Source organism: Lolium perenne, chromosome 6 (genome assembly GCF_019359855.2).
Source record: "Lolium perenne isolate Kyuss_39 chromosome 6, Kyuss_2.0, whole genome shotgun sequence".
Classification (NCBI taxonomy): Eukaryota; Viridiplantae; Streptophyta; class Magnoliopsida; order Poales; family Poaceae; genus Lolium; species Lolium perenne.
In genome coordinates, this window is record NC_067249.2 from 193,341,032 (window position 1) to 193,412,720 (window position 71,689).

Consider the following 71,689-nt stretch of genomic DNA (forward strand, 5'->3'; position numbering starts at 1 on the left):
CAACCTCTGCAGAGTGTAAACCTATTCGAATAGCCGCGTCCACGGTTACAGACGGTTGGAAAGGCCATACAGTTTCCGATGTCATATCTTTGAAAATGATGTTGAAAGATGATGGTGAAATGACTTGTGGTGAATTGAATTGAAATCACCACTTGAATGGTGGGAATGACACTAATGTTCCCCCTTGAGTTATTTAGCACTTGAATAAGCTTTTTCTCAAACTTTGTGAACTAAAACTAGCTTTATGCAAATAAACTAGAGCTTAGCAAACCATACTAGAATGTCCAGCACTTACATTAGTATTAGTTTGCGAGTACTTAAAGTACTCACGGCTTTGTTCCTGGCTATTCAAATGGCCAGAGTATGAAGATGAACGAGGAGATGACCAGCAGGACGCCTACGACAACTAAGCGCCTTCCGACATCAAGCGTTGGCCTGTGGACTAGAGAGTCCTTGGATCTTACGCTTCCGCTATGAACTATGAACTTGTGTTTGTTCGTTGATCAATAGATCAACTATTCGTGTAATATGGATCATGTGATTCCAAATTTGTAAGACTTATGGTTTGTAATGAATGATGACTGTGATACTTAACTATTATGCCTCGCAACAACAATATTCCTGGGATTGCGATGTATGACATAATAGGCATTCGGACTTAAAAATCCGGGTGTTGACAAAAGGTAAGGGTGGCGGCGTCCGACGAGCCAGGGCTGCAGCGGCTGGTCCAGGGAAGAAAGCTAGGGGCGCGACATCCAACGAGCTGGGGTGGTGGCGAGCGAGAGGAGCGATGGGGGTACCACAAAAGAACTCATTTGCCATTCTTTCTTTCTTCATGGTCGGTGGGGATAGGACGTTTGGGGCAAGGGAGAAGGTTGTCCACCGGATTGAACACATCCAAGGGCCACCAACCCGGAGGTTGCTAACAGGCGAGCCTCCGAAAAATAATAACATGTTTCCTTATTTTAATCTCTATATTTTTACCTACTAAAAACCACTAAGGTTTACTTAAAAAAAGGTTTCTTGCTATTACGAAAGAGTTCACCTCTATTTTTTTTTGAAAATCAATAATATATATTTATAAGAAAAAGTATATGGTAGAGATACGCAAGTGAAAGTTCAATGTCGGTAACCTAAAAAAATGAAATTGTGTCTAGGAGGAACTAGAACACTATTGATATAGTAGAAGCGGGACTTGGCGTGACAATTCTAGTAATTCGTCCCTGACAGGGATCAAACTCTGATCGTTAGAGTGCGCTGATACGTCTCCGACGTATCGATAATTTCTTATGTTCCATGCCACATTATTGATGATATCTACATGTTTTATGCACACTTTATGTCATATTCGTGCATTTTCTGGAACTAACCTATTAACAAGATGCCGAAGTGCCAGTTGCTGTTTTCTGCTATTTTTGGTTTCAGAAATCCTAGTAAGGAAATATTCTCGGAATTGGACGAAATCAACGCACAGGGTCCTATTTTGCCACGAAGCTTCCAGAAGACCGAAGAGGGGACGAAGTGGGGCCATGAGGTGGCCAAACCACAGGGCGGCGCGACCCAAGCCCTAGCCACGCCGACCTATGGTGTGGGCCCCTCGTGACGCCCCTTGACCTGCCCTTCCGCCTACAAATAGCCTTCGTCGCGAAACCCCCAGTACCGAGAGCCACGATACGGAAAACCTTCCAGAGACGCCGCCGCCGCCAATCCCATCTCGGGGGATTCAGGAGATCGCCTCCGGCACCCTGCCGGAGAGGGGAATCATCTCCCGGAGGACTCTACGCCGCCATGGTCGCCTCCGGAGTGATGTGTGAGTAGTCTACCCCTGGACTATGGGTCCATAGCAGTAGCTAGATGGTTGTCTTCTCCCCATTGTGCTTAATTGTCGGGTCTTGTGAGCTGCCGAACATGATCAAGATCATCTATCTGTAATTCTATATGTTGTGTTTATTGGGATCCGATGAATAGAGAATACCATGTTATGTTGATTATCAATTTATATCTATGTGTTGTTTATGATCTTGCATGCTCTCCGTTACTAGTAGATGCTCTGGCCAAGTAGATGCTTGTAACTCCAAGAGGGAGTATTTATGCTCGATAGTGGGTTCATGTCTCCGTGAATCTGGGGAAGTGACAGAAATCTCTAAGATTATGGATGTGCTGTTGCCACTAGGGATAAAACATTGGTGCTATGTTCGAGGATGTAGTTACTGATTACATTACGCGCAATACTTAATGCAATTATCTGTTGTTAGCAACTTAATACTGGAGGGGGTTCGGATGATAACCTGAAGGTGGACTTTTTAGGCATAGATGCATGCTGGATAGCGGTCTATGTACTTTGTCGTAATGCCCAATTAAATCTCACAATACTCATCATAATATGTATGTGCATGGCCATGCCCTCTTTATTTGTCAATTGCCCAACTGTAATTTGTTCACCCAACATGCTGTTTATCTTATGGGAGAGACACCTCTAGTTAACTGTGGACCCCGGTCCAATTCTCTTTACTGAAATACAATCTACTGCAATACTGTTCTACTGTTTTCTGCAAACAATCATCATCCACACTATACATCTAATCCTTTGTTACAGCAAGCCGGTGAGATTGACAACCTCGCTGTTTCGTTGGGGCAAAGTACTTGGTTTGTGTTGTGCAGGTTCCACGTTGGCGCCGGAATCCCTGGTGTTGCGCCGCACTACATCTCGCCGCCATCAACCTTCAGCGTGCTTCTTGGCTCCTACTGGTTCGATAAACCTTGGTTTCATACTGAGGGAAAACTTGCCGCTGTACGCATCACACCTTCCTCTTGGGGTTCCCAATGGACGCGTGCTGTACGCGTATCATGCGCCACTGCGACCCTAACCACTGGGCTAAGCCCACGTCATCTAGAGGGGGTGAATAGATTCTACAAAATTTTCCTTGACTTCTTTGCAATTTTAGGCTATGCGGATAAATAATGTGGCCTAATGCAAACTAAGTGGAGCACCCTATATGACAAAATACATATATCAAGAACTTCAAACTCGATGGCTATCACAAAATAAATAAGTGGAAAGAAATAACCGGAGCACGCGGAGACGATGATGTATCCCGATGTTCACTTCCTTGAGGGGAAGCTAGTCACCGTTGGAGAGGTCTGGTACCACGAAGGACACCGAACGCCACCAAAGCACACCTTTTGTGGTGACCCTGCATACCACTGCATGTTGTAGTATGCTAGTCATGGATATAACAGCTGCGAAGTACCATTTCGCAAATATTACATCCCTCAGAGTGGTACAACAGAAACATAGTTGGTCCTTTATTACTCACTTACTATTACAAGCCATAAATATAATCACAACGGAGCTCCTCCTGGGTCTATAGAGGATAACTCGGTAGTTCTAGTTGAACTCTACTAAACATATAAACTAGTGGTAGAAGTAAACAAAGTACCATGACTACTCAGGCAGCTTTATTCTATAAGGTTCGGTGTTGCCTGACTACTACTAAGGTGATGACGCTACTCTTTATGCCTCCTCGTTGGCTTTCACAGTTCCGTACTCGATCAGGTAGTCCACCCCTTCGATGCCTCCCGATAGGTCTGGCTCTTCGTAGTAGACGTCCTCCGTGTTGTTCTGGTAAACTAGGCATGGGATTCAAAGAGGGATGAGTACGAGCGTACTCAGCAAGTTCATTATAGGAAAGAGGTGTTTAATGCACTAACTACAACCATGGACCAGAAAGTCCAAGGCAATAATGCATATTTTTGTAAACATTTCTTCAAAAGGTTGCTTTTTATTCTAAAGAAATATGTCCGTCAGCCTTCACCGGGTGTCTAGAACTTCATGGAGTTCCTTTCCAGCGGCGATCGCAGTTCCAAACCCGGAACAGTGAGTGACAAGCCACAATTTGATACACTCTGCAGAGGTGTGTTACTTTACCCATAAGAGATCTTATCCTTGTTACCAGCAGGGCACGAGATTCCGTCCATACTTCCTTGGTGTGAGGCTAGGTATAAGGTCCTAGCCAATCACTGGGCTTTCCCGCGACCTCGCATACCCACCCAAATGTTGTAGCCATGCCGAGTTAAGGTTCCGATTTTACCTTGGTTGCTTATCCCTCGGCGCATGACCCTCACACACACCCTACAACCCCTCGTAGATACAGCAAACCATAGGAGCAATATGGGGCTCCCTCCCTATCAGTCTCAGTCAGCCCACCGGTAGGTGTACCTGTTGATATGCGAGAGGGAAAAGAACAGCTGACTACTCCATCCCACTCCAGATCTTATGGTAAACACAGGTATTACGGCGCAAGAATCACTGGACAACATTTGTTGTTAAGTCCTAGATGAATAACCCAATGCAATGGAACCTCCACCAAACTCATACCATGGTTCCATAGTCATCTCTATTACTTATAAAGGCACAAAGTTGTGTGGGAAAATTAGATGTCGACTGTGCTTGGTCCAGTGTGCTGCCTAGCTTTTTATGGCCATCTTCGCAACTAGGGTATAACAATTTGTTGTGATCTTCTATCATCTTGTCGAAGGCCAACATTTCCTTTTCAGTTTCACATTCTCTCCTTGCATCAGCAATGGCCCGACCAAGATCATCATCAGCAGGCTCATCTGGTGCCTCTTGATCTTCTACTTCATTGTCTTCATTGCCTTGTGCAATATCATCATATTCAGGGAAATTGGGATAACCGTCATCATCCTCTTCCTCTTCTTCATTGTCTTCCATCATAACCCCTCTTTCTCCGTGCTTGGTCCAACAATAGTAACTGGGCATGAAACCGGATCGCAGAAGGTGGCCGTGAATGGTACTCGAGTGAGCGTAATTTACGGTATTCTTGCAGTCAACACATGGACAATACATGAAGCCACCATGTTTGTTTGCCTCCGCCACGGCCATAAAATTACTCAGGCCCGAAGTGAACTCGTCAAAGCGTCGGTCAATGTACATCCATTGCCGATTCATCTGCATGATATAATTAAGCTGATCAAAACCATTACAGAACATCACGATGTATATATACACATGCATTTTATCAATTACAGATGAAAAGGATAAAGTTGTTAACCTCTATGGAGAAGAAAAAAGCAAGTTAAGTGTGGCTTGATTTGTGTAAACTCAAGTGGCAAATCCTCTTAAGCATTTCATCGAACACCTCTTGTGCATGTGAAGAAGAGAGCAAAGCAATACACCCTTCTTGTGAAGAAAGTGAAAAAATGGCTAAGTGTGGCTCACACTTGGGCAGGGGCAAGGTTATATAGCCAGATTGGGGACTTTGTCCCGGTTTGTAATACAAACCGGGTCCAAAGGGTGGGCATTTGGACCCGGTTTGTATTACAAACCGGGACTAAAAGTTTCCCACGTCTGACACGGGCTGCCGCGCCCTGCCGCCGACCCTTTAGTCCCGGTTTTTAGTACAAACCGGGACCAAAGGCCACTAACGGACAGGCTCCAGCGAGTGGGGTCGCCCTGGGCCAAACGAATCGGGACCAATGCCCCCCATTGGTCCCAGTTTGGTTGAGAACTGGGACATTTGCTTGGGACCAAAGGCCTCTTCTCCACTAGTGAGAATTGCCGGCACTTTTCAAATGTGCCTGTATTTGTATTATTTGCCGGCATTTTTTGGGTCTGTGCCAGTAATTCCCAGCGATTTATCGGCATTTTTCGAAATGTGTCGGTAATACCTATTTTACCGGCACTTTATCGAGTGCCTCTAGTTGTTTTCGTGGCAAATCTTCAAAAGTGCCGGCAATGCTCAGTATTACCGGCACTTTATCGATATGCCTCCGGTTGTTTTCGTGGCAAATCTTCAAAAGTGTCGGCAATGCTCAGTATTACCGGCACTTTATCGATATGCCTCCAGTTATTTTCGTGGCATATCTTCAAAAGTGTCAGCAATACTCAGTATTACCGGCACTTTATCGATATGCCTCCAGTTTTTTTAGTGGCATTTCTCCATTAGTGTCGTGTTTCCACAAGGTAGGAGTTTATTTCAGGTGCTAGTAAATAAGAAATCCTGATTATTCGTGTGGTGTGTTCCTCTAGTGCCGTGTCCAAGAAATAATCTGAATACATAATACTACACGCAAAAGGAGGCGACATTTCACATGTTGCTGTACAGATTTGTACCATATACACAATTCACAACAAAAGAGCTAATCATACATTTCAGAGGCCGGGGTTTTCTCCCTTTTTCGAAAAAGAACTAATCATACACTTCAATGAAAATTCAATCAGGAAGTGCCCATATTTACAACATCCATAACATCACACAATTCACAGTTAAATGGCTTATTGGCACTACCAGTAGTTCCCGCAGCTGCAGGCACCACGCCTGAACCGGTGGAAACGGTTCCGGTCTCTGACTACGACGTCCCTCCCGAAGATATCCGATATCAGCGAGCTATACGCGTGACACTCTTTGCTCATCCGGAGGTTCGTGACGACCCTCACCGGAGTCCCTTCCGGCGTGCTGAGCAGGCCGAACGCCATTGCCAGCTTCTGGCTGTGCGCGGCGACGGCCCGCCGCTTCTCCTCGTCGTCGACGTCCAGCGCCACATCCGTCGTGTCGGGCTTGTACCCCTCGAACCGGAGCTGCCACTCCATCTGGTGGAGCATCTCGTAGATGTCGGCCGTCCGAGGGTGCGACCGGTCCTGAGACACGAACCGGTGCATCCTGCCGTGCACCTCCACGGCGCTGAAGCCCTGAGCCTGCGCCAGGCCCCTGTCCACCGCCTCCACCCGGAGCGCCGCCGCCGCGTCCCAGTTCTTGGCGCTGGCGTGCATGTCCGCGACGATTATGTAGTCGCCGGCGTTAGCTGCGCCGCCGAGGCGCGCCAGCTCCCTCAGCGCGCGTTCGGCGTGCTCAATGTCACCGTGGATCCGGCAGGCGTTGAGCAGGCTCCGCCATGCCGAGTCTGTCGGACCCGTGGGCATGCTCCCGATGAGTGCGCGCGCCTCTTCCAGCCTCCCGGCGCGGGCCATGAGGTCCACCATGCAGCCGTAGTGCTGCGCGTTGGGAGCCACAATGTGCTCCAGCCGCATCCGGTCGAAGCACCGGAGCCCTTCGTCGAGCAGCCCGGAGCGGCTGCACGCATTCAGCACGCCGACGTACACGGCCTCATCGGGCCTGTGTCCCTCACTGGCCATCGCGTCGAACACCTGCAGCGCCTTCCGCCCGTCCCCGTGCAGCGCCAGACCGGACACCATGGCGCTGTACGTCCAGACATTCCTCTCGCCGTCCATCCCGTCGAACACCGCGGTCGCCTTCTCGATGCAGCCGCACTTGGCGTACATGTCCACCATGGACGTCTCCATGAACGTGTTGAGCCTCGCCGTGTTCCTCAGCAGCGCGCAGTGGACGCTCCGGCCGACGTCGTAGGCGCCCAGGTGCGCGCACGCCGAGAGCGCGCTCACCATGGAGCTTTCGTCGGGCCTCCACCCGTCGCGCGCCATCGCGCCGAACGCCTCGAGGCACTCAGCCCACAGCCCGGCCCTCGTGTACGCCGCGAGCAGCGCGCTCCAGGACGCCGCCGTCCTCGCCCCGGCCTCCATCTGCTCGAACGCCCGGCGCGCCAGCTCCGCCTCGCCGCACTTGCCGTAGAGGCTGATGAGGCTGTTCTGCACGTGCTCGTCGTGCCGGGAGAAGCCGAGCTTCGTGGCGTGTCCCTGCAGCTGCCTCCCTTGTCGCGAGGCGGCGAGCTGCGCGCACGCCTTGAGGACGAACGGGAAGGTGTAGGTGTCGGGATCGACGCCGTTGTGCAGCATGTCGACGTACAGCCGCAGCGCGGCCGCGGGGTCGCGGCCACCGGCGACGTGGCCGCGCATCAGGGTGTTGTAGTCGAACGCCTCCGGGTCGTCGAGCGTGGCGAAGATGGCCGCCGCGTACTCCATGCTGCCCGGCCAGTCCCCGAGCGCGCACGCCGCGAGGAGCGGCCGCGCGTGCCGCGGGGAGCGGTCGAGGCCGAGCTTGACGTGCCGCGCGTGAGCCTTCCGGACCTCGTCCAGGCCACCACGCGCCGAGACCGTGGTGCAGCATGGCGCCTGCTCCAGCGCCCGCGTCGACGGCGCCGGCGCGGCGGCGGTTCTTGGCGTGGCGACCTGGTGCTGCGAGTGGGGAAGCACTAGACCTCCCACCATGGGCGTACAGGGCTATGAGAATGAGACCACCATTCTCGCGACTGCAACGAGTGGCTACATGGAGATCGGGCGTCCACAGCCACAGGAATTAGTAACCGCAAGGAGTGAAGATCCAATGTCCCTATCCCCGGACTGAGTAAATTGTAATCCAGCAGCTCACGGCTCACTCAGCTTCGTCGTTCTTCACTCGGCGTGGACATGGAACTGCTCGGGGGTGGGAGTGGGACTAGCTTGGAAGGATTTCGTGGCTAGGAAGCGGTGCTGGGATTTTCATGGGTTGTGGAGTGTCATCACTCATCCAGGGGTTGGAGCGGACAAATGGCTGCTGGCTAGAGTCGATGGTATGACGGAATTGGTCTTTTTGGGTGAGGATAAGGTTCATGAGCAACCAGCGACAGGAGGATGCCAGGATTATACTCTGAAGGTCTAATCACTGTTGTTTGTGTATCCTCCGTTTCATATTAGTTGTCGTAAATTCTTTTTCTGAATCTAGGACAACTAACAATGATCAGAGGGAATATTTAGGATTATTTTAGGGTTAAGTATAATTAGTGTAGGAACAGACTTGTCGTGTGAGCGGGCTTCCCACCACGAGGGTGAATAGGTGATCAAAAACAATTACAACTTTAGCTGTAACAAATTTGAAAATATATGCGTTTAATTGATGAAACACAAACCTAAATATAATAGGCTCAACTAAGCCCACCAATAACTTATGTTAAAGACAAGATTAAACACTTATGTGATAGCAAGTTATAACAAGATAAATACAAACCTTCAACTCAATGGTTATCCCAAGATAAATACATAGCTGAAAAGCTCGGGTGAGATAACCTGGAGCAATACGAGAGAAAGAACAAAGAAGGACATTAACAAAGTACACCAAGATCAATATCTAAAGAATTCTTTTCACGATTCACATAGAAGAGACATTGATTGGTGTAGTAGTAGATCGAGATCTCTTTTCTCTTTCCTCTAAAGAGATGCAAAAAGAAAAGAAGAATCGGCTAGACTAGGAGATGGCAAGCTTTAGAAGTTAAACATTGGAGAGGGGGGGGGGGGGGGGGGAACTTGCTCAAAGTATTGGGAACCATTGGGAAGAAAACCCCATAAATATGTTCCCCGGAATCCAACTGCTATGCATAAAATATGTGACCCGAAGCTTTCGAGTGCCACAGAACTTTTCCGGGGCACCTAGGTGCCCAATGAAGATCTCCCTAGACACCCTAGAGGTTTTCCCCGGATTTTTCTTCGAAACTCCCCCTCCGTCGGAACTTCCGAGTAGACCAACATGGAAATAACAATATCTTCTGCATGCAAAATCCATTTTTTATGCGCTCAGGGTTGTTGGACAAATAACAACAAGCTCTATATCTTCATGCAGAGAAATATGAAATAACAACAAAAGGAGGATACAAATGCAAGATTGAAGGTTTGAACTCTATAAAATAAGAACCGACAAAATCTCCAACATAAAGAACAATTTTTCATATATATGAAATCAGTGTTTAATGAAGTTTAGAGCTTGTCTTGAAAAAAACAACGACCTGTAAATCCTAACATGCATAATAAAAGCCAAATAATAACAAAGAAGAATGATGTCAAGACTCTAAGGGTTCGAACTCTCTACGAACGATATGATCGATCAATCTACACACCTGCGAGCCCACGATAGTATGACTATCAATCTTATAACCCGGTATCTTACGACCACATTCAGACCAGTAAAATAGAAAATTCTCAAGGTCGGCGCATATCTCATTTGGGATAGATGATGACGATCATGCCCACCTACTGTAGGAACACCCTTCTTGATTGCGCTCGCTTGGTGAAGACTCCCAAATTGCTCCCCCATAATCCACTATGTCAGAGTCTCTCTTAGGAACATCACACATGTTTGTTATCACCAAATAGACGGTATTATTCTAGCATATGATCGAAATTCGAGATACTCATCTTGAATTTACACTTATCAACCTTGATGGTGATCACCACTCTAGTCCATCCTCTAGTGGGCTATATATATGAAATCTACCTTTTGATACAAACCCATGAAAAGACCATACATAACCCCACATACAAACACCAAACACCTAGACCCTGTTTGCCACCACAAGATTATGCACAACCACACTTTCCTGCTGCCCGATCTGCGACGAGACCCGGACTACGTGGTGGACTCACCACTTTTGACGTGGTGGTTTGAGGCCAAGAACGACGCTTAGCGCCAGAGCATCAAGGCTCACCTCGAGGGCCTCGACGACGGTGATGTTGACTACGAGGAGCATGAGGCGTACTAGGTGTCGCCAACACAGCCCCAGGTGCCACGTGCCGCCACCGATGTGCGACCGTGAAAGAGGAGTAGGATGCTCCATCGGAGGAGGAGTACTGGCCAGGGTACATATTCCCCAAGCCGCACCCCGGTCGCCCCGATTGGTTGCAGTACCAAGGGGCTGACACCCAATATGTGGAGTGATAGCTGGGTTTCTGTGCTCAACAACAAAGTTGTTGCAGTACTTGTAGCGGCAACTATTTATTAGAAAGTTTGTCTCAAAGGAGCTTTGCAAATGGCAATAACACAACCCCGCAACTGCGTTGTCAGGTGCAGCCACGTTCGCACCCAAATCGTGGTTTGAAAATAGCCTATACTATAAGGTGCTAAGATGGTAATGATTTGAGGGTGGTTTGGAGTAACTATTAATAAAGAACTAAACAACAACAAAGTAAACTAAAAAGGTATTGTAGCTATAAGATTGAATGGAATGAGAGGTAGTTTCTAGGCTTCGGTCTCAGTTGTACTAGATTGGCGAATATATGTGTGATCCGTTATTTACAACAGATTCCGTAGACAAATAAATAATCCTCGTTTGATTTCCTCATTTATTACCAGATTGTGCCACAGCTTGTACTATGCATAATTTGTTACATGTCACTTGTAAGGCAGAGGTATATTTCTAGGTCAAAGGGTTGCGTGAACTCGTCTTTGTAACTCATGTACATAAATACTAGATCACCATACATTCTAGCTTAGCGCACTAGATCATACCTCGACCTAGAACTGGATCAATCACTCACTCATGGATGAATAATAATAAAAGTAAACTAAACCAAGAGAGCGTGTTTGCGATATGGTTGAGGGGTTCTCAAGGAGTGTAGGTTTCACCACTAGTATTGCTATTACTTATGATTAGAATGAACTATATCTTTGCCTAGCTATGTGTGGGAAGAGCTCCATAATAAGATGCGCCCAGAAAGTCATCGGTCATCACATCTCTAAATAACCACAACAACTAGTCTTCTGCAAGCCACATATTAACTATTTCTATTAAAGGTTTCACTATGATTATCGATATGAGCTTAGTGAATCCCTCCTTATCCCCATCATCCATGTGTTAGAGCGCCGATACGGGCATGTCACTTCCCGCTGTTCAGTCTACCACACTTCTAAGGGTAGTTCTCTCTCATAAGGCATATATTATGTGGTGCACTTTACATAACATCAAGAGAGAAAACTAACACATATTCATAGATCAAAGGTATAAAACATATTTATTTCACATCATAATATTACTAGGGTTTCTCCATATCTCCTCAAGAACAAAGGAACTACTCAAACATGAGGGGATAAACATCATAGCAATATGAATATGAAGGTACAATTTCATATAAGTGTAAATCCTAATAGGGTTCAGATTACAACCAAGTAGACAAAGGGGATCGAAGATGTAGACGTTGATGATGATGATGATGATGATGATGATGATGATGATGGAGATCGATGCGTTGCCCTTCAAGATCCTAGCCTCCTCCTCCTCTTCTGTGTTGGTGTAGATGGTGATGGAGGCAACGGCTTGTGGAGATGGCGGCTACGGCGGCAGAGCACCAGGGCTCCGTCCCTAGGGCGTGGATGATGAAGTGGTGCCTCTACTTGCCTCCTCCCCTCTTTATATAGACGCTGGAGGTCGGTTTCGCGAACCGACAGAGCATGTGGCCGAATATTTCCATCGGGCCTTCACAAATGTTGTTCCGTTTGACGAAACGGACCCGATGACACCGGTATGGACGTACGGTACGGGCGGGTCTGCCCGTATCGGTGGTCGACAAAGTTACTAGATCCTTTCGTATTCTGGACGCCATTTCTTCATACGAACTTCGATTTGGGTGTTCTTTGGCTCGTTGAACTCTTATGGACGAGGGCTACAACACCATGGCCTTAGATCTTAAATATAAGATGTTGAAAAAAAATATCACTTTTCCCACACCTCATATGGCTAAGTCTGGTGCCTCTAACTCTTCCACATTGTGTCCTCTTGGTCCCTTTTGCTCCATTTTTCCATGATTACCAATAACACCTAAACACATATCAAAGACAAGAGAAACATAATAAAATCCTACTAATACTACTAAATATGCAAAGCTCATATGAAGATGAACAAGAATCGTAAGTATGCAAAATAAGCATAGGTGTATCTAGCTGGAGCATGAAATGGGTGACAATATGAGTAATAGTATACTTAAAAATCTCATTAGAATAGTGCTAAATTTCGAGCTATCATGGAGTCTCTCCCATGAGTGTTGGCCGGTGTTCCCTCCAGAGGCCTACATCCAAGGCGACGTCAAGGACCCGCTAGAAGATGGCGACATGGAATACAAGCCAATGGAGGAGCCGGAGCTGACAGATGAGGAGGCCGTCCCGCACCATGTCCATCTCGAGGAGCCCATCCACCTCTCACAGCAGGTTGTGGCAGCGCCAGCACCGCTACCACCTCTCGTAGCAGGTCGTGGCGGCACCGGCATCTCCAGCAGCTGCCACCGCCTCCTCCAGCGGCCAATGTGTGGCCGCCTCCGCGGGTCTTCATCAACCTCGATGAGAAAGACTAGAAGCTGGTAGGGCTGGCAAGGAGGGCCTGAACCTGTCAGCATGCGCGCCATTATCCATTTCTCTTTTTCTACAATACGTGTACTTTCGTGCCCTATAATACGTAAATTATGTTTGTGTTTTTTCATGTCGATTTTTTTGTAGTTTGAGGCTGTTGGGGCAGCTGGAAAACTGCAAATGGACACGGGCTTCCTCCGTGTCCGCGGACCACCAAAAAGGGACCAAAATAGACAGTTTTGCTGCCCAAAATGCAACGGTGGGCTGCATTTCAAACAACCAATCTCTCTGCTTGGATCCGTACACGGTGGTCGGCGGATATGGAAGATACCCAGGTTCGTTTGCGCGTGACAGTTGCCCTAGCGGCGGCCCTCATTTGGTCCGCATTCTTGCAATTTGGGGCCATTTTCTAAACTGATTTGCAACATAGGCCACTGATTTACACACATAGGCCACGGATGTTGTGAATAAAATCAATATTACCACAAATAGTACCAATGTTTTGAATAACACAAATAGTAGCATATAGTTTATACAACACGTACAAAGTCACAAGTCATAATTTATGACAAACATTAGAATTTAAATAGAGGGCTACTGGTTTTCAATATGATTCCACAGATGCTAGACCAAATCATTCGAGAGTCGGTTATAAGTTGCCCTGTCTCGCATTGCATGATGCACATGGAGGAAATCGACCAAGTCAGACATCGATCCAGGCTCGGACGACCAAATCATTTCATTTTTTTAGGTTATTTTCAGTGTCTTTTTTTGGATTGTGAGGCGGCGGCTACACCCTGAAGTTATAAGGCTAGTGCCAACGCAGACGCGAGCGGAGGCGGTACCGCCCGGCGCGGGGCGGGAGAGAGGCGAGAGAGGGGCGACTGGGCAGCGCGGGGCGGTGGCGCTGGCGCCGAGCGCTATCGCCCGCTCCCGCCCGGCCACCGCCGCGCCTGGGCGAGAGGGAGGCGATAGGCGGGCGAGAGGCGGGCGGCGCGCCGGCAAAGACGGGGCGAGAGGGAGGGCCGGAATCGCCGCGAGCGGCGGAGACCGGCGGCGCAGACGTCGCCCGATTGGCGCAGAAGAGGGCACCCCGGCGGCCGGCGCTTGGTGGAGGAGGACCAGGACGTCGCGGCGGAGCCAATGGCGGCGGAGCCAGGGGGCTGCGAGGGCCATCCTGGCCGCCAGTGCCATCGACGGCCACGGCATCGACAAGCAGCAGCTTGGCTGCGTGCATGGAGAAGAAGATAAAGGGGGTTTTGCAGAAAACCCCTTGGACTTTAGGATTTGCTTAGGAAAAATAAAAATATGGTAGGATTTGGCATTTTAGGGTGTTTTGAGCCAAATTTGAGGGGCTTTTTGCACAAAAATTTAAATAGAGCTGGCACTATTTTATGATCTAATCGGTAACAATTTTAGTTCAATAAAATAATTTCCTTGCATTATTTATATTGTTGTAATCTGAAAATGAAATGCTGATGTCGAGGAGAGAGAAAAGCTGACGTGGAGGAAAGAGAAGTAAAGCTGGCACTATAGCCTGTGCACTGGCACCGTGGGGTGAGAGTGGGGTGAGAGTGGGGTGAGAGTGAGGAAAAAAGCTGACGTGGCGGGTGAGAGTGAGGCTATGCATTGGCACCAGCCTAATAAGGTCCTCCCTGCTCTATCCTTGCTCCGGTGGTGTGCCTAGTGCTGTCGGAGGGTACGTGGGGTGGGTGGATCTCCTAGGATCCGATCAATTTTCATTGAGAGTGAAAATTATTATTGATGACTATTAATAAATTGGTGTAGGTTTTCCCCATTTTGAATTTTTTTTAATAAATTGGTGTAGGTATTTTTTTAAAAAAATCTGAAGCGAACTCGAGGGAGAGCGTCTTCTGTCTCAAGAAAACCGAGAAGCACCTTCAGGAAGGAGGAAAAAAAAGGGTGTCGATCTTCTTGGGCCACAAGCCGAAGCTGGGAGGCGCCGTGGAGAAGACACAAATACACCGCATCTCCCGATCGAGACTGCAGCCCAGCCTTAAACCCTACAGCCGCCGCAAAGCCCCCCAACAAACACCATGGCCGCCGCCGCCGCCGCGAAGGCCGCCGCCGCCGCCCTCTCCGCCGGGGCGGCCTTCGCCGCGTCCTCCGGGAGGGTGCACGCCGGCCTCATCCCCGGCTGGTCCTCCCCTTCCCCCGCCCCTGCCCCCGGTACCGTCCCCGGGGCGCCGCCGGCCCCCGAGCCGGCTGCCGAGGAGAAGCCCAGGGTCCGGAACGACAACCCGCGCACCAGCGCCTCCGGGTTCAACCCCGAGCCGCTGGAGGAGGGGGTCAAGCTGCTGGACGAGATGGCTAAAAAACATAGTTCCACTGAAGTCAAGAAGGTAGGATTTCCGAGGCTTGGGGGAAGCTATTGTCTGTGTCTTGGCTGGCTCTGGTGTTGACTGACTCATGGCTCTGCAGACCTTCGAGCATCTTAAGAAGGTGGAGGATACGAAGCAAGCGGAGCTCGCTGCAAAGAAGGCCGAGTACATGAGGGAGGCTGCGATCCTCGAGCTCGTGAGATACTTATTTCTCTTCTTTCCGTTTATTTTTGTTGGCCACAATGCTCTGGACGAATTGCCATTAGTCTTCATTCAGACTGTCGGGAATGTTGGCAGTAATATATATACCATTGCTGAAGAAATTTCGTTTTCAGGCATCCAGTTTCACGAGGGAGCAGTTTTGGTGTATGTTACTGCTAGTAGCGTCTTCCCCTTTTACTTTTGCTTAGATAAGACCAAGCAAATAAACCACTCATGCGATTTAGTACTCTTTAATTAGTTGGGGGATGTCACACTCACACACAAGAATTGCTGAATTTTCAGCCGCACACACAGACACACAAAGAAGCCGCTAGTAATTTGTACTGTTCTTAAGGAGTTTTTGGTACTTAATTTCGATCTATATGTTTGATACTTATTATATAACAATGCAAAGACCAAGTGCTTGACTGGAAATCAAGTTCTAGAGCACTGTATTTATTACGCACGGTATATGCTTCAGATCACGCACACGTATATTTATTTGACTAAATGTATATCTGCACTGCTAAATTTATTTTAGTCTTGCTTGCTTGTTTGTTTATTTTACATGTTGCATCTTGACACATTTGCAGGAGAGGACACGCACCGAGTATGAAGAGAAGAAAAAACTTGCGCAGACCCAAGCTGAAATAAAGTCACAGGTAGCTCGATATAACGATGAGCTAGCGAGGAAAAGGTTGCAGAACGAACATGAGGCACAGAGGACGAGAAACCATGAGCTCGTCAAGATGCAAGAAGAATCTGCACTTAAGATAGAGCACATAAGACGCCAGTTTGAGGAGGAAATCCAGGAACTACGCAAACGGACACAGCAGGAAATGGCAGCTATAGAGCAGGAGACCCAGAGACAGAAAAGTAGAGCAGAAGCGGAGGCAAAGGCGCTTGAAAAGAAACTGTCTGAAGATGTGAATCGGCGAATGCTTATTGAAAAGGCAAATGCTGAGAGGGAGAAGTGGGTCCAAGCAATAAATGCAACTTTTGAGCATATAGGAGGTATGCCTTACCAAGTTGCCATTTCCATGTGCCTATTCATTTCCTCAGACCTTTTTTACTATAAACCACTTGTACACGTTTTCTAACCCATGTCGAACAATTGGATTAACCGTTCATAACCCAGAGCAAAGGGCCTTAGACGAATTAACTCCGTCTGTCCAGAAATGTATGTTGTAGTTCAGTAATTAAGCAGTAAATTGATACAATCACTTGTGTAGTTGTGGTTCTGCCCTTCTCTTACTCCCACACAAGTTCACTAATGAAGCTCTCCGCTCAGATGTTCTCTCTCTGACTAATCATATGACTGCTGCTCATCCCACATGAATGCACCGTTTGCTACTATATAAATGGTGCTGTAGTGCAGCTTCCAACTCTTCCAATTGGGAAGGTGATCTCGTAGTGTGAGGACCTGAGTGTGTAATTAGTACTATATCTTCGCCCACCGCTATATAAATGATGTGTAGTGCGGCTTCCACCTCTTCCAATTGGGAAGGTGATTTTGTTGTGTGAGGATCTGAGCGTGTAATTAGTACTATATCTGCCCACCACTCTGCTTGTTCTGTCTCTAGCTAACATGACCTGCATTTCTGGTTGGAGTGGGTAACCTGGTTGTGAGGCGACCTGTGTTGATAATGCTCATATAATTATATATCAGTGGTGATATAGAAGGTTAGCTTTAACATTTTCCTTTTGACATTTCAGGTGGTTTACGGACGATATTAACTGATCAGAGTAAGCTAACAGTAGCAGTTATAGGTGTAACTGGACTTGCAGCAGGGATATACACAACAAGGTAAAATTCATAAGCTGTACTCTATGTTTGCACTTCAGAATACTGACTGGTAAATGGCCATAAAATTGAAAGGAATGCCGAGTGTATCTTGACCTTATAGACTAAGGAATTGATTATTTGATTGCATGGAACTGCTATCGTGCATCCACTTGCAAGTTGCAACTTCTAATACTCTTTTGTTTTGAAACGTTCCTGTACTCTCTCTGATTCACAATGAAAGTCGTTTTAGAATCTTTACGAGTTCAAACATTTGTTGAGTTTGACCATATATAAGAAAGAATTACTAGCATCCATGGCATCAAATTGATATTACTAGATTCATCATGAAAGTTTATGTGAGGCAACATATTTGCTTAGAAATTGAGTCACGGTGTCAGCTTGAAGGCTGTATCCTCAAAATAAGCTTGAAGGCTGTATCCTCAAAAAAAAAACTTGAAGGTTGTGGCAACATCCTTGTGGCAACATCCAAGACTTACAGTGTGACTTGCAAGGAGTAATAAGTCTGAAACCAATTAGTGCCAGGTTATACTGAGAGCTGTTATATCTCAGTTGGATTCTACGAAGTTATCATAAATCAGTAGTATTACCGAATTCTGATTGCTCTTCTTACCGTTAATTCACTGCTATTGGCACTTCTGGTGTAGGCTTCTTATATCCTCTATTGTTGAATGCAATGTTGCTGTTTTCAGCCCCAATGGCACGAATATCATTCTGGTGTAGACTGTTTTGTTTCAGGATGTGTGAAGTTCTTAACCTTCTTATATCCTCTATTGTTGAATTCAATGTTGCTGTTTTCAGCCCCAATGACACGAATATCATTCTGGAGTTGTGTATTAGTCATTTGTGCATGTGATCCTCTTACACGATTAACTTATTTGCCTCCAGGGAAGGTGCAAGAGTAGTCTGGGGTTATGTTGACCGTATTCTGGGTCAGCCTTCACTGATCAGAGAGTCATCACGAGGGAAGTACCCTTGGTCTGGTATCCCATCACGTGCTATGAGTACTGTGACTAGCAAACTGAAAAATGGGAGCAATTTGGGGAAGGATGGGAAAGGTTTTGGTGATGTTATTCTAAATCCTTCTCTTCAGAAGAGAGTGAATCAACTAGCTAATGCCACAGCAAACACGAAACTTCATCAAGCTCCTTTTAGGAACATGCTTTTCTATGGGCCTCCTGGCACAGGGAAAACAATGGCAGCAAGGGAACTAGCCCGTGAATCTGTAAGTTGTATAAGCGAACTCCCTGTGAATACTAGTGGAAATATTTGAAATATTGTTAGCTTACTAACATTATAACCATTACAGGGACTAGATTATGCACTGATGACTGGTGGAGATGTTGCACCGTTAGGAGCACAAGCAGTCACCAAGATTCATCAGCTGTTTGATTGGGCAAAGAAATCCGATAGAGGTCTACTCCTCTTCATTGATGAAGCAGATGCTTTCTTGTGCGAGTAAGTGATAGTCAAATCTTCAGACTCTTTTCGTAAATTAGATTCTTTGGTACCTGTGACTTTGCAGCATCCTAAATGTTTCAGAAAGAACTTCATGTTCTTGTGTAAATGCTAAGCATCAGCATCATAGATGTTAGCAATGTGTTGACTATTTCTAGTTCTCTATAATTTTCACATTGCTTCTTCATATGTCGATATCACAAGATATTCATGTTTAGAAGTCTTTTCTGTTCTGCCTAGTTGGTAAATATCTTTTACCTTTACCCAACTGCAGTGTTTTTTTTTTTTTTTTGCGAATATACCCAACTGCAGTGTTGACATTCCTGAGTAATTTATTTTCTATCTTGCAGACGGAACAAGACATACATGAGTGAAGCTCAAAGGAGTGCTCTGAATGCTCTCCTTTACCGCACGGGTAGCCAATCCAAGGACTTTGTGCTTGCACTAGCGACCAACAGACCTGGTGACCTTGACTCAGCTGTTGCTGACCGTATCGACGAGGTCCTTGAGTTTCCTTTGCCTGGTGAAGAAGAGAGGTCCAAGATTGTTAAACTGTACCTTGACAAGTACATCGTGAAAGCTGGTGAAAAGCAAGGAAAGGGCTTGTTCAGCTTCTTCCGCCGCCAGCCTCAGAAGATAGCAGTGAAGGGGATCACCGATGACCTGATCCGTGAGGCTGCTGCCAAGACGGAAGGCTTCTCTGGAAGAGAGATCGCGAAGCTATTGGCGAGTGTGCAGGCCGCAGTGTACGGGAGCACGGAATGTGAGCTCACCCCGGCCCTGTTCCGTGAGGTTGTAGATTACAAAGTTGCCGAGCACCAGCAGAGGAGAAAAATCGCTGGTCATGCTTAGGAGTAGATTACACTGTTCATTTCTGGATAGTGCCTGGACCAGGGGCAGGTGATTCACCTGCTTAGTCCTCGTTAATTCTTTTTGCTGCCATCCTGGCACACCTCGGTTGAAGTTTGGAGGCTCACATGTATCAACGTCAAGATGACAGTTCACTTGCAACAAGCTCGGCAGTTTTCTGATTGATCTTCAGCACATACTTATGCCTTTGGTGGCGTCATTTACTAATAATTTAGTCATTGATAGTGGCTGTATGGTGTCCATTTACTGTTAAGCCGTGTTGATAAGGCCTGCCTCAACAGCTTGCATTTTCCTTTCACCGCAAGCTCGACCAACATTTAGAGCTGACCTCTCCCTTCTGAATACTGGGAAGATTAGTAACGTTGAGCCTCTGTATAAAAAAGAACCCGTTGTGCTTATGCAATCTGCCATATATGGCATCTGTATCACCAAGATTACCCCTCTTCAACATCACACGCCATCTTAATATCACATATCGGAGAATCAAATAAATCTAATCTGGACATTAAGATTTCTGTGTTGAGTAAAGCTTATCATTCTTGGTTATGTAAGAAATGATACTCAAACAACCTGACTCTCAAACAAAACTAGAGATGCAAGTGGGATTTATAGTTCATTTTGTATTTCCCCAAAATTTTGTACAGAAAACTCAAAATGAACTATAGCTGGGATTTAGGTGGGATCCCACTTGACAATTAACAGTAGAGCTGCCTAAAACGTAGACACGCATCTCAGTGTATCTTTCAACAAATTAGAAGGATGTAACTGCAGGTTTCTTTCACTCGTATATATAGATAAAAGTACATAGAAACAGTCCACCACACAAAAGCCTGTTTCTATAGTTGCAACCAAGATTTAACACAGCTGTATCCAGCTCGTAGCATTTCACAAGGGGCGAAGATGGAAGAGACAGTAATATACAGATACAGTCAAGGCATATACAGGCTTCATTCAGCAGGACGATGGCTCTCAGGCATGTCACACTCGTCAAGCAGCGCCAGGATGTTATGCTCAGGAGCACTTACAGAGGGCAGTATCGCACGCCTTCGGGCTGCAGGTCGCGGCCTTGTTCCGCTGCTGTCAGACTCAAGCTGAGACCCTTCCTTCACGACCGGCAAGTCTGTCCTCACCCGCCCACCCGCTGTAGAAGACATCCTCTCTTGCCATATCCTCCCATCCTAGAAATCATGAATCAGCAAAATCAATAAGGAATAATATAGTTCTTGCATGATCTTTTGCCGGGTGACTTAAGGAAACCTTGCCAAAAGGGATGGAAAAGAAATGTACCAAGAACAGACAAAATACAGAAACAGGTACATTAGAATTTGATGGCAGGATTAGGTCGTAGCTCAGATACAGAGTTCTGTTTAAGGAACATCAACAGAGCCTGACATCAATTGCCCCTGCATTCCCCCATAAGTCGATAACCTTGAAACTCAAGTGTATAAGAGCAGGCCTGTAACTTTATGTCTGCCACACAAGTTCACTACTGCTACTACTTGTCGTAGACTACATACCACCATTCAAACATTCAATTTTTCTTAAACAAGAGAACAGGCTTACATGCAGTATAGATGGCTCAGGAAGCGGGCATTTCACCGGCTGATCAAGGTTGACAGGCTCCACAGGGTGCTCCACTGGCTTGAACTCAATGCCTACCTCAATGCCGTGGGGACTATCCCCAGCTGCAGCTGCCGGGTCAGAATCCCCGGTCTCCATGTTGGGCGCCAATGTCTCCACAACCTCCTACAGCATCAAAACGAGATTGCCCGAGTCAATACCTATTTGAGTACCCAAAACTGTTGTCTCGTTAGTCGTTACAGCAGTTGGGCAGTAGGACAGCCAAGAGTTAGCAACGTCAGGTTGCAATCTGATAGGAGTTATGCCTGACTTTTGGCTCTAATAAACCACGAACACCTCCTGAGTAATACAAGTAAATTCCACGAAGTCTGCTGAAAAAGCTTGGATTCCATTTTGGAGACAGCAAAATCTCGCAACTTTTCCCAAGATCAAATCATGAAGAGGGCTGAAGCCTAAAGTTGGAAACCTGAGTACGGTTCTTGCTTGCCTAATCTCTCCAAAGAAGGACGGCAAGCATACAGTCGCTATTTTTCTTACTTGGATCCTACCAAACAGAATCATCCTAAGCGAATTTCCTCCATATAACTATATAAGAATCCGAATTTAATACTAAATCAGAAGAGGAAAAGGAAAGGGGGCTACCATGTGTTGGAGGCAGCACCATCCATCCATCATAAGACGAATTACGAGATGAAATCGGAACAGCTCAAATCTGAGCCATGGACGACTTCGTACTGCTAAAGCTAACCTAGTATTAAAGCAAGGTGTATCCCCAGACAGATCTCTCCTCTGGGCAAGTAAACTAGGGAGCAAGTAGGAGTACAGTACATGTGGGCACGAATACAAAACAGGGCGGGGGAGGGAAACTCACGACGGCGCTCTTGGCGCGGCGGTGGGTGCCACCGGCGGAGAACCTGGAGAAGATTCCGACCATCGTCCCCGCGACTTGTGCCGACCGCCCTGACTCGAAGCTCCGGAGCTAAAGCGGGGCGCTTTTCTTGTTGAGGGAGGGGAGCGCTGATCGATCCAGTGATTGACCTGTCGGAGTGGGGGCTTTCAGCTTTGGGCATCTTGCCCCGGTGCACCTGCGAGGCTGCGACGGGCTGGCCAAGTTTTTTTTTTCTTCTTTTTCTTAAAATAGTACATAGTACATCTTTTTGTCAGATTTTTTTGTATTTTCTAACATTTAAAGTATTTTTACTTAGACATTTTTGCGTACACTCCTCCTGTACATATCTATCTATATATTTAATGCCATAATTTTTGAAGACATATAGAAGTGTGAGGTTTTGAAATTTTAAAAAATCTAAAAATGAATGGAGCACTACTGCCCAGTGGGGAAATGTGCATCTTTGTTCGCATTGGAGCTTCTTCTTCTTAACTAACCTATTTCGCCTTAATTATTTCCAATCCTTAGTAGATTATTACAGAAAGACGGAGACAGTACTTGGTAGCGCAATTCACTGATCAACATGCTTAATATGTATTCATCCCCATGTATACTAATTATAGTACCACCGGTAATAAGCCTATCGAGATATGTAGACACATCAGATCTTGAAACGTCAAGTCGGTTTAGCGTCCATGCCACGGGCGCCAGACCTTCCCCGTGAGAAATCTTATGTCTAACATACAACTTGTTTCTAGTCTATTTTAGCTATATATGGTGCTTTTTTTTAATATAGTAGGAACAAGTTACAAAGTTCAACTCCCACATGTAACTTACCCGCATAATCCAAGTCTAACGGTAGCGTATAGACATATTTGGCACAACTTTAACAATCTTCATCTTGGCGAATATGTCGCCAACTTGAAAACATCAACGCCGTGAACTTAGTTCTTCTTGTTGCTCACTTGCATGAGCCGGCCTTCGAATCCTCATTGCACTCGGTTGCCTCGGCTGATCATGTCGCCTCATCTTTCTTAACTTTCAGCTCTACCTGAAATGATGTTCACATGCATGCACCATATACATGTTATTCTTGACTTGCATGATCAACTTGTTCCTGTCAACAAGGTAGACATAGCTTTTGTCATGGAGTTCCCCAAGTACGTGAAATTAGATTCTTGCAAACCCATGCACATATCTAACATTATGGGCCACCAGTTCATCACCACCTTAAGCCTTGATCTTGATATTTGCAATGCTCATAATACATTGAGGCGCACCATCGCTTTGACAGATAACTCCAAGACCACCAGGCTTGTAGGTTGCTAAGAGACCCCTGAATCCAACACACACACTTCATCAAACAATTCACTTACTAATGCTAGAATTTCACTATCATAATCGACTACAGAGTGTATAGCTAGATTTACGGCTCCATCGGTCTTCTTCCGAGTTGGACAGTGTTTTCTTATATGACCTCAATCCTTCCAATGAAAGCACCGAGGGGCATGCGAAGCTCCTCAGTGGCTTTAGATGCTTGGATGAGGCGGAGGTGCAAAAGGGAGGGGAGGAGGTTCATGAAGGGATTGACGATACTCCGGTGGCTAGGGTATCAGATCAATGACTACGATAAGGCGAGCTAACAAGCGAGGCCGGGAGGCCAAAAAACCCCATGTGGCGAGGATGTTATTAGGGCCCCAATCCCAAAACAAGGACCTTAATGGCAAAACCTTAATCATTGTTTCGTCACCATGATAATTCAAAAGAGTGATGCATACAATTCAAATTTAGATTCAATGACATTACTATCTAAACGAAATTGAAAACAAAGACCGAGTTGCATGTAGCTCTTTATTATTTTTTATTTTTTTAAAGTTTATTTTTTTAAACAGAATTCTAGATATAACCAATGATGTATATTACAAAGGTGCAAAAAATCTCAATGTAAAATTCTTTCTTTGTACCTTTCGAACACAACCAATATATATTAGAACCTCTTTTACTTGCTGGAGCACTTCTTGGTTCTGTCAATTATGAGTTTCACTCATAGTTTTCTGGTTGAATTGGGAGACGAAGTAGGTATTATTGCGAGCCAATGAATTGGAGAGCCACGTACTCAACTAACATTAAGAACTTTTCATACTAGCGGAGTATTCATAGGCACCCCTGACCTTGTCATTTTCGTGTAGTATAAAATACAAAGATTTTCACATTAAAAATTTTCACTTTTGTAGATTTTATCGTTGGCTACATCAAGAATTTTATTTATAACTTTTTAAAATTTAAAAATATGATTATTAATTTTTAAAAAATAAAAAACTACATGTAGCTCAGCCTCTATTTATCCACCTCACAGGTAAAGACATAGTTGTTGAAATGCTCGATTGCATCTTCTTGGAGTTACTCATCTGTTGACCCATCTTCTGTGTCGATTGAAGCACTCCACCGCTCCCTAAAGAAACTAGTCCAACTTTCTTATGTTGGCCTCGGCCCACTTGCCCTGCCAAGGAGTTTACCCCAACCTCCGTCACCGGCTCTATGGCAGTGGTGATCTCCCCAATCCTCATGATTTTATCAACTCACAGAACATTTGCAGCGTCATCGCATCCACACCCTGCAGTATGCACACGATAGTCCGAACCGCCCTGTCCTCCAAAAGTACTACGTGATAGAATTAGTGCAGGACCGCTTTGCTCTCCTCGCGTCGTCCCCTCCATGCGACCAAGGAGGCGAAACCCTAGCCGCGCCGCTACTGATATGCGTACAACACGCGACCGTTGGGAACCCCAAGAGGAAGGTGTGATGCGTACAGCGGCAAGTTTTCTCTCAGTAAGAAACCAAGGTTTATCGAACCAGTAGGAGCCAAGAAGCACGTTGAAAGTTGATGGCGGTGAGATGTAGTGCGGCGCAACACCAGGGATTCCGGCGCCAACGTGGAACCTGCACAACACAACCAAAGTACTTTGCCCCAACGAAACAGTGAGGTTGTCAATCTCACCGGCTTGCTGTAACAAAGGATTAGATGTATAGTGTGGATGATGATTGTTTGCAGAAAACAGTAAAACAAGTATCGCAGTAGATTGTATTCGTTGTAAAAGATTGGACCGGGGTCCACAGTTCACTAGAGGTGTCTCTCTCATAAGATAAATAGCATGTTGGGTGAACAAATTACAGTTGGGCAATTGACAAATAGAGAGGGCATGACAATGCACATACATGATATGATGAATATTGTGAGATTTAATTGGGCATTACGACAAAGTACATAGACCGCTATCCAGCATGCATCTATGCCTAAAAAGTCCACCTTCAGGTTATCATCCGAACCCCTTCCAGTATTAAGTTGAAAACAACAGACAATTGCATTAAGTATGGTGCGTAATGTAATCAATAACTACATCCTCGGACATAGCATCAATGTTTTATCCCTAGTGGCAACAGCACATCCACAACCTTAGAACTTTCTGTCACTGTCCCAGATTTAATGGAGGCATGAACCCACTATCGAGCATAAATACTCCCTCTTGGAGTTAAGAGTAATAACTTGGCCAGAGCCTCTACTAATAACGGAGAGCATGCAAGATCATAAACAACACATAGGTAATAGATTGATAATCAACATAACATAGTATTCTCTATCCATCGGATCCCAACAAACACAACATATAGCATTACAGATAGATGATCTTGATCATGTTAGGCAGCTCACAAGACCCGACAATGAAGCACATAAGGAGAAGACAACCATCTAGCTACTGCTATGGACCCATAGTCCAGGGGTGAACTACTCACTCATCACTCCGGAGGCGACCATGGCGGTGAAGAGTCCTCCGGGAGATGATTCCCCTCTCAGGCAGGGTGCCGGAGGCGATCTCCTGAATCCCCCGTGATGGGATTGGCGGCGGCGGCGTCTCTGGAAGGTTTTTCGTATCGTGGCTCTCAGTACTGGGGGTTTCGCGACGAAGACTATATGTAGGCGGAAGGGCAGGTCAGGGGGCCACACGGGGGCCCCACACGCTAGGGCCGCGCGGGCCCCCCTGGGCCGCGCCGCCCTAGTGTGGCGGCGCCCCGTGGCCCCACTTCGTCTTCCCTTCGGTCTTCTGGAAGCTTCGTGGCAAAATAGGCCCCTGGGCGTTGATTTCGTCCAATTCCGAGAATATTTCCTTACTAGGATTTCTGAAACAAAAACAGCAGAAAACAACAACTGGCTCTTCGGCATCTCGTTAATAGGTTAGTGCCGGAAAATGCATAAATATGACATAAAGTATGCATAAAACATGTAGATATCATCAATAATGTGGTATGGAACATAAGAAATTATCGATACGTCGGAGACGTATCAGCTACCACCCTCTTCCCCTTTCCCCTCTCCTCGTTGCCCCCAGACACACCGCCGGGGTAAGCCCGCAATGCCGTGAAGGGGGCGGCGGAGATCTGAGCCCTTGACCCCTCCCCCCCGCGCAGCTTCTAGGTGGATGATCTCCACGCTGGGACCGCAATGGACGAGGCGGCTACTCGACAGGATCCCTTTCCCCTGGCCTCTCTTGGCCTTAGGTGAGGGAGGTCTTGACCGACGGCTTCCACGGTAGCGGCTCTGGATCCAAGGCGGTGGCCTCGTTCGGAGAGGCAACGTCCACCACGCGGCTGGTGGCGTTGCAGATGCTACGAACCGACGCCCTGATCCGTGCGGACAGCGGGGTGACAACGAATGTGGTCCCCTGCTCGCGCCCGGATCCCGAAGGTCAGAACTCCACGATCTCTCTGGCCTCTTCCTCCCACTGATCTGGCTGTTGTACTGACACAAATGCTTGTTCGGGAGTCGGTGGGGTGCGATGGGTCCGGGAGAAATCCTTGGTCTTGTGACCACAACGACGGCGACACCCTCGAGGTGTCATTTACCTTGTGAGGAGCCGATGAGGTCCCATCCTTCTCCTACTCCCTACCCCCCAGGTGAAAGGCGACTGTGCCATGGGCGTCGTTCTCTCCTTGGGGGCCCCATCTGGGGCACAGTGGTGGAGGTCCTCGTTGATGCTATTTGTTGCACCGGTGTGCCCATCGCGGAGAGGAGGCCTTGTGACGTCCTTCTATGGCGATCACTAGATTTGCATCTCTTCTAGTTTCAGGGGGAACGTCTCCATTGGCCGACGGTATGGTGCTCTGCGATGCAGGACAAGGGGGTTGGGACCCTCTTCGGCAATGGAGGAGGAAGATGCTTGTTCTTTGTCACAGGAAGATGTTCACTTGGTGCTGCCCTCAATGCTGAGTTGCTGATCTGCTGCTACAGTTGTGTCGTCTTGGGGTTTTAGCGAGGAGGACTTTTTCAGCTTCAAGCGGTGTTTCTAGTTTAATCTTGTGTTCTTAAGGTGTGTTGTGTTGTAAGCTATTTTTAGCATTCTTATATCATTAGCCGCTGGGCTTTATAAATTTAAAGCAGAGCATATATAAACAATAAAATGCTTTTCGAGGACGCCCCTTGGTAATGTCGTGTTTCGAAGACCTCCGACAAAAATATCGCAGCAGTCATTTGGGGATGCCATTTGGTGGTTTCGCGTTTGAGGGACGCTCGTTCCATCTGCATACCCCAAATACGGCCTACACGAACAGTAAAATACGATGAAAATTAAAGTTTTCAATTAAACTCCGTTATATGTTACAAGGTTGAATGAAGATGGCTAAAGTTCAATCTAAAACCTAGCCTACTTGCCATCTTTCGAGGCGCTCGATGGGCTAGCTTCGCCGTCATTTCCCTTCCTCCTCTAGCGTTCCCGCGCCTACAACTTCCTCCGAAGCGCATTCCTCTACCGTTTAACCGCTATGACGTGGTGATCCCCTCCTCAATAGGCGCCCGTTCGACGGAGATCATCCTAGAGCTTCTTCAACGACTCGTAGGACTCGACGATGGCCTTTTTCTCCGCCGACTGCTACTCCGTGCCCGGCCCATCACTCTAGTCCTCTAGGTCGTTGTAGTTCGAGACCTCCTCCTCCTCATCCGTCGCCATATTTGCTGCCATCTCGACTGATCCATCCGATGCCACCTCTTCCTCCGCCTCTTCCTCCGCGCCAGCCATGCACTGCACGCCGAGGGCGGCGAACTCCTCCATGTTGGCCTCTTCGAGCTCGGGTTTGAGTGCCGGCGACGCAAGTTCTTCCGCCGGTGGAGGTGGAGGTGCCATCCTAACGCGGCCGTTGCAACCTAGCATGGAGTAGATCTTCGCACCATTGCTCGAGAAGATCACCATATCGGCATTTTCGAAATGCTCTACATCGACAAGATCTCAGTCACGTATTCGTTTTTGAATTTGTAGCCAGAAATGTCAGCGAAGGAAGCGGCGAGAGGAAAAGAAAACCTTGAACCTGAAGCTACTTGCAGCGGTCAGTCCACAGCGCCCGACACGCCCACTCCACCTCACACCCACCGCGCTCCCTCTCTTCCCTTCCTCACTCCAGACTCCACACACCAAACCCAACCGCCGATCATTTCCACCGCCCGAATCCAGCCAGCCCGGCAGCTGCGAGGATGTACCGAGATCCCAACCCCTTCGACGAGGGCGCCGACGACAGCGCCTTCTCCGTAATCCCCCATTCCTCCCCCTACACTCAGCAGATCTCGGCCGGGATCTCCCCGCTCAGCTCCGGCGTGTGATTTCCTAGCGTGTTCTGACGAGTTGCGCGTTTGTTGGTGTTGTCGTGCGCAGAATGGAGGAGGACGCGGCGGTGCCGGCGGCGGCAACTCGCAGTTCCAGTTCCGCCCGGCGGAGCCCGCCGGGTTCGGCGGCGGTGGCGGCCGCGATGCCGCCGTCGACATCCCCCTTGACAACATGAACGTGAGAGAGGATCTTGCATTTCCTGTTGCTCGGGGAGTGGTTGAGCGTGTCCACGGGCCTACGGCGCTGATCAATATGGTTGCTTTTGCAGGGTTCGAATGGCAAGGACAGTGAGCTCTCGCAGTGGCAGGCGGATCTCAAGAGGCGAGAGGCGGTAAGCTCGTTATGCTGCTGTCTTGGATTTTGACTGTTGATTTTATACAATTCCAGTTCTCCGCTCTCTGATTTGAATACTTTTGTGGGTGAAGGACATCAAGAGGAGGGAGGAAGCTCTCAAGAGCGGTACGTGTCTACTCGCATTGGGCCCTAGATCGCTTATTGTGTTCCCATGGAATTGTGAACTGAATGTTGTGTGACCGTATCGTGTTGATGTAGCCGGGGTGCCCATGGAGGACAAGAACTGGCCGCCCTTCTTCCCGATCATCCACCACGACATCGCCAATGAGATACCAGCCAACGCGCAGCGGCTGCAGTATCTTGCTTTTGCAAGCTGGCTTGGTAACTGCGCACACACCCGTGAGAGATTATCTGTTTTAAGAGGCTGAATTGTTTGTACTCACAGACAATGTTTTGGGTTGCAATTATCTACAGGCATTGTGCTTTGTCTCGTCTGGAATTTCATTGCTGTCATAGTCTGTTGGATCAGAGGGGGAGGTGAGCTAAGTACATCTTTTAATTGCAGTTTGGGTACCAACAAGTGCTAGTTTAATTGTCCTGTCATGTCATGTAATGCAGCAAGTCACTAAATCTTCGGATTTCACTATGCAGACTCCAAACTGTTTTTCCTGGCTACCATCTACGGCATGCTTGGAATTCCTCTGTCGTACTTGATGTGGTATAGGCCTCTGTACCGTGCAATGAGGTATGCATCTTATATTTATTGCTTCCTGGCATCCTGCTATGGACACAGAATAATCAGCACCGGTTCATGCCGCTAATTCTGAATCCCACTTCTTATCAGCCTAACATGCCTAGCGATTCTAATTAGCAACTTCTTCCAGATGTTTATAACTTAACTGAATGCAAATCTATGCACTGTATTTTTCCTAGCACTAGGAGTGGCTTTATTTTTAATATTGCTCAACTTGTTGAACAGAACTGACAGTGCATTAAGCTTTGGGTGGTTTTTCCTTTGTTACATGGTAAGGTCTTGACGAAACTCCTGGTTCCTGCTTTCTTCATATGATATAATATGATATTTATGTTGGTGACCTTATTGTATTATTTTGTCTTTGTTTGGTTGTAGCTCCACATTGGCTTCTGTATAATTGCTGCCATTGCTCCACCGATTGTATTTAAAGGAAAATCGCTAACGTAAGATAACTTGCCACAGTGTACACAATTGCAGCCGAGAATCTCTAATACGATAGGTGGCCTGTCCACTGTATTTTAATGCATTGAGACTGTTGATTTTTGTATGTGGTTCTAAACAAAGTATGCTTTATCTGTCATCAGGGGTATACTGGCTGCAATCGATACCTTCTCTGACAATGCATTAGTTGGGGTGAGTAGATCCGTAGATGTTATTTCATCCTTCCGCAGTTCATAAACTTCCTATTTAGAATGAACAACGGGATATGTTTCCTACTGGCACTTTTACTCTGTCTATAAAGTATTTCAGTACGATTTTTATGCTTAGTGTATATGACATTTAAGACCAATGTTCTTTGTTTCAGATATTTTATTTTGTTGGATTTGCCTTGTTTTCGTTGGAGACAGTTGTGAGCATTTGGGTTCTTCAGGTCTGTAACTTATCTGCTATATCCCTCTACCCCTTTGCCCCGTTCCATCCTATGTCGCCTTTACTTTATTATGTTCTTCATTTTTTGGGTTTAGTGCAACCTTAGCTCATCTTTGGATACTTAATCTAAATGAAAGGAAGTAAATAGGTACTCATTTGGTGTATTATATAGTTTTAATTTTTATATGCTTATTTTATATGAAAGAAATACAATTATGGATCAGTTGGAGACGTTAACTTATCCAAAACTGGAAGTATTCTATTCCCGTATTGTTGTTTGTTAAGTTACTCAAGGTCTCTAGCTATCCAACTCTATGCATAAATTTCAACAATAATGGTCTCTTCAAAATTAGGAAAATATGGAATCTATCCAACTGTGATACTTATGTTTATTGCTGGAAGTAACATTAATCATCAGTTGGCCACTGTTTACTAATCAACTTATCTTTGTTTGTCTCGAAGAGTGAGTGAGCATGTCATGCTGACAGTGAAACACTGTAACTAATATTTTTTGTTAATGTTATCAACCTATGCCTATACAACTTTGGTGGTTGTCAAGTTCCTTGCAGTGCAATATACCAGCAGTCTAACGCTTATTGGTTTTTGTTCTGATTTTGGTTTATGCAGAGAGTATATATGTATTTCAGAGGGCACAAGTGAAGTGGGCAACAGAAGAAATTACAGAAGTCTACATGTACCATTCGAGCGTGCTGCGGTTCTGTGCATACGTCCAAGTACATGAAATTCTTTGTATGTTATGGTAGTGATGGTTAATTACCTTTGAGGTTTCTTTGGTGGAAGGGTGGCAGTGTAGCACCAATATACATAGTGTTGTTTCTGGAACTATGTGTTGTTTGAAGCCTTAATTTTTTTACCTATAAAACTTGCACTTTCTTCACATTTTTTGTATACTAGCGTGGCTGCATGTTCTATTGGTCTCCTGGTGTCTTCTATGGGAGCCATACGGTTGCTGGAACCCAAAGACATCAAACTATCTGGAGATATTTTTTGTACGACGAATTCTGGTTCCAATTATGGTTCTGTAAATGATGAATTCGCCTGTGAGCAATGATAAATGGGGTTCTGTATTTTTTTTGTGGGCAGGGGTTCTGTAAATTATACTCCCTCTGTTCCTGTTTAATCGACATGCAACGTCAATTAAAACGGTACAGAGGTAGTGCTCCCCAAACATACAACGCAGAACTTTTAAATGGTACTCCGTACATTTGTTTCTGCTGAGAGGTTAACTGCAAGATGGTATACGAATTCTCAGTTTCCTGCGCAGTATATGCTCCGGAATGTCTAGCATGTCTCTTGAGTCTTGACATATCAAGACTGGGGTTGGCCATCGAGCGTCGAGTGAGTCGGGGATGCTGACATGGCACATACCTGTGACCACACGGACACTGCCTTCTAAGATAAACGTACATATGGACTACAGCATGGTGAGGTAAGCATCAGCCATATCTCCTCCAATTCTCGGCGATCAGTTTCCAGCCTCCATTCCCTCATCTGCATCCAGCCAACCTCAGGCTGCCAAGTGGCAGAACCATATCTAGATCCATGGAACCACCACCAAGCTTTCTTCCGAGCTTCTCTGGCCATCATAATTCGAGCACCAACTAGTTAGTAAAGACAAAACAGACAAAAGTATACTGCAGGAAATTAAACCGTAGAAGTGTATACGAAAATTTAAATGTCCGGCACTCTTGTATTTTGCAGCTAGCAAAGAAGTGGCCAGCATTTTCAGCAATAATAAGATGATTTAAACTGACTAATATTGGTTTAAAACATCACCAGGAAGAGGACATGATCATAAAACGGAACCAGAAGCTTTTCATAACAAGAAAGCTCAGTGTCCAGGGAAAGAATACTGACAAAATACGATGGCTTGGAATTATAGGAAGAACTCATTTTCAGCTGACTATAAGCTGCACCAGATATCACCAGAAAATAAAAGAAAAGAGAAGGAAAATAGGGATACCACATCATCACCATCTCATTTCCCTCCTTATGTTTGCTTAGCTCTTATCTCCACAATTCTTTCATCAAGCTCTCTCTTCTCCTCAAGTCCCAGTTACAAGGCTTGAAGGGAAGAAGAGCAGCTCCAACAGAAGGTTGGGCAGCAAACATGGCATTCTGCAGCCCACACACCACCACATCCCTGCACTCCCCACGCACCACTATCCCAAACTCAGGCTTCAGGCAGAACCAAGTCATCCTCTTCACGACCAGAAGCAGCAGGAGGAGTAACACGAGGAATGGAGCAAGGACCTTCCAGGTTTCATGCGCAGTTGACAAGCCAATAGTGATTGGCCTGGCAGCAGACTCAGGATGTGGGAAATCCACCTTCATGCGCCGGCTCACCAGTGTGTTTGGAGGTGCTGCAGAGCCACCCAGGGGCGGGAACCCAGACTCGAACACACTCATCAGCGACACCACAACGGTGATATGCCTTGATGACTACCATTCCTTGGACAGAACCGGGAGGAAGGAGAAAGGTGTGACCGCCCTGGACCCCAAGGCAAACGACTTTGATCTCATGTATGAGCAGGTGAAGGCAATCAAAGAGGGCAAGGCTATCGAGAAGCCAATCTACAACCATGTCACCGGCCTCCTGGACCCGGCGGAGCTCATCCAGCCTCCCAAGATCTTCGTCATCGAGGGTTTGCACCCAATGTGAGTTCATATCCTCTCCTCATGCTTCTCCCGTCTGTTGCAGTATTTGGTGTCTGTTCTTTTGTTTCTTCATCATATTCCATTAGCTATTGGGCAAGTGGCTATCATAATATATTTTGAATCACTGCAACAACTTCTATTACATCTCTACAAAATTTCTGATTCCCTGATGGTTAACGATTTAAATGTATCTCCCCTAAAAATAACACAATCGTTTTGTAAACTGTAACAAGCAGAAACATTAATTAATCTCACATAATATATTTTGAATCACCGCAACAACTTCTATTACATCTCTACAAAATTTCCAATTCCCTGGTGGTTAACGATTTAAATGTATCTTCCCTAAAAAATAACACAATCGTTTTGTAAACTGTAACAAGCAGAAACATTAATTAATCTCACATAACAATTTATCTGTTTGCATCTATTTTTAAACCAGGTACGACGAACGTGTGAGAGACCTCCTTGATTTCAGCATCTACTTAGACATCAGCAATGAGGTTAAGTTTGCATGGAAAATTCAGGTCAGTCCAAGATGCTTCTAAATTTATTTACTTATTTTTTGAGAAAAAATGTTCTAGTTCCTCATGACTCACGATGCACTGGATTCTGCTTCTGTTATATCTATCTTAAAAACAATCATTGGGGCTTTTGCAGAGAGACATGGCAGAGCGTGGACACAGCCTTGAAAGCATCAAGGCTAGCATTGAAGCCAGGAAACCAGATTTTGATGCATTTATCGGTACTGCCTTTTTGCGAACTGAACACAATAAGTGTTTGCCATAAACCAAACATAACAAGAGCATGCCACATCAAATTACTTATAACTGGAACACAATAGAGATGAATGTAAACTCACCACTTGGTATGACAGATCCGCAGAAGCAATACGCCGATGCTGTGATTGAAGTCCTGCCAACCCAGCTGATTCCTGATGACAATGAAGGAAAGGTGCTGCGTGTTAAATTGATCATGAAAGAAGGCGTGAAGTTCTTCAACCCGGTTTACCTGTTCGATGAAGGATCAACCATCAACTGGATCCCTTGTGGAAGAAAGCTTACGTGCTCTTACCCTGGCATCAAATTTTCCTATGGCCCAGACACTTACTTTGGCCAAGAGGTAATTCACCTTGGTTTATTTCCCCTTTTGCACCCGACAAGTAATGCATACTAATGTTACTTAGAAACTAAACCGACAGAAACCCAGCTAGTAGTCCAAAGTAGAACAGAATGGAGAGACAACAAACATTCTTAGACTAGAGATAAAAAAATCACGGAGTAGGCCAGTTCTAACTGCTAATAAGGTCCTGCCTCAGCTAATTCTGTAAGATCTCAGCATTTGCTTGTTTCTATCAGGTATCGGTGCTGGAGATGGATGGGCAATTTGACAGACTAGATGAGCTAATCTATGTTGAGAGCCACCTAAGCAACCTCTCGTCCAAGTTCTACGGGGAGGTGACACAGCAAATGCTAAAGCATGCAGATTTCCCAGGCAGCAACAACGGAACAGGTCTCTTCCAAACTATCGTAGGTCTGAAGATTAGAGATCTCTATGAACAAATCATTGCTGAGAGGGTCGGCGCACCTGCTCAAGCAGCCAAAGTTTGATGAGCCCCATATTCAGATTGCACAAATCATTTCATCACCAACCCAATGAGAATGAGCATCCTCGCTTGTAACTAGTTTGGAAATATTACAGCTAGGAGATGGTAGAAAGTTCATTGCAGAAACTCATGAAAACCTGCACTTGAACTTCTCGAAAACCCTTTCCATGAGGGGACTCCTACGTCTCCTGTTAACACATTTCGATGTACATCTTCTCCCACGTTTCAATGCAGAAAATACATGTGCTTGCTATATTAAAAGTAGGTGCTTTCATTCAGCATCTCATTTTATTGGTTGTTACTCCTGACCATGACTACCATTCAAAAAAGGCCATTTAAGAAGTTTGGAAAATAGAGGTTGATATGTCTTCATAGATAGAATTGCGAAAAATTCTGAGAACATGAGTGCTATTCATTATGGTGTTTTAGCAAATCACTCTGTGTGCCGAACTGCATATCTAACACTGAGAATCATGCAGTTGTATCATTCACTAACAAACATGTCATGCATGATGGCAAGATAATGGTTATGAACCTAAGTTATAACAGCTATGTCCTTATTATGGGAAAGGTACATGGTGCTACTTTCAGGACATAATTCATAAGCGGATAAGCCCTAATGTGAGGAACTGCGGATCTCACACTGGAGAATTATGCAGTAGTAGACAATCATTCATTACGAAACACGCAAAGAGTAATGACGACATAATGGATAAGAACCGAAGTTATATCGGCTATGTTGTTATAAGAAAAAGGTACATGCTGCTACTTCTCACACAAGTTTCATGAAGAATGCAATAAACTTTCAGGTAACTAACCAACAAAAAACCATGAGTGGAGCCCAGAACAGAAAAATGCTAGCTTCTTGTACATAGCAGCAATAGCACCTCCGTATGCAAGACCTTCAAATTTGAAGAGTGCAGTGCAAAAATGGCAAGCTAAAGGATTTTTTTATATTGGCAAGTGCGAGAAGTTGCATGCCATGCAATCATTAAAAGAGAACCACATACACATTTCCAAACGACGGGAGAGCACAAACACAAATATTCATATGCATAGCAGGCAGGATAATACATGTTCATTATCTGCCCTATAGGCATTACCACACGAAAATTTTGCATTACGATGCTCAGTGCCCAAATGCGAGAGTAGCATGCCACGCAATCAATAAAGGAGAGAGGCACATACATATTTCCAAACAACAGGAGAGCAGAAACACAAATATTCACATAAATAGCATGATTATTCCACACCAGGCTGGAAAATACATGTTTATCATCTGCCTCAAGTATTTCCACATGAGATGCTGCTACGAAATAATACTAATATGCTTGGTAGTTGACATCACAACAAACAACTGAATGTCGACAGTTGTAGTGACTAGTTTCATTACACAGTACACACAAGATCAAAAGAAAAGAGGCGGATAAACCGATATCGGCGATGGCAATGGTGGGCGCGCCATCGGCCCCCTCGAAAACAGTCCACCACCTTCACCATTGAGTGATAGCTCCCACCCTGGCGGGTTTGCCTTCCTCCAGGCACGGCAGTTGGGCGCCGCAACATAAACCCGGTTCTCCTCCACTCCGCAGTTCCCCACGTCCACGCACGCCGCGGCGCTCCTCCCGGCGCAGTCCACGAACAAGGTGTAAGGCCCAATGTTGTCCACCTCCTCCCACATCATCTGCGCGGAATCAAGCACGTAGACGCCGATCTTGTTCACCCTATGCACAGGCTCCAGGTAGCCCAGTTTTGGCTGAAGCATGAAGAGCACCAGCAGCAGCCGGTCGCCGGCGGCAACCAAATGCGGCCCGTAGTTGGATCTGTCGAATGTGGTGGGTTCCGGGAGGCCGGCAATTGGCAGCATTCGGGCGGTCTGGTTCGGAGGAGTGCTGCCGCTGGCACTGGACTGAGTGGTGCTGCTAAGGTGGAACTCCAGTACCTGCGCGCGGTCGGTCAGACCGAGGACGCGGCCGCGGAACTCGAGGACGGTGGTGACGAAGGAGGCAGCGCGGGGGAGGGCGTTCTTGGTCCAGTCCGGGCGGGGGTTATTGGGGGTTGGATGCATGGGGGAGGGGAGTGAGAAGAAGGCGTGCTTGGAGTGGAAGAGGAGGAGGTGGGAGGGCGAGAGCGCGGCGTAGTGGTAGGGGAAGTGCGGGGAAGGGAGCTGGAGCGCGCCGCGGTCGGCGCCGGCGAGGGCGTCGAGGAGGTGGAGGGTGTTGGCGGAGCCCCGGCGGAGGAGGATGAGGTGGCCGCGGGAGGCGGAGAGGAAGGTGGAGCCCTCCGCCGGGACGGGGAGGCGGTAGGGGATGGGCCGGGGCGCGACGAGCGGGGAGATGGGCGCGAGGCGCAGCGCCGGGTAGAGGAGCTGGAGAGGCGGGACGCGGGGCCGGACGAGGCTGCCGGCGATGGCGCGGAGCAGGAGCCGCCAGGGCTGGCACGTCGCCGCGAAGGCGTAGATCGACCGGAGGCAGGGAAGGAGGCCCCGCAGCACCTCCGCCAGCGGCAGCTCCGGCAGGTTCGCCCAGTCGCGGTACGCGTCCCGGTCCGGCATCGGAAGAGGGGCGGTGGGTTCGAGCTCAGTGTCAGAGGTCGCCGGCGACGTTTGGGGACTCGGCCACTTTGTTGACCAGGTCACGACTCAGCGTCAGCGGACGACTTACCAATTCTTCTTCGTGGGCTCGCCGGACGGCAACTGCATCATGGGCTGTCCGGGCCGTCGATGATAGGCCCAGTCCAAACTACCGAAAGCAGAATGCCGACTGGGCTTACGGCTGAAAGTTTGAGCCCACTCGAGCCTAGGCATGTCCTAGATATGGGCCGAACCTTCGGAAAAGAGAATCTATAGATGACTTCTCGTCTCTTGGGGTCTGGTCTAAAAAAAAACTGGGTCAAGACTTTGACTGCTGCTGCCCCTCCGTGGTCAACAATTTAAAACATGCAGACCTCACTTCAAGGAGCTGAATTAAGGGGAGTTGAGTGGAAGCAAAGGTCATCTCCGCTGTCTTCTTCCCCAGCCTAATTAAAACCACGTGCGTGCCTCACGTCTACCCACGCACCTCCCGAAGCTCATCGCACTTGCTTCGATTCATGTCTTAATTGCTGCTTTTGTTATGAGTTTTCTTCTTACCTACGTGTACGTATATATACTGTCCAGCAGTGCACTTCTGAGAAAACAAATTGATTTTAGGATAACATGGAAGCTTACAAGTGCAATACAACCTCCGTTCGAAAATAAGTATCCGTATCTAAACGAAATTAAGTTACTTATTTCGAACGGAGTGAGTGGTAGCTTGCGTACATGATTTTAACTAATAGCTGGCCTTATCATCGGCATTTTATGTTTAAAGTGTCAAGTCGACATGACAACACGTATATATAGCGTGTTTGTAATGTTTGTGACAGGAGGAAGGACGTTGACGCATGGACTGAAACATATATAGGCTGATCGTGTACCCACACCTATCGCTGTTGGGACTAGCTAGCTAGTTAGTAGTTTGATACTCCCTACCTACTAGCGAAAGATAATCTAAATATTATTGATCAGTGTGTATACTTGTGATGCTTAGGAGTACTACAAATTAAGGCCTAATTAAGCTGGCAACCCTATAGCTCGCTACTGCATATTTGTACTACTAGCTAGCTACAGATCTGAAGTTCATAAATTATGCAGCGAGATCGGCCATTTGAATTTCCTTAGTTCGGACTAACAGCCCATCAGGGCAAGCTTACAACTTACTATGGTCATGCCTACTAGCACCAGCTAGTATATTAGCTAGGATGCTGCTGTTCATAAGGCTGCTCATAGTGGAGAGTAACTTAGAATAGTAACATATGTCATGTTACTATTCTAAGTTACTACTTTCATAGTGGGTAGTAACTTAGATGTGGTATAACGCAATATGTTATTAATTATATTGTAGACTCATATTGCTTTGAGATGTGTGATGTTATGGTAACATAGCTAGTTACCATCCCACTCTCCTTCTTCATTTATTAGTATGTCATGTCATCAAAATGCATTGGGATGTGTGATGTTACCACCTATGTTACCCCCACTATGAACAGTCTAAGCTCCAGTCGACCAGAATGAACGAGAGATTATTTAACAATAGACAGACATCCAATCGATGGAGGGACCGAGCTGCCTTGATGTACAGCTCACGGCGTGTAATAAAATAACTTGTAGTATTTGGCTGATGATATAAGCATATCTAGGCTGACGTTTAACGAAATAACCCTAAGATAATCCCTCAAGCCTCCGTCGCTATGACGTGTAGGGATAAGCATGCATGCACGCGTGTTACTGGTCAAAATAATACTAACACAAACAAAAGATAGCTTTTCATCCGTGTACATTAGTACATATAGATATATATAGTTGCCGAATATTGTAGTGGAGATCAATCTCACGCCCTCCTCCATCAACATCTCTCTAGATCCTAGTTCCTCTAATCCTATTCAAATTACTAGATGAGATAGCAAGTTCCACTGAAACTAGCAGCAGTTGAGCCATGCGTCCCTTAGATAGGCCCTCCTTTCTCTCAAAGCCACAATTGCTACTATACTAGGTACCGGGAGAAGAAGCGAACAAAAATGGATGTACCGGAAGCGGCGGATAACGGTATATAAATGGATAGAAAAAAGAAAAAAAAATTCTACTGTAGATGTATGCATTTAGGGAGATAAAGTACTAAATTCCTTACTTGGCATCCCTAGAAAAACTCTAAGTGGTACGGCTTTTATATAGGAAATTATGAGCAAGCAAGAGAAAGATCAATGCTTTGGATCGGTGAAGAAGGCTTGATCATATCCGCTTAACAACACAACTTGCCGGCAGTAAACTAATCAAACTCTTGCTCTGCATTGATATCCACCACGAATTTCCTTGATAGGCATCACCGTGTCGATCAAACAAGCTTCATTTTGTAACTTAGCAACTTGTCAAGTAACGTAAACCTCACTGATCGTCACTGCGTTTGTGTATTAAGTGGTCTAGCTCGGCCAATCAGACGCTGGAAGCGGTAGTGCACAACTGCACATACAACTAAGAGATCGGCACAGTGTGTGTATATGCAAATGCAATACGCTCGATCTGTCACTAGTTAATTACATGAACTGTGAGTAAGCTCGATCACATTGGGGAGTATGTGTATGCAGGCATTGATGTGGCACATGGGTGTGGGATGCTTCTTAATCCATCATCGACCAGAGAATCCCAGAGAAAGAGAGAGAGAGAATGCTCAACGAACATGCATATGGCCAAGTTGGTGGCGGTACTAGTTGTTTTAATTATTCAGTTACTACTTAGTTGCATTAAACTATGCCTTGTGTTTAATTCAGTGTCATGTGAAACTATCCTGCTTAACGATCGAGCTTGTCTCTTGTCTGCGAGATCGATCTCTCCTCTCTCTCCCGCTCTTCTAGAGGCAGTACGTGTACGTGGCACTCCGTGCGTGAAGTGGTGATGGCACGTCTCCGTGCATGCAGTTCAAACTTTTATAACTTATAGAATTTTTATTTTGTAGAAGTATGGGTATCCGATATTAGTAAGAAAGAAAAGCTATTTACTCTCTTCAATTAGAGTGTTACAATTCTAGTTGCCTATCCATTAAACAAAAGAAGGCAACAAAGGGATTTAACTTGATGCTTGAAAGTAAAACTCAACTTTTTTTTGTAAAAAGTGTCCCAATCATGTAAATGCAAGAGGACAAGATGGATGTTTAACTCTTATGAAAATAATGGACTTGGGTTCATGGGCTCACTTAATCTTTCTCTCAAACAATGGTGGCTATAATGTTGCTATAATGTTACAAGATGATAAAAGCACACACAAATTATCATGCTTTAATGGTCAACGTTTACAACGGCTACATGTTCTAAAACACATAGTTGAAAAGAAGTTCGCATATGTGTGCCATGTCACGCAGCGTGAGATCATTGTCACTTCCCCGTGTCATACTGATGCATGTATGCATACATGAACTATGTAATTTATTAACATGAATTCTCACGTATTTGTAACATATATGATGATAATATCATGTTTAACATTGATTTATGGGGATTTACCAATGATCCCCTTTATTTGGTTTATAACTTTCACTTTCAGGAATCTATACGAAGTCAAATTGAGATAGGATTTCTCGAGGGTCATTTTTTCATCGGAAGAAGAAGCATGGACTTTTGGATCACAACTGGAGGGGCCTGAGGCCCAAAAGAGACGTGGTGGCACGCGCACCATGCTAGGACGCGCAACCTGCCCTCTTTCGGCCGTCGATCGTTCAAAACGCTTGATTCTTTCGCGAATCCATGTATTTTGACCTAAAAACCACTATATATATGACCCTCGATGGTTCTCTGGAGGAGAGCACAACAGAAACACAGAAACACAAGAACAGAGGTTGTTGCGGAGAAGATTGGAGGGGGAAACTCCACCGGAACCACCGCCGGAGGGATCTCCACCTTCTCCAATGTCTTCCTCGTCATCACCATGATCAAGGGGGAGTAGTCCACCTCTGGAATACGGGTTTGTGCCAGTAGCTTGATCTATTTCTCTCATGTTCTTCATAATTCTTAGTGCCATAGGAGTTGTCCAACATTATTATGGTCATATATGTAATAGCTATGAGGTGGATCTTTATTCTATGATATGATGCTATGATATTTGACTATACTTTGTGTAAGATGTATTGATAGATGCATATTATATACCCCGTTCTTCAGTATTGGTTCTGGTCCAACTTGTATGCAAGAACATGTGTGGGGTGATGTGTGTGTTAGATGGAATATCATGGTTTTAGTGATTGGATAGTGATAACAAATTCATGATCTATTATGGCTTTGACTTTTGTTTTTCTATCTCACTAGGATAAAGTGAATGCATGTGCTATGTTCGCCATGTGACAAAAGTGATGATCTTGTTTGTTCAAGGTAGCATATTTAATATTCAAACATCATGTCAAAATACTTATGGTTATACTCTATTAATTCTTAATACAAAATTGCTTGAAGTTTTTCCTGTCTTGTGGAGTATAAGAGATATGTGTTGCATCATCTCTATGTTAGGACGTGATGCCCATATGAATGCGTATCTTACACATGTTGAATTTATATTCTTTATATCTCATTGATGAATTGTTATTGTCTACTACAACTTAAAAGAGAGAATAGTCAAGTGAACCCATGAACCCCAGTCCAATTTCAATCATAAGAAACACCTTTTCATTGCATTTATCTTACTTTTTATTTGGGATACTATTTTAATCTGAAAATACAAAAACATTTATTACTTAGTTTACTTCACTTGTTTAGTTTACTTTACTCTAGTTATTACTTTATATTACTTTTACTTACACGAAACCTTGTGCTTGACAACCACACGGTGGATTTGGGGACACAAGGCTTTATTTTATTTTCAGGATTGCTATAAGAAGAGAGGGAGAGATAACTATTTACTCCATTCCTCGAGAGTTCGATATAACCCTCGAGTCACCCTTGTGGGGAAAATACTCTGACACAACACTCTGCACTTGGAGTCCCAACGCTATCACATACGTCTCCCCTTTTTTACCGCTAAACATAGGATGTCGATGGTACCATTTCTATCACTTGCATGTGCCATTGCTATCACTTGGATACACCCTTCATCTACATACATCATACTTCTTTATGTAAAAGCACACTACAACACTATGGTAAAGGTTTTATTTTTTGTGCACATACCACATCTCTCTAATCTCTTACACTTAGTGTGTTGTCAAACACCTCGTGATGTGGGTAGACAAGACATTACCACTAGTGTTACCTCGATGCTTCTGTGACATATAGTAACAAACAAATGCATATATGTCATAAACATGATTCCAAAGTATGACAAACTATAAAGTTTTAACACAACGGTAAATGTATAACATGTATCATCTCATACCACAATATCCACCATAGAAATTACATAGATAGCACCATGCAGAATCATGTAATGAAGCTCATACGGGCCAGAACAATGATCATACATAGAGAAATTAGATCAAGATAATACCACAAAGTCCAGGGGTGTAAAACCCCTCTCATGGTTGAGAGTGATGATGAGACATTAATTGGTGAGGGAGGAGAGGCGGCGGGAGGTGGTTTCGGCAGCGGACCTCCCTCCAATCTTTTGCCATGAACGGACTACAGACTCTTTGTTTCGTAGTTTTAAATCTCCGCCTCCATGCATCGCGAAACAAATATCTACATGGTATATAGATGGTTTTAGTTCAAAAAGCATCTGCGAGCGAAAGATTGAGCTCAATCAGACGACCGAGGGGAAATTTGGACCCCATGCATGCATGGCACGACATGATACCCTGGTTGTGCCATGGGCCCCCATTTCCATCCCAGTGATCTCCTGCTAGCCCACTTTAGCTTGTTGTATCCGTATCAAAAATTCTGAAGCATGCTTTGTGACCTTGATCTTTTTGGAGTCCCGAAACTCCTGAAAAGTCAATATAGTAACAAATGGTTTTTCTACCAAATGGAGCTAGCAAATAAAGCGATCTTTTAGAAATTTTCCAACATCAATGTAAATCAAGGTAATAACTCATGATACGATGCAAATATAATGGAATATAACATAATAAACTACAAACAACGTATATGCATAATACATGCATCACTAGCCCTGACTCGGTCCATGGCAATGATGGTGCGTGCGATAGAGTCCCCGACAATATGGCAAGGAGCCCCTACGCGAGCACAGACTCCCATAGCTCCACGACAAGGCCCTACCAGTTGGCCAAGTCCTCGAGCTCCAAGGAGGCAATGGCCAGTCGGAAAGCCTCGTCGTCGTCTACCTTAGGCGTCTGGACATGGAGCTCGTCCTCCTTTTTCACGGCCGCCAATTGCTCACGCTCCCACGCAAAGAGGCTGAGGTAGTCCGCAGGGTGTCTTCCCACTTCTCGTCGGTTGGGATGTCCTCGCCATCCACAAGCGGCTCCTCCTCCTCCATAGTCTACTTGTGGTGACACAACATACCACTGCATGGTGTAGTACGCACCTCGTTGACATAACACAAGTGAAACATCGTTCCACTAATATTATATCTCTCAGAGTGGTACAACAGAAACATATGGGAGTCCAAGGCATGTCTATAGAAGTACACACGAACTGTTTACATAAGATCATCACAACCTCCTACTTTACAGTGAGGTAAAACTTCAAATAAAGTTTCAGGAGAACGACTCGTAGTCTATCTTATTGCTATCACTATTTCTAGAGATACTAGGCTTGCTATAGAATTCTAGCTACTTAGGTGCTAGGATTAGGGAAAGTTCCCTTCTATCTAACTGATGCAGAAGTTGACTCCATTGACTTCTTTGATTGGATTCTTCATCTTGTTACAGTTGACTCCTTTGTCTTCGAGTTCCACGGTAGTTTCTCCTCCAGTGACTTTGATCTAAGAAGGGGGTTCAAATGGGAGGGAATGATTACAAGCGTACTCAGCAAGTTCATATTAGGAAATAGGCGTATCATGCACTAGCTACAACCACAGACCAGAAAGTCATAGGCGAATGCAAGTTTTCGTAAATATTTCTTCAAAAGGTTTATTTTATTCTGAAAACTATGCCCGTCAGTCTTCACAGGTTGAACAGAACTTCATGGAGTTCCTTTCATGCCGCGTTCGCAGTTCCCTTCCCGGAACAAGGAGTGACAACCACAATTTGATACACTTTGCAGAGGTGTGTTACTTTTCCCATAAGAGACCTTATCCTTGTTGCCAACCAGGCGCAAGCTTTCCCGTCCACACTTCCTTGGCGTGAAGCCGGGTGTAAGATCCAAGCCAAACACCGCCTTCTCCGTGACCTTGCATACCCACCCTTTTGTCCATTCGTACACCCCCGGTAGACATCTCCCGATCATACGGCTTTACCCCCGGTGTACTATGGATAATCCCTCATAGACGATAGAGCCTCTCATCCACACAAATGGGGATTTTAAAGGATTTCCCAACCTAATGCAGTGTTATCCCCAACACCCAGTCAGGCTCCATCAAGTCCGTTGATATGCAAGAGGGAAAATATACAGCTGGCTTCCCCAGAGCCATTATATATCTTATGGTCAACGCGATATGGACGGCGCTAGAATCACTAGACTACATTGGTGATTAGTCCTAGATAAGTAGTACCCTTGCAATTGAACCTCCACCAATCAACACATACCATGGTTCCATTGCCCACCACATAGTCATATTCATAATTGTAAAATAATACTTTGCTTTTAAATGCAAGAGTGATAAGTATGGTACTTTGCATATAGTTTGATAAAAATAATCAAATGACATGAGCAAGCGATGAACTTGCCTTTCTTGACTACAAGATTATGCAGGCAAAAGCTTCGATTCGTGATAACTCCAAATTCTGAAATACCATCATTGTCCGGTAAGGACAATGTTTGAAGAACTAGCAAAGATGCTATAATGCATAGGATGAGATGCAATCGTCCCGAGCGTAACCTAACCTTGATGATTTAGGATGGTTGAGTTGTAAAGGTTTCTTTAGGGTGTGTTGCACTTTAAGATGGTTTTCAAACAAGGTTCTTATTAGGGTTGGTGATATTATAGCATAAACAAGTGATATAATGCATCATAATAAGCATTCACACAAAGAAATAGTGGTTATATAACAAGTAAAGAGTAGTTGTTTGTTTCTAGGTTCTACAGGACATGGTTGATGATTACTTATATTATACTTCAAAAGACTAACTTTTTAAGAACACGTTGATTAAGAAATAGTAAGTATTTCAAATAAGACTAGGGCTTCTATGGCTTGATTGACATTTACACTTCAAAAGAATAACTTTTGAAGAACAAGTTAATTAAGAACAAGGACTACTATAAATAGGAGTTATGGCTTCTAGGTTTTACTATTGGATTCCTTTAGTTCACTAATAGGGACTAATTGGTTCTTAAGTTGAATGGGTTCATATGCAGCAGTATTGGCAGGTTTATTACTAGGGTTGATTATAGGTATCCTATCAAAGGATGGTTATCAAAGTGATGATATGAGTTACACCTTAGGGTTTACTATGGCTTCTTATTTATTTCACTAAGTAATCACTAATGGTTTCTTAGCTAGGTGGATTATTATTTCCTAAGTAGGGTTTAGTTGAATAGGAGCATGCGATGTGAATTACTACACAAGATTGGCATTATGGTTCATCTCTATGGTTCTTTTAGGATATGATTCTTGAGGTTGATTCCATTGGTGTGGTATATAGGAATGGTGATCAATGGTGCTAATATGAAGGTAGCAAGCTAGGGTTTTCACCTAAGTGGCACTAATGGATCATATAAGGTTTATTAAAGAGTAAGACATTAAATGATGATCTCATGTGAATTGTTTTTATTTTAGTGGATCATGAGCATGCATTCATTGGTTACTTATCAAGTTTCTATATGTAAAGTGAAATTCATATGATCACATGGGATAAACCACTAGGTTTTTAGAGTTGACTCTAATGTGGGATGATCACATAAAATATTGGGACCAATGTTCTACTTATAGTAGTATTAGGGTTTCTAAATTATGATGCAAACTTTAAAATAATAGTTGGTGTTATAGTTAATGTGATTAAGTACTTGGAAAGTAAAACTAATAATGGTTTAACATTTTATTAATTTTCACAAGATTTAAGAATTAAAGTAATTCCTATTTAGGTTTAATTTAGGATCTAGGGTTTTATAATCATTGTTAAGTTTTAAAATAATAACTTGTGAACTAGAAATGTTTAAGTAAACAATCTTAGAGCTAACAAAATAATATTGGTTTTTATTATTTTCTTGATTTATTATTATTTAAAGAAACTAGAAAACAGTAATTTGCAAATTAGGGTTTTATGAAATATCACTAATATTTAAGTTAATAAAATATGATAAAGGATTCAATCTTAACATTTTAATTAGTTACTCAATAGTAAAAATTTAATTTTGAAACTTAACCAATTATTGGATTCAGATTGTATTTTAAACTAAATGAAAAAGGCATATTAAATAAGGGTAAAAATAATTAAATTTTCATTTTGACACACATTTTTCATATTTTTATTGAATAAAGTTTATTTTTGTGAGCATTTTGATATATTATTCATATCTTTCTGAGCAACAATGAATTTTATTTATTTTGGCCAAGTTTGAGTAATTTACTGTTTTTTAAATAAAATCTAAAAACTAAACGTACCCAAGCGGTACACACCCACAGTCATAGACAGGTGGGACCTGTGTCCACCTCACCAGCCACGCAAGCGACGACTGGTCCCCTTTGACCGTGTTGTTTGACCTCACCGGCGTTTAAACGTCGGCGGCCAACTGAGGACGGCGCCGCCGATTTACTGCCTCCCGAGAAGCGCGACTAGGGTTTTCGAAACCTCCTCGACATGCCGAGACTGGTGGTGGTGATGGTTTTGCGAGGGAATCACTGGAGCGTCACCAGCGTGAGGTATTGGGGCGGTGCTACTCCGACGAAGTGGCTAAACGACGCTACAGTTGATGCTAAAGCAAAATAAAAAGGCTCCATAGGTGCGTATGTTCACCCTGAGGATGATGGTGTGCTCGACGGAGGCATTGGTGGTCGGAGACGATGACAAGGTATGTATCCCTTGGTGTGAGTTTCCGTTATGGAATATTAGTGAGAAGGTTTTATCATTTACTTTTTGCACATCTTATTTTAGTTTGTAATTTCTATCATATGATTGATTTTGTTGGCCAGTATTGGTATCACTTTGGGAGCATTAAGTAATTCTAGTTGGTCTTGGCAAACTTAGCATTGGTCAGTAGCAAAATTACTTTGAAGCTTAAGTAGAAAAGAGAGAAATACATGTAGATATATTGTTCCATTATCTTTCTTTCTTGTTGGCTCATAAGCTTAGTATTCTTAAGATTAAATCGTTTGTACTTCCAAGGAAGATTGCATGATTTTTTTCTATCACATGTATTTTTTTTGTTTCGCTCAACTCTTATGCTTGCTACCCAACCTTGCTAGCCAAAAACATGCACTGAGAGGGAATGCTTTGATGGGTTCGTAGGATGGAAAACAAAAAATTTCTACCGCGAATAAGAACAAATCCAAGAACCAATCTAGGAGAAGGCAAGATCTAATCTATGAAGATTGAGGCAAAGAGATGTATGTGAGACTAACCCTCGAAGATTCCAAAGCCTACGAGATTAGATCTTGTTGTTAATGTAGTCGATCGTCCTGTGCTGCAATCCGGCAACACTTCCTACTCGGTCGTGCGTACGGTGTCGATGAATCCCATCCTCTCCCCGCTCCAGCAGGCAACGGAGGTGTGGCAGATCCCCTCAGAATCCCAGCAGCACGACGGCGTGGTGGTGGTGGTGGAGGAGAAAAACTGCAGGGCTTCACCAAGCCGGTACAACATTATGGAGGAGAGAGGGGGCGGCCAGAGCTAGGTCTGATGGGGTGAGTGCCCCCTACCCCCTCCCCTCTTTATATAAGGGGGGAGGTCGGGTTGGGTGGCCCCCAAAGCCCCAAACCCATCTAGGGCTGGCGGCCAAGAGGGGGGAGGGGATTTCTTCCCCCCAAGTTGATCCCCCTAGGGTTTTGGGGAAAACCCTAAGGGTGGCCGACTTGGGCCTTGAGGGGCATGTGCCCCTGGCCCATTAGGCTAGGGTGCATCCACTTGGCCCAAGCTAGGCCTCCTAGGGTCGTGGGCCCACTGGTGGGACCCCAGAACCTTCTAGAACCTTCCTGATCTTCCACTAAAAAAGGCCCGAACTTTTACGAAACCTAGAAATCAACTTCCCTTATATGAATCTTATTCTCCGGACCATTTCGGACCTCCTCGTGATGTCCTGGATCCCATACGAGACTCTGAACAAACTTCGGTCTCCATCTCATATTCCGAATATACTTATGCGACATCGAACCTTAAGCGCGTCACCCTACGGTTCGTGAACTATGCGGACATGATCGAGACTCCTCTCCGACCAATAACCAATAGCGGGACCTGGAGATCCATAATGGCTCCCACACATTCAACGATAACTTTAGTGATCGATTGAACCATTTACATACGATACCAATTCCCTTTTTTACGCGATACTTTACTTATCCGAGGTTCGATCATCGGTATCTCCATACCTAGTTCAACCTCGTTACCAACAAGTACTCTTTACTAGTTACCGTGGTATGTCATCTCTTGTGACCTTGTCACATGCTTGCAAGCTAATTAGATGTCATTCCACCGACAGGGCCCACAGTATATCTATCCGTTATCGGGATGGACAAATCCCACTCTTGATCCATATGCCTCAACTCATACTTTCTGAATACTTAATCCCATCTTTATAACCACCCATTTACGCAGTGGCATTTGATGTAATCAAAGTACCCTTCCTGTATAAGTGATTTACATGATCTCATGGTCAAAGGACTAGGTTACTGTGTATCTGAAAGCTTATAGCAAGTTGAACTTGATGACTTGATCTCATGCTACGCTTATTTGGGTGTATGTCCATTATATCATTCACCCAATGACATAACCTTGTTATTAACAACATCCAATGTTCATGATCAGGAAACCATGATCATACATTAATCAATAAGCTAGTTTTACGAGAGGCGTACTAGGGACTCTGGTTGTTTACACAACACACATGTATTAATGTTTTCGGTTAATACAATTATAGCATGGGGTGTAAACATTTATCATGAACACTAAGATATAAAAATAACCAATTTATTATTGCCTCTCGGGCATATCTCCAATAGTCTCCCACTTGCACTAGAGTCAATAATCTAGTTTATATTTGTAAAGATATAACACCTTGGCCTTCTGGTACTTATCATGTTTTGCTCACGGGAGAGGTTTTAGTCAACGGACCTGACACGCTCAAAAACGTATGTATTTTGCAATTTATTTGCGTCTCAACGCATCACTCATTTTCCAAATGAGTCGGCATTAATTATATATGCTTAGTCCTCTGGTGGAACCTTAATTCCGCGGTCTGAAATAAGTCACTAATATTGTCACACACAATATAGCTTCAAAGATCTCACACTATCGAAACTACACCAAGTTCTCAAAGAACTCCTCGACTTATCATCCTCAGTCATTGTCAAAATAATGACATACTCTGCCATTGTTTGTAGAATCCGTCACAATATTTAGAACTCATCTAAATCTAGCATAGACTTCTTCTAGCTCATTGTGCTACCTTTTAAACAACACTTAGCCTAATTGAGATTGAAATTTTATTTTTATATGAGACCATACTAATATCGGTGCAACACCTTACAGCGATTTGTTTGTCATTACCCCATACAAAACTATATATATCCTTGGTTCTTCTAAAGCACTCAGGGATATTCTTACTGTTGTCGAATGATCATTGCATGAATCATTCTGGTATATGCTCGTAACATTTTAGAGCACAGGACATCTGATTTTGTACATATTATTCGTGATCTAAAATTACTCATGTGTTTTTTACTCATCGAGTGTCAAATACACTCAAGTCTTGTTAAACCTTCACCTGGAAAAGAACACCTTCTTAATATTTTTATATTGAACTACTTCAATATTCATTCTCTGTACTTTGACTTAAACTTATTATTTGTTTCAATCTATCTTCATAGATCTTGACGCTAAATATGTTTCAGTCCATATTCTTTCATTGAAGTTAATTCTCAATGAAACCTTTTAATCACATCAAGTATATAATTACATCATTTATAATCAATGATATGTCAGCCACATATAATATTATAACTATGTCTCAGCGCTCCCACTTAATTTCTTGAAAATGCAAGCATCTTCATCGTTTCCGATGAAATCAAAACTCTTTGATTATTTCATCCGGTGAAGATTCCAACTCCGTGATACTTACTTCATCCAGTGAAGTTTGTATACCCATCTAGTATTCCACGGACTAGCAAAACTCTTTGGTTTGTATCTAGTATACATCCTTCATACACACTTCTGGTAAGGAATGTATTTCTGCCATCCTACTATCATATCTCATAAAAGAAATATGTAGCGATTACTAGAATAATCCACATAGACTATAAGCATTGCTACGGAAGATCTAATCTTATCGTAGTCAACTCTTTGAACTTTGTCGTAAACAACTTTTCGACAAGTCGAGCTTCTTCAAGGATATTCCATCCAAGTCCATCAATTTTATAGATCCATTTACTTTCAAAAATATTCACCTATAAAGGTTCAACGGGTACTTCGATCTCCATGACTATAACTCTTATGTAGACATGGGAGCTATGATCGTCATGGCCGCTTCCGGAACCATTTCCGATGCTGCTCTTCTCTGATCATCATGCTCAGGTTCATATACCTTATCAAGTTCCCTTCTCCTCCCACTCAAATACATCGCTAGAAACAATTTCTTGGAAATAAGTAAGAAACATCGACAAACATTTTTTGTCTTTGACTTCATAGTGGAAAGAATTCCCAATCAATTCTCTGGGATAACCAACAAAGACATTCATTCGATTTTGGTTGTAAACTTATTTACTTATGCTACGCATACCAAAATTTAAGAAAGGACTATTAGGGTTTATACCCATGCCATAATTTATATGGTGTCATTTCAACGGATTATGATGAAGCTCTATTTAGTGTAAAAGCAGTAGTCTCTAAAGCATAATCCACACAAAAAATGGCGTCATTTTATTTCATCATTAACCCAACAAGGTTTGGATACGTCTCTCGGATACTCCATCATCACTATGATACTCCAAGAAACGTGAGTTGTAGAACAATTTCATAACTCTCTTAGATGTTCGCTAAAAATCGTAATTCAAATATTTTCCACCATGATCCAATCATAGATATTTGACTTTTCTATTATGATGATTTCCACTTCATGCTGAAATTTATTTGAATCCATTCAAATGTTTCAAACTTCTTCCTCATCGAATTAATATATCCACATATATATACTCAATTCATTGTTGAAAGTTTTCATGAAGTAGAAGAATCTCCCACACACAACTATGCCCAGTGAACCACATACATCATCATGTATGTTTCCACTAAGTTAGTTGCCCGTTCAACTCTTGGCCTATGAACGGTATTTCAGTCATTCTCTTTAGAAGAGATTTGCAAGCGCCAAATGATTCAAAAATCGAATGACTCCAAAATTCCATTTGCATGGAGTTCCTTCATGTGTTCCTTTCTAACATGACCTAAATGGCGGTTCCACAAATAAGTGGAATTCACATCATTTGCCTTATGACATTTTAGCGTCAGTGTTATGCATGTGTGTTTCACCATAAAGACTTATAATAACTTATCCATCGTACATGGAATACTGTCAAAATTTGAACAACTCATTGTTTTCATTTGACCAGAAGAAAACAACAATTATAAAGTTCTTTATTATAAATCTGAAGGGCTAGGTAGAATGCCAACGACGAACACAATAACACTTTATTTTGTTCCAGGCGTGCATTCCTACCATATTCCTTGTCATCACTTAGGCCATTGTATTCTTGTATTGCGTTGTTTTGTATGACACCTCATACCAACCAATATGGTACAAATACCCAAGAATTTCATTGTGTGACAAAACAAGGAATACATTCATAACATGTATATCATCTATATACACCTGAGCTAGACTTTCTAGTCTTTTCTTTCTTTCTACCAAAAAATCTTTTGTAGTTTCTCTTTTAGCTTTCCTCATTCTAAAAAAACACTTCACCTTCAACAAGTTCTAGGTCCATTGGTCAATTACCAATAACCTTGAGGTTTTTACCTTGAAGTTGATCATCACATGACAAGTGTTCCGAATTTCACTATTAGTAACCTTTTAATGTGATAAACAATTTCACTCATAATTTTTATCCATCAAATCATGATGTCTTTCCAAGACCATGTCTGTACATGCTAGGCTCGTAAAGTTTTAACCTTAGTATTCGCATGTGAAAATCTGGCTTGTACCCGTTGTATGCACACGTAGAATCTATAACACCCGATCATCACGTGATGCTTCGAAACGACGAGTCTTAGCAACGGTGCATACTAAGGATGATCACTTCATGGATATGCGAATATCGTTAGTGCCCAACTAGTTGGAGGATTGGGACGCCTGGCGTTTTCAACCTACGTACATTCCCATAAAACTTATGAGTTTATGTAGTCTCACTAGATTATATTCTATCATATTTCAATAAGGTCTTAGATATCACATATATCTCATACCTCGCTTGTTTCTGAAAACAAAATTTCCATCTCCTTACTTTTCAAACGGATTTGAACTTCAAGTTTCAAAGAGACAAGATGATTTTAGGTACTAATTGAAACCATTGCTCTTTGAATCAGCAATGTGAGGTTTACTAAAAGTTTGCAATAGGACTTAATCATTTCTTGATTCTTTAATAATATGGTACCAGTCCGTAAAGTTTCTTGTCAGACATAACAGTATTTCTATCTCAATTACAAGATTAGCGCATGGTAGATAACGAATGCCAATTCTACAAATTTAATTCAAAATACTATTCAGACTATGTTCATGATAATTAGTTCATGTTTTAATCTAATTATTAATGAACTCCCACTTAATACAACATCCCTCATAGTTGTTTTAGTGGCACACGATCCATATCCACTACACCAAAACCGATGATCACATGAGATGATGTAGCTTCAATGGTGAACATCAACATGTTGATCATATCATCCATATGACTCGTGTTCAACCTTTCGGTTTCCTGTGTTCCGAGGCCATGTCTGTACATGCTAGGCTCGTCAAGCAAACCCAAGTATTTCCGCGTGTGCAACATGGCTTACACCCGTTGTACGTGAACGTAGAATCTATCACATCCGATCATCACGAGATGCTTCAAAACAATGAACTGTAGCAACGGTGCATACGAGGGGAGAACACTTTATTATCTTGATATTAATGTGAGGGATCATCTTATAATGCTACCGTCGCGATCTAAGCAAGATAAGATGCATAAAGGATTAACATCACATGCAATTCATAATATGTGATATGATATGGCCTTTTTTCTTGTGCTTTTGATCTCCATCTCCAAAGCACACGAGCATGATCTAGTAAGATCCAATCTACCAACGATTAGGATTTTCGAGTAAAATCCAATCTACCAACGAATATGAACCACAACGGCGATACTAATGTTTTCAGTTGAAAGAGTAAATTGAATCTTAACTATGGTGAGAGAGACAGACACCCGCAAAGCCACTTATGCAATACAAGTTGCATGTCAAGGGTGGAGCAAGTATCATGAGATGCGGTCATGTAAAGTTAGCCCGAGCCGCTTCATCCCACCACCCCGCAGGATGCAAAGTACACTAACCAAAAACAACACGAGTATCAACGCCCACAAAACCATTGTGTTCTACTCGTGCAACAGATCTATGCATAGACACGGCTCTGATACCACTGGTGGGTTCGTAGCATGGAAAACAAAAAATTTCTACCGCGGATAAGAAAAAATACAAGATCCAATCTAGGAGAAGGCAAGATCTAATCTATGAAGATCGAGGCAACGAGATGTATGTGAGACTAACCCTCGAAGATTCCAAAGCTTACGAGATTATATTTCATTGTTGATGTAGTCGATCGTCCTCCGGCAGCACTTCCGTACTCGGTCGTGCGTACGGTGTCGATGAAGCCCATCCTCTCCCCGTTCCAGCGGGCAGCGGAGGTGTGGTAGATCCCCTCGGAATCCCAGCAACACGACGACATGGTGGTGGTGGAGGAGAAAAACTGCAGGGCTTCGCCAAGCCGGTACAACATTATGGAGGAGAGAGGGGCGGTCAGAGCTAGTTCTGATGGGGTGAGCGCCCCCAGCCCCCTCCCCTCTTTATATAAGGGGGGGGGGGTAGGGTTGGGTGCCCCCCAAAGCCCCAAACCCATCTAGGGCCGGCGGCCAAGAGGGGGGAGGGGATTTCTTCCCCCCCAAGTTGATCCCCCCTAGCGTTTGGGGAAAACCCTAAGGGTGGCCGACTTGGGCCTTGAGGGGCATGTGCCCCTGGCCCATTAGGCTAGAGTGGATCTCCTTGGCCCATGCTAGGCCTCCTAGGGTTGTGGGCCCACTGGTGGGACCCTCGGAACCTTCCAGAACCTTCCCGGTCTTCCACCGAAAAAGTCCCGAACTTTTCCGAAACCTAGAAATCAACTTCCCTTATATGAATCTTATTCTCCGGACCATTCCGGACCTCCTCGTGATGTCCTGGATCCCATCCGAGACTCCGAACAAACTTCGGTCTCCATCTCATATTCTGAATCTACTTATGCGACATCGAACCTTAAGCGTGTCACCCTACGGTTCGTGAACTATGCGGACATGATCGAGACTTCTCTCCGACCAATAACCAACAGCGGGACCTGGAGATCCATAATGGCTCCCACACATTCAACGATAACTTTAGTGATCGATTGAACCATTTACATACGATACCAATTTCCTTTGTCACGTGATACTTTACTTATCCGAGGTTCGATCATCGGTATCTCCATACCTAGTTCAACCTCGCTACCGACAAGTAATCTTTACTCGTTACCGTGGTATGTTATCTCTTGTGACCTTGTCACATGCTTGCAAGCTAATTAGATGTCATTCCACCGAGAGGGCCCAGAGTATATCTATCCGTCATCGGGATGGACAAATCCCACTCTTGATCCATATGCCTCAGCTCATACTTTCCAAATACTTAATCCCATCTTTATAACCACCCATTTATGCAGTGGCGTTTGATGTAATCAAAGTACCCTTCCGGTATAAGTGATTTACATGATCTCATGGTCAAAGGACTAGGTTACTATGTATCTGAAAGCTTATAGCAAGTTGAACTTGATGACTTGATATCATGCTACGCTTATTTGGGTGTATGTCCATTATATCATTCACCCAATGACATAACCTTGTTATTAACAACATCCAATGTTCATGATCAGGAAACCATGATCATCCACTAATCAACACACATGTATTAATGTTTCCGGTTAATACAATTATAGCATGGGGTGTAAACATTTATCATGAACACTAAGATATAACAATAACCAATTTATTATTGCCTCTCGGGCATATCTCCAATATGCTTCTCGTGCATCCTTGTGTAACACAATGTTTTTTATCTGAATGAATATAACTCTGAAGGCTATCTATGATTGAAAATAGATTGAAATGATTGAGCATGTGATTTCTTCAATAAGTCTAATATAAAGACTCTGCTCGAAAGATAAGTACGATTTGTTAATTGTTCTCTGACCAACAACAAAAGTTTGCCATCATCAATTACGATTTCCTCTGTGCACCTCTATTTAGTGATTCCTTACTCACTGCAAGTTGAATTATATAAGAACAAGTTGCTTTCTATAATGACTTGTGTATTGGTAATTATGATGCTTCTTGTCCGTATTTTGTTTATCGACACTTGACTCCATAAACCCATGGTCTGGTTTACCAAGTTCAGTTTCACTTGGGGACAAGCGAGGTCTAAGCTTGGGGGAGTTGATACGTCCAATTTGCATCACTATTTTATATCATACTTTACTATTATTCATTGATATATTTCATATTTAGAGGTAATACTTATGTCATTCCATCTATTTTTGCATGTTTGATGATTATTGGAGAATTAACCACCGGAGCCAGGAATCTGCTGGAAAAAGGACCGTCAAGGCACCATATTTCTCAAGACCAACAATTCCCAACAAAGATACAGAAAATTATATTTTTCCAGATGAAGGAGGAAGCCGGAAGGGGAGGCCGAGATGGGCCAGGGGGCTCCAAACAACCCCTAGGAACAGCCCACTTCAGGCCGCGCCTAGGCATTGTGTGGCTGCCCTGGCCCACCTCTGACAATGCCCGCTCACTTATATCAACCCCTTGGGGAACCTAAGATCGGGGGTACGACGAGAGAAATATTCCGCCGTCGCTACGGGGCGGAGAACCAGAGAGGGAGAAAAGCTCTCCGGCAGGCTGAAATCTACCGGGGAAATTCCTTCCCGGAGAGGGGAGATCATCACCATTATCACCTCCATCGAGCTGGACTTCATCGGGATCATCATCACCATCATCTCCACCACCAGCACCATCATCACCGTCGCCTCCACGCCGTCCCACTGTAACATCTTGGGTTTGATACTTGTCTAGTTCATAGGGGAAACTTTCCCGGTGTTGATTACTCTTTCTAGTTGATGCTATTGAGTGAAACCGTTGAATTAAGTTTATGTCCAGACTGTTATTCATCATCATATCACCTCTGATTATGATCCATATGATGTCTCGTGAGTAGTTCGTTTAGTTCTTGAGGACATGGGAGAAGTCATGCTGCTAGTAGGGGAACTGTGTTGAGTAATATGCAATGATTTGATATTTAAGTTGTGGTGTTATTCTTCTAGTGGTGAGATACGTCCAAAACGTATCTACTTTCCCGAACACTTTTGCTGTTGTTTGCCCTCTATCTTGTGTGTTTTGAATACAACTAACGCTGACTAACACTGTTTTCAGCAGAATTGCTCTGGTGTCTTGTTTTTGTGCAGAAATCCAACTTTCGGGAAAATTCCTGGAAAATATAGAAAACCAAATTTTTCACATGAAGACTCCTGGAGCCAGACGACAAGACGGAGGGGGGCCACGAGGGGCCCACACCTATCCTAGGCGCGCGTGTGCTAGGCTTGGCCGCGCCTAGGGTGGTCTGGCCGCCTCGGCCACCCCCTCGACCTCTCCTTCGCACTATAAGAAGCCCCTGGACCTGAAAACCGAGGGGGTGATGTCTACGGGTGCTTCTATTCTTGTAGACAGTGTTGGGCCTCCAAGAGCAGAGGTTTGTAGAACAGCAGCAAGTTTCCCTTAAGTGGATCACCCAAGGTTTATCGAACTCAGGGAGGAAGAGGTCAAAGATATCCCTCTCATGCAACCCTGCAACCACAAAGCAAGAAGTCTCTTGTGTCCCCAACACACCTAATAGGTGCACTAGTTCGGCGAAGAGATAGTGAAATACAGGTGGTATGAATAAGTATGAGCAGTAGCAACGGCACCAGAAAAGTGCTTTGCTATCCAGGACTGGCGTGTAGTTGATGGTGGTAATATTGCGGACAGTACAAATGCAGTAGAACAGTAAACAAGCAGCGATAGCAGTATTTAGGAACAAGGCCTAGGGATCATACTTTCACTAGTGGACACTCTCAACATTGATCACATAACAGAATAAATAGATAAATGCTATACTCTACACTCTCTTGTTGGATGATGAACACCACTAACTGTGTAGGATTACACGAACCCTCAATGCTGGAGTTAACAAGCTCCACAATATTCGATATTCATGTTTAAATAACCTTAGAGTGCATGACAGATCAACACAACCAAACCAAGTACTAACATAGCATGCACACTATCACCTTCACGCTACGAAAGGAGGAATAGATCACATCAATACTATCATAGCAATAGTTAACTTCATAATCTACAAGAGATCACAATCATAGCCTACTCCAAGTACTACACGATGCACACACTGTCGCCATTACACCGTGCAGGAGGAATAAACTACTTTAATAACATCACTAGAGTAGCACACAGATAAATTGTGATACAAAACACATTGCAATCATAAAGAGATATAAATAAGCACTTCACTATGCTCTTCATAACAGTGAATAAGTATTCTGTGAAATATAGCCTAAGAGACCCACACGGTGCACACACTGTCACCTTTACACATGTGGGACAAGGAGTCTCCGGAAATCACATAAGTAAAATCCACTTGACTAGCATAATGACATCTAGATTACAAGCATCATCATATGAATCTCAATCATGTAAGGCAGCTCATGAGATTATTGTATTGAAGTACATAGGAGAGAGATGAACCACATAGCTACCGATACAGCCCTTAGCCTCGATGGAGAACTACTCCCTCCTCATGGGAGACAGCAGCGGTGATGAAGATGGCGGTGGAGATGGCAGCGGTGTCGATGGAGAAGCCTTCCGGGGGCACTTCCCCGTCCCGGCGGCGTGCCGGAACAGAGACTCCTGTCCCCCAGATCTTGGCTTCGCGATGGCGGTGGCTCTGGAAGGTTTTCTCGTACCGTGGCTTTTCCGTATCGAAGATTTAGGTCAGGGACCCTTAAATAGGCGAAGAGGCGGAGTCGGAGGGCTGACGGGGCGACGACACACTAGGGGGGCGCGACCCAGGCCCTGGCCGCGCCACCCTGTCATCTGGGGTCCATGTGGCCCCCCTCTGGCGGCTCTCGGGTGTTCTGGAAGCTCCCGGGGATTCTAAGGTGCTGGGCGTTGATTTCGTCCAATTCCGAGAATATTTCCTTACTAGGATTTCTGAAACCAAAAACAGCAGAAAACAGGAACTGGCCCTTCGGCATCTTGTCAATAGGTTAGTTCCGGAAAACGCATAAATATGACATAAAGTATGCATAAAACATGTAGATATCATCAATAATGTGGCATGGAACATAAGAAATTATCGATACGTCGGAGACGTATCAGCATCCCCAAGCTTAGTTTCTGCTCATCCCGAGCAGGTAAACGATAACAAAGATAATTTCTGGAGTGACATGCCATCATACCCTTGATCATACTATTGTAAGCATATGTAATGAATGCAGCGATCAAAACAATGGTAATGACATGAGTAAACAAATGAATCATATAGCAAAGACTTTTCATGAATAGTACTTTCAAGACAAGCATCAATAAGTCTTGTATAAGAGTTAACTCATAAAGCAATAAATCAAAGTAAAGGTATTGAAGCAACATAAAGGAAGATTAAGTTTCAGCGGTTGCTTTCAACTTGTAACATGTATATCTCATGGATAGTTGTCAATGCAAAGTAATATAATAAGTGCAATAAGCAAGTATGTAAGACTCAATGCACAGTTAACACAAGTGTTTGCTTCTAAGAGATAGAGAAATGGATAAACTGACTCAACATAAAAGTAGAAGAATGGCCCTTCGCAGAGGGAAGCAGGGATTGCTATATTTGTGCTAGAGCTTTCATTTTGAAAACAAGAAACAATTTTGTCAATGGTAATAATAAAGCATATGTAACATGTAAATTATATCTTACAAGTTGCAAGCCTCATGCATAGTATACTAATAGTGCCCGCACCTTGTCCTAATTAGCTCGGATTACCGGGATTATCATCGCAATACATATGTTTTAACCAAGTGTCACAAAGGGGTACCTCTATGCCACCTGTACAAAGGTCTAAGGAGAAAGCTCGCATTGGATTTCTCGCTTTTGATTATTATCAACTTAGACATCCATACCGGGACAACATAGACAACAAATAATGGACTCCTCTTTAATGCATAAGCATGTAGCAACAATTAATTTTCTCATATGAGATTGAGGATATATGTCCAAAACTGAAACTTCCACCATGATTCATGGCTTTAGTTAGCGGCCCAATGTTCTTCTCTAACAATATGCATGCTCTAACCATTAAATGAGTGGTAAATCTCCCTTACTTCAGACAAGACGGACATGCATAGCAACTCACATGATATTCAACAAAGAGTAGTTGATGGCGTCCCCAGGAACATGGTTATCGCACAACAAGCAACTTAATAAGAGATAAAGTGCATAAGTACATATTCAATACCACAATAGTTTTTAGGCTATTTGTCCCATGAGCTATATATTGTAAAGGTAGAGAATAGAAATTTTAAAGGTAGCACTCAAGCAATTTACTTTGGAATGGCGGAGAAATACCATGTAGTAGGTAGGTATGGTGGACACAAATGGCATAGTGGTTGGCTCAAGGATTTTGGATGCATGAGAAGTAATCCCTCTCGATACAAGGTTTAGGCTAGCAAGGTTATTTGAAACAAACACAAGGATGAACCGGTGCAGCAAAACTCACATAAAAGACATATTGTAAACATTATAAGACTCTACACCGTCTTCCTTGTTGTTCAAACTCAATACTAGAAATTATCTAGACCTTAGAGAGACCAATTATGCAAACCAAATTTTAGCAAGCTCTATGTATTTCTTCATTAATAGGTGCAAAGTATATGATGCAAGAGCTTAATCATGAGCACAACAATTGCCAAGTATCAAGTTATTCAAGACATCATACCAATTACTACATGTAGCATTTCCCGTTTCCAAACATATAACAATTAACGAAGCAGTTTCAACCTTCGCCATGAAAATTAAAAGCTAAGAACACATGTGTTCATACGAACCAGCGGAGCATGTCTCTCTCCCACACAAGCATTTATTCAAACAAAAACAAAAACAAGAAACATACAGACGCTCCAAGTAAAGTACATAAGCTGTGACCGAATAAAAATATAGTTTCAAGAGAAGGAACCTGATAATTTATCGATGAAGAAGGGGATGCCTTGGGCATCCCCAAGCTTAGATGCTTGAGTCTTCTTTAAATATGCAGGGATGAACCACCGGGGCATCCCCAAGCTTAGACTTTTCACTCTTCTTGATCGTAGTATATCATCCTCCTCTCTTGACCCTTGAAAACTTCCTTCACACCAAACTCGAAACAAACTCATTAGAGGGTTAGTGCATAATCAAAAACTCACATGTTCAGAGGTGACACAATCATTCTTAACACTTCTGGACATTGCTCAAAGCTACTGGAAGTAAATGGAACAAAGAAATCCATTCCACATAGCAAAAGAGGCAATGCAAAATAAAAGGCAGAATCTGTCAAAACAGAACAGTCCGTAAAGATGAATTTTATTGAGGCACCAGAATTGCTCAAATGAAAATGCTCAAATTGAATGAAAGTTGCGTACATATCTGAGGATCACTCACGTAAATTGGCATAATTTTCTGAGTTACCTACAGAGAATTAGGCCCAGATTCGTGACAGCAAGAAATCTGTTTCTGCGCAGTAATCCAAATCTAGTATGAACCTTACTATCAAAGACTTTACTTGACACAACAATGCAATAAAACTAAGATAAGGAGAGGTTCCTACAGTAGTAACAACTTCCAAGACTCAAATATAAAACAAAGTTACTGTAGCAAAATAAACACATGGGTTATCTCCCAAGAAGTTCTTTCTTTATAGCCATTAAGATGGGCTCAGCAGTTTTAATGATGCACTCGCAAGAAATAGTAGTTGAAGCAAAAGAGAGCATCAAGAGGCAAATTCAAAACACATTTAAGTCTAACATGCTTCCTATGAAAAGGAATCTTGTAAATAAACAAATTCAAGAAGCATAATGCAACAAGCATAGGAAAACTAGACAAGCGCAACTTCAAGATTTTTAGCATATAGAGAGGTGTTTTAGTAACATGAAAATTTCTACAACCATATTTTCCTCTCTCATAATAACTTTCAGAGGCATCATGAACAAACTCAACAATATAGCTATCACATAAAGCATTCTTATTATGAGTCTCATGCATAAAATTATTACTCTCCACATAAGCATAGTCAATTTTATTAGTAATAGTGGGAGCAAATTTAACAAAGTAGCCATCATTATTATTATCATCATCAAATATAGGAGGCATATTGTAATCATAATCAAATTTATCCTCCATAACAGGCGGCACCAAAAGACTACTATCATTATAATCGTCATAAATAGGAGGCAAAGTATCATCAAAGAAAATTTCCTCCTCAATTCCCGGGGGACTAAAAAGATCATGCTCATCAAAACCAGCTTCCCCAAGCTTAGAATTTTCCATAGCATTAGCAACAATAGTGTTCAAAGCATTCATATTAATAACATTCCCATTAGCATGCATATAAAGTTCCATGGGTTTTTTAATTCTCTCTTCAAACACATCATGTCCTAATTCAAGATAAAGTTCATAAAGATCTCTCATATTTTTGTTGTTTTCCATTATGCCTTACTAGTGTAAACAAGAAACAAAAAGATGCAATTGCAGGATCTAAAGAAAATAGTTTCGAGTACTTACAACGGCGCCGGAAAATAGCTTAGTAGCCGGGATCCGGAGTGTGAGTACCTTTTACCTTTCCTCCCCGGCAACGGCGCCAGAAAAGTGCTTGATGTCTACGGGTGCTTCTATTCTTGTAGACAGTGTTGGGCCTCCAAGAGCAGAGGTTTGTAGAACAGCAGCAAGTTTCCCTTAAGTGGATCACCCAAGGTTTATCGAACTCAGGGAGGAAGAGGTCAAAGATATCCCTCTCATGCAACCCTGCAACCACAAAGCAAGAAGTCTCTTGTGTCCCCAACACACCTAATAGGTGCACTAGTTCGGCGAAGAGATAGTGAAATACAGGTGGTATGAATAAGTATGAGCAGTAGCAACGGCACCAGAAAAGTGCTTTGCTATCCAGGACTGGCGTGTAGTTGATGGTGGTAATATTGCGGACAGTACAAATGCAGTAGAACAGTAAACAAGGAGCGATAGCAGTATTTAGGAACAAGGCCTAGGGATCATACTTTCACTAGTGGACACTCTCAACATTGATCACATAACAGAATAAATAGATAAATGCTATACTCTACACTCTCTTGTTGGATGATGAACACCACTAACTGTGTAGGATTACACGAACCCTCAATGCCGGAGTTAACAAGCTCCACAATATTCGATATTCATGTTTAAATAACCTTAGAGTGCACGACAGATCAACACAACCAAACCAAGTACTAACATAGCATGCACACTATCACCTTCACGCTACGAAAGGAGGAATAGATCACATCAATACTATCATAGCAATAGTTAACTTCATAATCTACAAGAGATCACAATCATAGCCTACTCCAAGTACTACACGATGCACACACTATCACCATTACACCGTGCAGGAGGAATAAACTACTTTAATAACATCACTAGAGTAGCACACAGATAAATTGTGATACAAAACACATTGCAATCATAAAGAGATATAAATAAGCACTTCACTATGCTCTTCATAACAGTGAATAAGTATTCTGTGAAATATAGCCTAAGAGACCCACACGGTGCACACACTGTCACCTTTACACACGTGGGACAAGGAGTCTCCGGAGATCACATAAGTAAAATCCACTTGACTAGCATAATGACATCTAGATTACAATCATCATCATATGAATCTCAATCATGTAAGGCAGCTCATGAGATTATTGTATTGAAGTACATAGGAGAGAGATGAACCACATAGCTACCGGTACAGCCCTTAGCCTCGATGGAGAACTACTCCCTCCTCATGGGAGACAGCAGCGGTGATGAAGATGGCGGTGGAGATGGCAGCGGTGTCGATGGAGAAGCCTTCCGGGGGCACTTCCCCGCCCCGGCGGCGTGTCGGAACAGAGACTCCTGTCCCCCAGATCTTGGCTTCGCGATGGCGGCGGCTCTGGAAGGTTTCTCGTACCGTGGCTTTTCCGTATCGAAGATTTAGGTCAGGGACCCTTAAATAGGCGAAGAGGCGGAGTCGGAGGGCTGACGGGGCGACGACACACTAGGGGGGCGCGACCCAGGCCCTAGAGGCCCCGCTGCAATGGGCTGGTAGGACAAAAGATGTCATGCAAGTTTCTCATTGCGAGCATGCACGACTAAATAGGAACACACACTTATGGATATATTATGCTAGGATGCGTTTCTCATTATTATTTGCCATGCCTATGTCTTGCTATTACATGGACTCTCTCATTCATGCAACACCCGTTCATCCATCCCTATGCCTAAAGTATTTTAATCATGATGTCTACTGCAATCATCGCTACTGCTGTTTTTATTCCGCTACTGTTACTTCACTACTCCCACTGCCATAAAATTGTTACTACTGATAAACTTTTGCGAGCAAGTCTATTTTTAGGTGCAGGTGAATTGACAAGTCACTTGTTAATGCTTATAAATATTGTTTGGCTCCCCGGCCTTGTGTCAAATCAATAAATTTGGGTTTTACTTCCCTCGAAGACTGTTGCGATCCCCTATACTTGTGGGTCATCATGGTGTCATGTGAACGTCGACTACATGATACTTCACCTTTATGGGCCTAGGGTAATGCATTGTGTATTTGGCTACTAATTGTGGGGTTGCGGGAGGACACAAACCCAAACCCCCGTTAGGAAACCGGTGCACGAGGGAGTGTGGGATCTCAAAGTTTAAGGTTGTGGTTAGATTTATCTTAATTACTTTGTTGTAGTTGCGGATGCTTGCAAGAGGTATAATCACAAGTATGCATTAGCATTGGTTCACCCACACAACACTTACCAAACCATTGAATATTATTCAACTATGTGAAGCGAAAGCACTTGACGTGATTCCCGTGTGTCCTCAGGAACGTTTGTTCATCATAAGTAAAACAACCGACGTGTCCTTTGTTCTAAAAAGGATTGGGCCACTCGCTGCAATTATTACTACTGCATTTTATTTACTTGTACTTTATTTATCTGCAATATCAAATACCTCTGCAAACCTTTTCGCTAGTGTTTAAAGTGAATCCTCGATCAAAACTGCTCGTTAACACCTTCTGCTCCTCGTTGGGTTCGACACTCTTATTTATCGAAAGTACTACGATACACCCCTATACTTGTGGGTCATCACAAACAAACATGTAGCAGAACTGGTTGTAAACGGTGTTTCAATGCTTAGAAACAAGGCCTAGGGATCTTACTTTCACTAGTGGACCCTCTCAACAATGATATCGTAATTGAATACATAAATATCATCTCCTTGACTATGCTACTCTGAACCACTCTTCGGTTGGATAACGAATACCAATTCACCGTGTAGGGATGCAAAAGCAATCCTTAAAGTTTGTGTTCCAAACCTAGGGACACCCCACTCTATCACTTTGAGCATCCAAACATAGTACTAACAAACATCACAATTTCATAGAGACTTCCAACTCAAATTATAACTCATGATAAGTATTTATGTAATCTTTAGCCTAAGAGACACACATGGTGCACACACTGTCACCTTCACACCGTGGGGAAAGGTGTCTCCGAAGATCATAATAATAAAACCACTTGAGTAGCATAATAGATGAAGAGTAACATCTATTTATTCAACTAGATTACAAAGCTCATGATCACATAAAGATCACACCATGGGAGAGAGAGATAGACCACATAGCTACCAGTAAAGACCTTAGCCTCGGGGGGGGGGGGACTACTCCCTCCTCATCATGGGAGTCAACAACAACGATGAAGATGGCGGTGGAGTCGATGGAGATGGCTCTGGGGCCAATTCCCCTTCTTGCCAGCCTGCCAGAACAGAGATTTCTGTTCCCCGAAACTAGTCTTCGATGGCGGCGGAGCTACGCAACTTTTCGTGGATGGAGACTGATTTTATTTATGGTTTTCGCGTCGGGAGCAATACATAGGCGAAATGGCTATGCCGGTGGGCGCCGGGGGGGGGGGGGGCACACCATGCCTAGGAGCGGCCGGGGGGGGGGGGGCGCACCTAGGGGTGGTGTGGCCGCCTCCCGGATCTTCTCCGTCTCCCCTTTGGACTCTGTCTTTGTGATAGAAAATAGGAACTTTGGATTTTGTTTCATCCAATTCCGAGAATATTTCCAGAACAAGCTTTCTGAAATACAAAAACAATAGAAAACATGAACTGGCACTGTGCCATCTTGTTAATAGGTTAGTTCCAAAAAAACATAAAAATATCATGAAGTGTAAACAAAACATATAGCAATTGGTGTAAAACAAGCATGGAGCATAAAAATTATAGATATGTTTGTAACGTATCAAGGTGGATCCAACAAATCCTCGAGAACACTTTGGCTTATTGAGCTTCACTTCATTTCTTACAACGCTTGTTACTTTATTGCTTTGTTTACTTTCTTGCAACCAAATACAACTCTCTTCAAAACATCCTTACTTGAGATTAAGGAGCGACTTACAAGTGGACCTTGATAGATAGTATCAAGGAACATTAATACCTTAACTAGTAGCTCCTCATGATTCGATACTCTTATTACAAAACTAGCTACAGTTAAACTATGCACTTGCAGTAACGAGACAAGGAGATGAGTGAGGGGGGTTATAGGCATAGAAAAAAATACACATGCATGTTTACACGTTGGGCCTCAACAACGAGCACAATAATTGTTGTCAAACCATGTGTGCCTCCATAGTCTTCATTGGCAATGAGATATGGAAATCTTGGCGAAAATAGTATGTATCCCAGCATCAGCCCAATCCTAGCAAGCCTCGTCAACTAAGGACTATTTGTTTTTTATCTAGGGACTTATTACTGCCAATTTTTATGGGGTTATCCTTAGGATCGCACTACACTAGTGGTTGTACCATTATCTCTTTGTCGTGGAAAAGATTTACTATTAACAAGCCTATTGTGTGTGTGTGAGAGAGAGAGAGAGAGTGTGTGTTGTGAAGAAAAAATTGATCAACCCGGTCTCTACATTGGTTCACGCGTGAAACCATCTTTATTGTAAAGTTAAGTCCGTAATAAATAGCTATAGAGTGGTAAAAAAGAAAAAAATGGATGCCATACAATCGACAAAAAGGGCAGCAATGATAATTATTAGAAGTCATGCATCCTTGAGTGTAGGAGCTGAGATTTTATAGACCAGTAGATGGAATGAGTGATCATACTCACACACCATGGTTGCAATATGTAGAATATAAGGCACATGATAGTAGGAAGACCTTAAGCAACGAGCTTTACCGCTGAGCTCTCCGGTATTGGTTCTAGAAAACCAAGTGCATATGGTTAGATGTAGTGAAATCCTGAAGTAAGAGTATCGATCCCACGAGGGACTTAGGTGTTTGCCATCGGTCTCTTGTAATGCTAATATATTTATGCTTGCAAAAAGTACTAGCGGGCTGCAACTAAGCAGAAGAATGATTGTGTAAAAGATTGATAAAGCAGATAGAAGTAAACTAATGTATATAAGACAATTATGAAAGAACAATGAAATATACGAAGGAAGTTAGCATATCAATACAATGACAAAGGGGTTCTCAAGATGCACGGATTCTTCGTTGCCATTGGTAATGCCATGTGAGAAGTAGCTGAATATTCATCATGTTTTTATGACGGTGGAACTAAAGCAAGAGGCATGGTCATGTATCACTCACACCACTAATGCCACACGTAACTGTTTATATCATCCTTAAGCATTGAAAGCCATCCCCTAGAATTTGTTCTTATCGATAAGAAAATTAGCCTCCATATTTGAATGCATGATCATCAGGTGTTTAGACTAAATCAAATATACAAGATAAGTTGCTTAACAAGCTTTATAGGAGAATAGACCAAAAGAAGTAAACATATGTATAAATCTAATGGCATGTGTGGGAGGTAAGAGAGAGAAACTAGAAGTATTCTCTTCTTATCAGGAAATACCATAAATACTAAGTATATTTTTGGACAGGGTGAGTGGGAAGAACAAAAGAAATAAATAATTAAAGAAATATTATAGTGATATGTTCTCGCTGGATTTTGAGGGACAAAATAACAGAAGTGCAAAGTATATCATATATATATTCCTAATAGGTTTAGTAATCACACATATATAAAAGACAAATTTATATATACACATTTCTTAACATAATGCAAAGTAAGATAAATGACATATTTGAAAAACAAACTTTACATAACTAATGTCAAATTAGTAATATGACATAATCTAGATACAACATCGGCAGTACTATACAATGCAATTTCGGTATGACATATCAATTAACATACACATCAAAGCTAGAGATGATCAAGCTAAAACAACGAGGATAATATTTAGCACATATCAATTATTTTTTTAGCAGAAACCCCACACCAATTTTTTTGACCGTAAACATTAGGAGAGGCTCCTACTGTGGTACTATATTAATAACACAATATTTACATCATCTCGGGTGCATACACCCACCTTACATAGGATAAAAAATAAAAATAAAAGCCTATTTATAAGAGAGGAGATTGTGTTTTGCAGGTTTTGGTTAACCTTGAACCTTAGAAGAGTAAGATCAGCTATCTCTCTTGCCTTCCGCTTGAGGGAGTTATACCTTTAAAAATTAGGTTATTCCTTTCTTTCCAAATCCCCCAAGCATCTATGGTGAATACCTCAAAGAAAAGACTTCCCTGGAAATTTGCTTTAGGCTCACTAACCATGTCAAATCTTCCAGAACCCTCATTCCAAGTGATGTTTAATGTAGACAAACACGAGGTAGTGAAAGGGAAAGAGAAATAAATGCTCCAAAGTTTCCTCATTACCCGAAGTACAAAGAGGGCATGAGTGATCGTTTCCAATATTAAAATGTCTTCTTTTTAGCATACTCCTAGTATTCAGCCGATCCATAAGTAGTAGCCATGCAAAGAGACACCAATTTATTTAACCCTCCAAGTTACATATTTAGAACATGTACACGTGACAAAAAATAGAGTTACTATAGTGTGTCAATCCATTATGTCAACTCTTTGGAATGTTTGTCCTTATCCAGCATAGAAATTAACACATCGATCTAAAACATAGAGAAAACCAAGCAACAAACACATAATAATGCAAAATTGTCTAAAGCATATTATAACAATTGACATGAAAAATCTTCTAAAGCATAGCATAAAATTGGCACATAATCTGTGATGTAAATCGGCTAGGACATAGCAATTAATACATCAAGCTACACAATACTGGCAACACATCATAAAGGCGGGGAATGGGTTTGGCCTTGCACACCGTAAAACATAATGACAAGGTTGGGACGAAGGGTGAAAAATCGAGATGCGGTGGTGAGACGGATAACCCATCTAGTGTATGAGGAGGGGCTCAAACATTGTAGCACATGTAGAGCCGACTCAAGGACTACAACACATAGCCACCATGGTGCCTCTACTAACTACAACAATTTGTTAAAAATAAGATTAATTTTACTTTTAAACGTATTTAAAATTAGCGGCAGTGTCCACCTATTTAACTTTTTTCCCATGTTTCACCATGAAGTTGAGAATCCCCAACCCCCAATCAAAAAATCAGCATGAATCCTACAAAACCTAACAATGTTCCACATGCAACAAAATCAAAAAAATTAGACGTGTGGTCACAATTATCAAGAAGCACTAAAATGTCATAAACCACCGAGCAAGTAAACTTTCAGCAAGAAATTTTAAAGATGGTCATCACATATATCCAACACAAACACAATTCGCAACACGCCAGGAGAATAAATTCATTTTGTGAGACCAATTCCTTGTATGTGGAATCTTTTCGGCCATTATTTTTTTCTGAAACCAGTGGTTGTGGTTGTATTTGGAATCATGGAAATCTAGATAATACGGATCCGATCAGCAAGATGGGCATTCTGGAAAGGAAAGTACTATACTCACACCCTGTCAGCAGAGAAATATTAAGAAACACATGGCCGCGGGCATCAAAAGATACGTTCAATTCACTTGCATGCATGTGAGGTTAAATGGCGATATTCTGGGTCTTGACTCCAAGTCTCGATCGATGGAACCATGTTTATGCTGGAGTCAAACTGGCCAAAATATGTAAATTCCTGCATGAAGACTACACTTTTGTATCTACCTAGAAGACTGAAATGAAACGAGAGAAAAGGAATTAACCAAATTTTAATCATGGTCCCACCAAGGTGAGTGTAGCCGGGTACCATATGAGTATATGTCTATAGGCATTTTTTTTTTAAGAAACACACTAGACAAACTAAAGCATGCTACTTGTGGGCATTGATATTCAAGCAGCTAAAATACTTACAAAATCTATATAGTCCCCGTATATACTAGCTAGACAAGAGTACTAGTCATGCCTGGACCATGTACATAATTATTTATTGTTGTTTTTCTTCTTATAGAGCAAAGACTTCGAAGTGCCAAGATCAGGCAATTAGAAATCATGGAACGATGATGATCGACAAGGGAAGGACACATCTTCAAGAAAGATCCCAGTGAGTACAGATCTCTATATTACTTTATCGTGTCCCTTGTTTTAAATTTGTAAGTTGCGTCCTCCCGATGATTTTAAATTCTTTTTCTCCCAGTGGGGCATTCCATTCCAGCTGAGGACACGACTGACGTGAGAAAGACAAAGCCACACACGTTAGCCGGCTGAGGATCCGCGTGTATTATCGAGCTCGATTATTACAATCATTTTCTTAGCCAGTCATCGAACTTTGTTTATTGACGTCGGGCACGTCCTTTGCGCTGAAGACGCCTTCAAACATGGCCTCCTGGATATTTTATGGGCACAAACTGATCCGTGTGCGAGAGGTACTGGAAATGAAGCTTAGATGACGTAGAACACCAATCCAGCATTTCTCACGCGTGATAACGGAAGGTAGTAATTTAATTATAAAAATACAACTACTGAGAAAAAAACCTCCGATAGTAAGAGTATACGCCTCCGTGTTAGCCAGTAAATTTCACTCCGCAAGGGAACTGCCCTAGATGTGCGTAGTAATACGTTGGGTAGTTTAATTATTTAAAAACGAAGTGTCTAGACTGCATAAAATTCACACCAAACCTAGCTAGGCTTATTATACAGTAAACTATGGATGTCGCCTATTGCTACCGGAGATTTGCCCTTGTGCAAAAAACTCGGCAAAGAATGCCCGGAACTCGACAAAGCCTTTGTCAAGTTTTTGGCTTTTTGCACACAAGCAACACACACAGAGACGTTTCACTTGGCAATTAGATATCTTTGTGTGTTTTCCTCTCAGAGTATGACAAATGGTTTGCCATGTGTATTTTCATCTTACTTGATAAAAGAAGTGACTTGATAGTCTGGTTGGC

The 71,689-nt window shown here is 43.5% G+C and overlaps 6 protein-coding genes across 6 annotated transcripts; 3 read left to right on the forward strand and 3 right to left on the reverse strand.

Moving 5' to 3' along the window:
- Window positions 1-6,144: 6,144 nt before the first annotated feature.
- LOC127306571 (pentatricopeptide repeat-containing protein At1g31920) lies at window positions 6,145-8,480 on the reverse strand. The gene has a single exon (XM_051337226.2). It carries the CDS (start codon window positions 8,141-8,143, stop codon window positions 6,305-6,307), a length of 1,839 nt encoding a protein of 612 aa, XP_051193186.1. The 5' UTR covers window positions 8,144-8,480; the 3' UTR covers window positions 6,145-6,304.
- A 6,514-nt stretch (window positions 8,481-14,994) lies between these two features.
- LOC127306570 (uncharacterized) lies at window positions 14,995-19,918 on the forward strand. The gene is made up of 7 exons (XM_051337225.2): window positions 14,995-15,382; window positions 15,462-15,557; window positions 16,156-16,576; window positions 17,279-17,369; window positions 18,255-18,591; window positions 18,676-18,824; window positions 19,175-19,918. The coding sequence occupies exons 1-7, from the start codon at window positions 15,077-15,079 to the stop codon at window positions 19,674-19,676; spliced, it is 1,902 nt and encodes a 633-aa protein (XP_051193185.1). The 5' UTR covers window positions 14,995-15,076; the 3' UTR covers window positions 19,677-19,918.
- Window positions 19,919-20,445: 527 nt separating this feature from the next.
- LOC127306569 (uncharacterized) lies at window positions 20,446-22,325 on the reverse strand. The gene is made up of 3 exons (XM_051337224.2): window positions 22,147-22,325; window positions 21,258-21,440; window positions 20,446-20,872 (listed from the first exon to the last, which is right to left on the reverse strand). Exons 1-3 carry the CDS (start codon window positions 22,207-22,209, stop codon window positions 20,642-20,644), a joined length of 477 nt encoding a protein of 158 aa, XP_051193184.1. The 5' UTR covers window positions 22,210-22,325; the 3' UTR covers window positions 20,446-20,641.
- Window positions 22,326-28,538: 6,213 nt separating this feature from the next.
- On the forward strand, window positions 28,539-31,817 carry LOC127306567 (secretory carrier-associated membrane protein 6). Its single transcript, XM_051337223.2, has 12 exons — window positions 28,539-28,735; window positions 28,860-28,988; window positions 29,080-29,142; window positions 29,237-29,270; window positions 29,364-29,486; window positions 29,580-29,642; window positions 29,757-29,850; window positions 30,085-30,130; window positions 30,235-30,302; window positions 30,444-30,492; window positions 30,665-30,730; window positions 31,357-31,817. The coding sequence occupies exons 1-12, from the start codon at window positions 28,682-28,684 to the stop codon at window positions 31,387-31,389; spliced, it is 822 nt and encodes a 273-aa protein (XP_051193183.1). The 5' UTR covers window positions 28,539-28,681; the 3' UTR covers window positions 31,390-31,817.
- Window positions 31,818-32,755: 938 nt separating this feature from the next.
- Window positions 32,756-35,275, forward strand: LOC127306565 (phosphoribulokinase, chloroplastic). Its single transcript, XM_051337221.1, has 5 exons — window positions 32,756-33,408; window positions 33,851-33,935; window positions 34,069-34,153; window positions 34,286-34,530; window positions 34,767-35,275. The coding sequence occupies exons 1-5, from the start codon at window positions 32,861-32,863 to the stop codon at window positions 35,016-35,018; spliced, it is 1,215 nt and encodes a 404-aa protein (XP_051193181.1). The 5' UTR covers window positions 32,756-32,860; the 3' UTR covers window positions 35,019-35,275.
- Window positions 35,276-36,221: 946 nt separating this feature from the next.
- Window positions 36,222-37,636, reverse strand: LOC127306566 (uncharacterized). The gene has a single exon (XM_051337222.2). It carries the CDS (start codon window positions 37,566-37,568, stop codon window positions 36,423-36,425), a length of 1,146 nt encoding a protein of 381 aa, XP_051193182.1. The 5' UTR covers window positions 37,569-37,636; the 3' UTR covers window positions 36,222-36,422.
- Window positions 37,637-71,689: the final 34,053 nt, after the last annotated feature.

Coding starts and splice junctions, on each gene's coding strand:
- LOC127306571 (XM_051337226.2), bottom strand. CDS start 8,143: ATGGTGGGAGGTCTAGTGCTTCCCCACTCGCAGCACCAGGTCGCCACG.
- LOC127306570 (XM_051337225.2), top strand. CDS start 15,077: ATGGCCGCCGCCGCCGCCGCGAAGGCCGCCGCCGCCGCCCTCTCCGCC. Junction 15,383..15,461: donor GTTCCACTGAAGTCAAGAAG/GTAGGATTTCCG, acceptor ATGGCTCTGCAG/ACCTTCGAGCATCTTAAGAA. Junction 16,577..17,278: donor AACTTTTGAGCATATAGGAG/GTATGCCTTACC, acceptor TTGACATTTCAG/GTGGTTTACGGACGATATTA.
- LOC127306569 (XM_051337224.2), bottom strand. CDS start 22,209: ATGGTCGGAATCTTCTCCAGGTTCTCCGCCGGTGGCACCCACCGCCGC. Junction 21,441..22,146: donor GCCGCGCCAAGAGCGCCGTC/GTGAGTTTCCCT, acceptor TTGATGCTGTAG/GAGGTTGTGGAGACATTGGC. Junction 20,873..21,257: donor CTGAGCCATCTATACTGCAT/GTAAGCCTGTTC, acceptor CATGATTTCTAG/GATGGGAGGATATGGCAAGA.
- LOC127306567 (XM_051337223.2), top strand. CDS start 28,682: ATGTACCGAGATCCCAACCCCTTCGACGAGGGCGCCGACGACAGCGCC. Junction 29,643..29,756: donor CTGTTGGATCAGAGGGGGAG/GTGAGCTAAGTA, acceptor TTCACTATGCAG/ACTCCAAACTGTTTTTCCTG. Junction 30,731..31,356: donor TGAGCATTTGGGTTCTTCAG/GTCTGTAACTTA, acceptor TGGTTTATGCAG/AGAGTATATATGTATTTCAG.
- LOC127306565 (XM_051337221.1), top strand. CDS start 32,861: ATGGCATTCTGCAGCCCACACACCACCACATCCCTGCACTCCCCACGC. Junction 34,154..34,285: donor AGATTTTGATGCATTTATCG/GTACTGCCTTTT, acceptor TTGGTATGACAG/ATCCGCAGAAGCAATACGCC. Junction 34,531..34,766: donor ACACTTACTTTGGCCAAGAG/GTAATTCACCTT, acceptor TGTTTCTATCAG/GTATCGGTGCTGGAGATGGA.
- LOC127306566 (XM_051337222.2), bottom strand. CDS start 37,568: ATGCCGGACCGGGACGCGTACCGCGACTGGGCGAACCTGCCGGAGCTG.